The sequence below is a fragment of the Perca flavescens genome, chromosome 2 (assembly GCF_004354835.1).
Source record: "Perca flavescens isolate YP-PL-M2 chromosome 2, PFLA_1.0, whole genome shotgun sequence".
In the NCBI taxonomy this organism is placed as follows: domain Eukaryota; kingdom Metazoa; phylum Chordata; class Actinopteri; order Perciformes; family Percidae; genus Perca; species Perca flavescens.
In genome coordinates this window covers 27,248,657-27,320,745 of record NC_041332.1, presented here as the reverse complement: position 1 = coordinate 27,320,745, position 72,089 = coordinate 27,248,657, and the positions used below count along the sequence as shown (strand labels likewise).

The 72,089-nt window shown below is 42.5% G+C and overlaps 1 protein-coding gene across 5 annotated transcripts; it reads left to right on the top strand.

Moving 5' to 3' along the window:
- Positions 1–27,916: 27,916 nt before the first annotated feature.
- On the top strand, positions 27,917–69,271 carry lef1 (lymphoid enhancer-binding factor 1). Of its 5 annotated transcripts, none has more exons than XM_028596897.1 (11): positions 27,917–28,157; positions 30,047–30,113; positions 31,389–31,513; positions 50,828–50,960; positions 54,881–54,971; positions 56,497–56,616; positions 57,410–57,572; positions 58,383–58,490; positions 60,300–60,336; positions 61,012–61,053; positions 69,159–69,271. In XM_028596897.1, the coding sequence occupies exons 1-10, from the start codon at positions 27,963–27,965 to the stop codon at positions 61,044–61,046; spliced, it is 1,074 nt and encodes a 357-aa protein (XP_028452698.1). In that variant the 5' UTR covers positions 27,917–27,962; the 3' UTR covers positions 61,047–61,053; positions 69,159–69,271. The 5 variants fall into 5 exon arrangements, 4 of the variants coding, with proteins under 4 accessions (XP_028452698.1, XP_028452695.1, XP_028452688.1 ...); XM_028596894.1 differs by having other exon boundaries at positions 60,297–60,336; XM_028596887.1 differs by having other exon boundaries at positions 60,294–60,336.
- The last annotated feature ends 2,818 nt before the right edge of the window (positions 69,272–72,089 follow it).

Here is a 72,089-nt window from a genome sequence, read left to right as displayed (position 1 = left end):
TGGTTTGCGCTTGGTAAAGAGGTTAAGATGCCCATTGTTTTTTTTAACCGCTATGAGATATGCGGCTTAACATCACACTCCTCTGTTATGTGGTGGCCATTTCAGTAGATTTACTGAGATTAGAAATCTACTGTAGATTTATTTAAACACAATAAGCATGGAAACTAAATGCACACTTCCTGCATTACTTCAAATACTAAGTTACTCCTCTAGTAAACTAGTATTCACATGAAATAAAACAATAAAACACTGAGACCATTCAACAAAGCACACATGGGTAATAATCAATCACCAATTGATTATTGTCTTGGAACGCAATAAACAGACGGTGGCAGAATAATTCAACTAAAATGTAACAGTGAACAATCAGTGTTCGACCTACAGTCTGTTGAGATGGCTCTCCAAACGCACCGCAACCATACCATAAAACGTTAAGACACGTTAAGAAAAAAGATCCGTATTTTGCCGTAATCCAATGGCACAAAAAAAAAGTAATCCACAGCGATCAGTAGATCCACAAAAAAATGTCACGATGTCTCCAGCAAGGCCTACGCGTGTCACATTCACCAGCCAGCTCCAAACAGGTGAACGAGGCCTCTCCACTTCGCCGTTTAAACAAAGTGGAGTAAACGTATAAAACTCCAAATCTACACAAAACTCGCAATCAAGCTGACATCAAATCTATATACATGGCATTTAGGAAACCTTTATGGCAACGTTGGCATGGCAAGAAGTCCAGTTCAACAGTAATTTACGTTTTTGCGTCCTGCTGCTTCCATCGTCAGCCAGTTAATATTTTTTTTTACTAAAGCAGTATATGAAATCAGATGAATTACTTTACACCATTTAGTTGTTTTGTGTTATTTAAAATATTTATAAAATATCTGGTCATGCCAAACCATTTTTTAAACAATGCAATTACCCGTTTCAGCCACCAGGGGAGCAGTGCTCCTCTTGCCCCCAGCAAACTCCACGTATGTGGTCAGATCCATCTGCTAGAGTGCTGATGGGGGGCCGAGACTGAGAGCTACATGGAAAAATATGCACCAATCAAGCCACTTTGAAATGTTGCTCTTTTCATGAATACAAAAGGTGGGTGACTCCCCCTCCCAGAGTAAAAAATGTTGGGCTACCCTCCCCCCAGCAAAGAATAAAAAGACATGACCCTCCCCTATTTTCCTCCGGTGGTCCATTCCATAAATACCAAACGGCCCCTTATTGATTGCGGTTCTTTCTGATTGTTGGCCTTTCATTTGATAAAGCCGTTTGAAAGCCACCTTCATTTTTTTTTTGCAGATTTGAGCAATCATAAAAAGTAATTTGTCATAAATTATTTTTGCTGAAAGGTTAAAAGAAAGGACAACTTTAATGCACAAGTTGAAAGTTAAATTTTTTCCCTTTACATGTGTTACTTAAGTTAAACTGATTCTGGAGCATTATGAGTACTACATTATTGATGAATCTGTTTTCTCAATTAATCAACTCATCTTTTAGTCGTATGTTTGAACATAGGGAAAATTTCCCATCACAAATTCGAAGAGTTCAAGGTGATGTCTCCAAATTGCTTGTTTTGTCCAACCAGCCTTCCAACACCAAGAGGAAGGCACTTTACTTTCACATAAGATAAAGAAATGCAGCAAATCGGATTCAAATAGGAACTGGAGCATGTTGAATTACTTAAACAATAAAACAATTATCAAAATAGTTGTAGTCATTTTCTGTCAGTCAGTCAAGCTAGTTGGTTTAGCTCTAATGATTATGTTACATTTTAACTGCAGGAAATGCTTTGTCATTTTAGACAGACTTCTTATAAGCAATTGCTTTTGTAAAGCCTAGTTACACTTTTGAGCATGAGCTCCCATCTGCATTAATGTAAACCTTCAGGTGTCAACACTTTCATAAGCTTTCAGCAATCAATAAGCACGCTTCATAATGAATCCCTGGTTCTTATAAATCAGGAACAGATTCCAGTTCAGAAACGGTTCTTGATACCCGACCCAATGCAGACACTTGCCTTTGTTTTGAATATATTTCATATTTAAAATCTCTATCATAAATGTAGCCTAATCCTTAGACATACATTATTATGTGAGGATCACAACACATAATGATCAGTAAGATTATCTGGCCAAATTCTGACTCTTTATTGACATAAACTGATCTCGTCAGGTTGAAAAGAACCGACATAAGGCTGTTTTATGCTTCTCCGTCAAGTCCACGGCATAGCTACTACTCCTACGGCGTCGTGACCCTTTCGTAGTTCTGCGTCGGGTTGATTGCGTTTCTTTGCATCGCGGTGCATTTCGCCGCCAGGACGCTAGGGGGTATGTGGTTTCCGGAGGGTCAATCGCGAAACTCTTTGTTTACTTGTGCGTTGGTTTGTGCTTCGAGCTGGCGTGTGTGTGTGTGTGTGTGTGTGTGTGTGTGTGTGTGTGTGTGTGGGGGGGGGTGATAGAGTGAGGGAGAAAGTGAGAGAGTGACGGCGATTAGCTTCGGAGCGAGTACCGACTCCAGGGTCATAGTGAGAGAAACTAAGCGTCTCCCCTGTGTTTTCTGAGCAAGGTGGGAAATGTGTAGCAGGAAGAGTTAACCCTCTCCTTGATTTCATGTTGTTTATGGAGAAGGAGAACCAGGAAATGAGTCGGGGGGGAAATGCAGCGCTACCAAGCCACGGCCGAGCAACGTGTGTCGCTGCAATGTGTAGTTACATTTTTCAAGAGGTTACGTCAGGCTACGGCGTAGGGTCCGGCGTAGGTTTGTGTCTCCACTTTCACGGTCAGTAAGTGATAATATCATTAATTCACATTTTATTAGTAACTACAAATTCTTAATGACTGTTTTTAGTATACAAAACTATCGTGAAACCAAATATAAGCCTGAAATAAAGTAAGTAATGATTGCATCATCATCAGTGCATAACTTAACAGTATCTCGATAACAACAGTATCCAACATCAAAGTGTAAAAAAGTAACAATTCCTGAGCAGGAAATATTGGTGCAGTTGTGTGTATGTCTGTATATGCATGTGATGCTGCTGCTGCTGCTGTGTGGCAGTGGTATACCGCCAAACGAACAGGATGAATAATCCCCAACCCCATCAAAGGATCCTCAAGTAGGGAGCTCAGGCCATGACAGCGGCACATACGAGTCTCCTAGCCTGTCTCATACCCCCTGGGGACAGCAGAGGCCGAGGAGAAAGGGGAGAGAAATAGAGAAATGGGGAAAATGACAGGAGAAGAGAAGGGGAAGGAGCCGAGAGGGGAAATTGGAAAAGGAGAGAAGTAAAGGAAAGCAAAAAATAGAGTAGAGTTGGTGGTTGAGGAGGAGAAATAATGTGAGCTGCAGTAAGTTCAAGAACATTTAGGGAACTATTCCTTTGTTTGATGGAGACAGTGTTGGGGATGCAGTGTAATGTAATGGTATGTCCTAGCCAAGGGGAGCCAGGACAAAACATGCAGTGTTGACTTGTCACTCTGCTCGCTCTAAAAGATGACGAGCTTAAATCAAGTTCAAAGTAGCAGTTTAATTGATTTATTTTTAGGAAAAGCTATGGAGTGAGCAGCGCCAAAAGAAACAAATAATTCACTAATAATCATTATATGGAGCCCTGGAAGTCCTGAAACATGCTTTTATCACAAATTGTTAACTTGTGCATAGCAGTTATTATCTTATCCACAAAAGGTATCAGTAGATAACTTGTTTGCACAATGTGTGTACAAGATAAGAATATTTGCGTGCAAGTTATTATCTTGTGTACACAATATTTAAAAGAAATAAGTTTGGGGTCTCTGTACAATTATCTGAATTTACCTAGTCCAAAATAAAGAAACAAAAAACAGCTTCTCACTCCTACCAGTTGTTACTGCTACTGGATTGTGCGGAATTACATTTCCACTGTGTCCACTGTACATGTTTTGTCGTCATGCTTGCTTGTTTTTTTTCCAGCTCTCCTGTTGATAATTATCACCTCTGTTCTTTATGACTTCCCCATCTCCTCTCCTCTCCTCTCCTCTCCTCTCCGCTCCTCTCCTCTCCTCTCCTCTCCTCTCGACATCAATGCATTACTGGCCTGTCAGACAGGGAAATACATTAGATCACAGCTGGCTCGATGCCCACAGATAGAGCGGCTCCCCAGCGTCCTCACACCACCGCCTCAGATCCCGGGCCAATTCTCCTGCCCCGCCTCATAGATCAACCTTGGCTGCTCTCTACACCCTCACACTCCGTCCCCTGAGCCGATGCTCAACCCACCACCCGTGGCAATGACACTCCTGCCTTTCCCTGCCAGCTTTTTTAAACAAAGCAAAGAGGACAATGCAGTGTTTTTGTTAAGAGATGGACATGTAATTAACCTCGGACCATGGGTGTTTTTACGCCATGTCAAGACTCATGGAGAGGTACGGAAGGCAGTTTAGCTAACCGTCAGGAATGTTAGCAGCGTGTGAGGGGGGCTAAATTAATTTTAAAAAACCATCCATTAACCTTTGTGACCTTTGCTGGCTGCTCACTCAGCCTGGGCTTCTGGACAGATCTAAGCAATGTAAACTGCAGACAGCACGATTGAAATGATGCATGTTCATACTTTGTGCTGCAACAGTAACGATTGACAGAAAATTAATCTGTAACTAAGTAATTTTTCAAACCAAACATTCCCTTCTTCCAGCTTCTCAATTGGGAGATTGAATCAATGTATGTGTCTTATGTTGTAGTGAACTGAATCTCTTTGATTTTGGACTGTTAATAATGTTAATGTTGGACTGAAAATAATAAACTGACTGTCCTCCCAACAAAAACAGAAAAGGCTTACGTTGAAGTGACAAAGCCCTCTAATGTCCATACCGTATAAATTAGGACTTTGGTCCATCCAGAGCAAAGTGATAGTAGTTTGACATTGTTATTTAGCTACAAAGTCCATGGAGGAGGAGGTAGAGATGGATAGATAGGTCAACAAAACATCGGACGCAGTAGACCACTGTTAGTTTCCTCTTTTTAGCCAACAGTCAACGTTGATTTATTTTATCCAAGACCAGGATTGTTCCCCTATTAGTTGGAATATTTTCTATGAGGTTGTATGAGGTTCTTATCCATACTGAGTACATACATGGCGGTTCGGCATGTCCCCAGAGCGGAGAAACAGAACGGAGTACCGACACAGAAGCAAAGCAATGTACTGCTGTGGACAGGGGCAGCAGCTAAATAGTATTTTAGGCAGATAAAATAACAATTTCAGTTTAACGGTACAATATATTTAGAATATTTTTACCGCTTTATCTTTCCCGTCTTTAGGAATGTTCAGTCTCTCTCTGCAAAAGTTTTTCTTCTGTAGTCTGGCTCATGAAGGTGTCCTCTTGTCTGACCCAAACAGCTAATCTGTGGCAAAAAAAAAACAGATGCGCTTCTGTGTAGGAGTACGGAAGTTCTACAGTTAAGAAAATGTAGTGCCAAAGGAAAGTGCTATTTTACGGCATGGTAAAGGGGTGAAACATATGAACATATATCACTATATTGTGACATGTCACAGACAGATTGATTGGCCGACTAATCAATAATGAAAATAATTGCTAGATGCAGCCCCATTTATACTCTATCCAGAAATAAAAACACATTACATCACATTACAGACTACACCCACGGTTCCCTTTACCTTTACTCACCGAGAGGCCTGTGAATCGTCTGAGAAGGTGTCACAGTTAAATTTAGATTTGCACAGTCATACGGCTCAAACGCTGCTTCCAATATAAAGCGAGTTCTCGTCACATTACTCTAAGCTCCCCCCCCAAATGTGCCTGTTCTGTGACATTGTTCATCAGCAATTACATAAAGGCCTTATAGCCACTGTCAATGTTAGGCATCATCTATTCACATGCAGATGTTTCTAAATCCTCTTCTTGTTTTTTTTCCAGGGATGGCTCATTTTGTTTTGCCTCCCCCCCTCCCACAGCTCCCTCTCCTTCTGTGTCTTCTTATTTGCATTTATGGCCAAAACAACGAGGTTAAGCCTAAATGTGAATAGTACAGAAATGTTAATTGGTTGCATGGTCTATATAATCAACCCTTGCACGCTCTGGGTGACTGTATAGAAGACGGCGGATAAATATTTGATTGTAGGCGTGTGGCTGTATGTACAGCATCCCCCCCATCCACTCTATTTCGCCTTCCCTTTTCAAAAGAAATCAGCCAAACAATAGGCCTGATGTTTTTTCTCTGCGCTCATCCATTTCTCCCTCTTTCCCTTCTCATTCTCTGCCGTCCTGTCTTTAAAAAGAGGCTCACAGCTGCCCTATCAGCAGGGGCTCCCTTTCATCATATGCTGATTCCATTGCTCACCATTTTTTTTCTTTCATCACCCTCACAATAAGTCAGGAATCATGGCGACATTACGCAACATGCTGTAACACTATTACCTCATTGTCACATTTTAGCGTCGTTGTGAAGGCGGGTACAGTGTCTTCCAACACCACAATCCAACAAATTCAAATGTCCCCTCACACGAGAGAAACACGCTGTGACTTCCTCCCTCTGCCAGGCAACCAAGTCACACTGTGGCTGGTTGGCCATCCCTAATTATTTCATGCCCCTTAGTTCTGCGTGTACAGGACGACACGGCATAGTGTTGGAGAAGAATGAGGGTGATTGACAGCCAGGCTCCATCCCACAGGAACTCATTAGGCTTCCTGACTAAAAGCTAGTGGGCACGCTCATGCTGCTCTTGCCTCCTTCTTCTTTTGGTCCTCCTTTTAGTCCTACATTCAGTTAGTTGGAAAAAGAAATGCCTGAACTCAGCTGCAAGCAGAGAGTGAACTTACTGTGCTCTTATCTCATCTGATCTGAGGATCAGCTCAGAATAAAAACATTTTCTTGAGCTCTGCGCTCTTTCATTTTGAGTTTCTTTTTCTTTGTGAGGCCTTCTTTGCTCATCTCAGCCCCTATGACTCTTTTGCATTTTGGTTTGAGAGTGTTCTCCCTCTTGCTCGCTGTCTCTTGTGTTCTCTTTCTATTTCTCTTTGGCCCTCTTTTCTCTCCCTCTCCAGGGGTGATACAAGGCAGTGGTGCGGGTTCTGAGAAGCCCTTGAAGTGTTGGCTCCTCTGAGAGCACTTTAGAAGGCCATTTCATCATGTTCATGAAGCAGCACTTGAGACCAAGCTCAAATATGACTTATGTGAAACTTGCATAAACTCCCTGGAAAGTTTTGTTGCGCCCTTATAGTTACATACCCCTTTTCTGTGCTGTGGATGTCCGCTCTTGCTGCTTGTTTGTAGTCCTGCAGTTGGTTATCTTCAGATCTTTATGCATGTACATGATGTGTCTAGTTCAAGGGGAAGGGAAAGTGAGTCACTGGGTGCTGATAGGCAATAATTATGTTGAATTGTAACCTTGATCTGAGCTTTTCGGTTTCCAGAACTATTGAATTGCAGGCCTCAAACACCACATTTCCTCACCAAAATTGCTACAGAAGAGCTTGGAGTGCAAGGACACCTACTTTTAGTCATTTAGTGTCCAGACTCCACTGGGCTTTGTGGAGTGGCAATTATGACATGCCAATTAGACAGAGATAGAAAGATGGATGTGCAGCTCTCTGGTTTCTAATCCGCTCCCAAACTGGGAAATCTACAGACCGCGTGCGTCCGATTTGGTTCACTCACTGCCCTTCATTTAACACATCTGTTACCACACACAGGCACCAATGTACTTGTACGTGCAGATGGGCACACACACACAAACACACACACACGGATAATAAGGAAGGCAAGGGAATGAGCCTAAATAGTTGATTTGTCAAAAAATGTAATATATTTTACAACCTCTTGAAAGGCACAATTTGAGTTGAATTTAGGCAAGTTGATTTCATTTTTTTGTGTTTACATTTGTCAGGTCTCTGTTGTTTTATTCCAATTTCCAAATTAAAATATGGTGTTTGTTCTCTCAGTTTTCATCTAAAGTCCAAATTATAGTTTCTGCATCCACATAACTGTGACGGTCCGTATTATGTAAATTTTGTCATCTGTCCATGTCTGCAAGGGTCTGGGGCTGTACAGTGCTGCCAAACGTGTTACACACATCTTTGGGAACTTGTTAGCAAACTGTTGTTTATTTACCCATGCAGCAGATCCAGGGTAATATTAACACTCATTTAGAATCATGTTTCTGGCCACATGGCGAATGCTTGAACTTCTTTTAACTCTGTTTTTGGTCTATACCAACTCTAGAAGGAAATATCTGACTCTTTGCTCAATGCTCCACTATGTTCACCAGCTAGTCGCTAACTGCGACTGTCTGCCGTTTGGTGCTGGGCAGTCAGCGCACACTGCAGCTTTTTGCCAAAACAGCAGCCTACTGCAACTGAAAACAGCGCTGAAATGAGCAGTGAGAGTGAACCAAAACGGTAAAGTTGTGGGCCAGAAAACCCAAACTATGTACTACTACTACTTTTACTAAGTGAAAAGACGCTGAGACACTCTGTAGAGCTGAGGGGAGCTGCAGAGTTGAGCGATAATCAGATAGAAGCAGTTATGTGATTTTTTTTTCTTTCTTTTTTTCGTAAATACAAAAACATGGATAATGGCTACTTTACATATTAAATAATATTTGTTTTGTTTTAGTAGTAAAAATGTCAATTTAAAGAAGCAAAATACTGTCAACATGTTTTATTGTGACTTTTAATTAGTTATTCCTCCTGTCTGAGTAAAAATTCAGTCAAACTAGATTGTTTTATTAATTAATTTATTTAGCACTGCCAGGATGCGCACGCACGCACGCACACACACACACACACACACACACACACACACACACACACACAGACACACCATCTTGTCTAAATGGATGCATATTATTCCATATTATTTGTGTTTTGTTTTGTGTTGTTTGAATTTACATTGACCCAGCTCCCTTCACCAAGGCTGTTAGCTGTTTTCCATCTCCCAGTTAGCTTCCAAACACATCTGAGGAAGTTCCCATTTGAACTCATGCAATTCAATGTAGACAATTACTCCTTCTACTTGCAGTGTAGTACCAAGACTTTAAGGCTCAACAGCTTGTTGTGGGAGCCGGGATGAATACAGTGCTGTGTGCCGTTTGAGGAAACGTTGATGATGAAATCACGCAGTTTCATCTGCGATTAACATTATTTACAACATTGTTTGTCCTGGGTTTAGCAGTAAGAAATTAATGATGGATTTGAGGGGGCCATAAACACAATCTTTTTCTGGTGCCAAGCCAGTGGTTAAATATAAATTAAGAAGAAAGCAGAAGATTAATAGAGTCTGTATCACTCTCAAATCCCCATTGCTTTATGTTCTGTTTGATGTCTCAAGTGAGGAGCTCATTCACAGTAAAATCAAAGACCTGTCATCTTGCTTGTAGTAAGAGCAAATAATATCATGGTACGGGACTTTGGGCATGGGTTAGTTTTTAAGTCTTTAGGAAACTGTTGTTCCCACTAGAAGGTTTATTTGGGCTCTGTTGCTCGCTGCCTGCTGACCAACATCTTCACACCATTTACTGATTGTCATTAGGGATCAGTGAACAATGTCATGAGATTTTGACCAAACACACTCCATTTGACGAGCCCGTTCAAACTGACGGGACTCTTCCGTCATCCTTTTTGGTGAAAATCCGCTAATAAAAACTGGAATTTATGCACACAGATAGCTTTAAAATTCTTGAATCGTAACACTTTTGATATTGTCCTTAAAAGACTACAAATCACTTGATTAAAATCAACCTGAATTCACATACTGGTGATTCAAGGTTTCCTTTTAACAGTTTTTTTGACTCTACCGACAAAGGAAGGCTTTGCTTAGTGAGTCATCTTGCACAGTTTTGTAAAGCTTGTGATATTTTTAGGTGAATTGCTTTTGTTTTAAAACTAATTACATGTGTTCTGATGCACTCCGCTGAATTTAATTGAATTGACAAGCTTGTGTTTTCCTTGGTTCCAATCGTGTACCTCCATAAATGGTCAATGGTATTGTTTATGAAGCTTCTGAGTTTTAATCCCTTCTCCCTGTGAGGCTGATGTATAATTATACCACCACTTAATTTTGTTCCAATAAGAAAATACCTTTTGCACTGGTAACTGTTAATATTCATAAACTTTGAATTTCAGCATTATAGATTTACATGGAAGGTTGGTTGCATCACAGTGTAATTTCTCTCAACAGTATTGTTTCATATAATGCATCTGAAGTATGTGACAATATATCAAAATCTCAGTTTTCTTCTTAAGGATTTTTATGCATAAAAAGTTATTATAGTATGCTACAAGATAGAGACTAGTAGAATTAAAGTAACTAGTAACTACAACTGCGTGTGCAATCCCCAAAGGCTTTTATCATGTGGATGCACCGACAGTGTTGTTGTCATTACTTAGAATTCCCCATGGGGCAGACAGAAACTACGCACTGTAGCTTTAATCAGATAACAGGTGACGTACAGAAACATCACGCTGAGCGATATGAAATCACTTTTCTTCCTGTACTGGAAAAAGATAGATTTGTTTGACACAAAATGCTGTTTTGAAATCCATCCATCCATCCATCTTCGTCCGCTTATCCGGTGTCGGGTCGCGGGGGGAGCAGCTCCAGCAGGGGACCCCAAACTTCCGTTTTGAAATGTGTCACATTTTACCCAGGTGACACATTTTCATAAGAAATATGGTCCTATCGATGATCTCTTGTGACATTATGGAGCAGGATGTGGTCATGGCAGATGTGAAAAAGTGTTCCAGGATCTCCACGCATGTAAAAACCCATACACCACAACATGAGAGTAATGAGATGAGACAAACACCAAACCACAAGCAGCAACAGAAAAAGAAACTTCTAGTCCTGTCAGACGTCATGATGAGCTGCTGTGTGTGTGTGTGTGTGTGTGTGTGTTACTGTAATCGTGTGCAACCATGGATTCTAATTGTGCTGTGCCCTGACTGCTTCCACCAATCAGATTCCTTACTCAGGCACGCTTTAGGGTGACCGCAAAGGAACTAAAAACAAATGCTGGGCAAACAAACCAGCCCTGATCCGAAGCCACTGAGCCTGTCCTGTCTTAGCAGCAACAGAGCTGTCAAGAGGCTTTCAGGAACAGACCCCCATTCCTCCACGCTGTCTCCTTTAGATTTTTCCTCCCAGGATTTTCTTTTTACCCCAATTTTTGATCCTCTCCTCTTCTTTCCTTTCACGTCCCTCTCCTCTTTTGACTTTCTTACTCCCTCTCCAGATCCATCTATGCTCTCTGTCTCCCACCCTCCTTCTCTCCCTCCGTGTCACTCGTCCCATCTGGACTGTCTGGTGGAGTTGGGAACATCGGTCCCTGTCAGGGGAGCTCAGTGGGGCCCTGTTGAAGACACAAAGGGCGGATTACTGCAGCTGCCAGTCACACTAAAACCCACACAGCAGCTTTTCGGAGTCTATTCCAGTGTCCTCAACCCTCACACCCAGCCCTATCACAAAGGGACATCATTAGCTCCAGCACAAAGGAGTGCCCTGCTCACCCCGTCTTAAGCAACACTGCAATCAGGCCCACAAATAGCGTGATTAGTGAAGATAATATGCATGTGTAATGTATGCTAAGGCAGTGTCATCTGCTCAAAATAGGAAGGGTACGTTGTGAGGCTTTGTTTTTGAGGAGCATCTTTCACACAGATTTCGCATCATGTCCGCTCGTAATAAGTATTGTTAAGGGTTGTCTTATGTTTCCAAGATGTTTTTTTTTTTTGCATGATGTACGGTACCCGTACCCGTAATTTTTTAGCAAAGAAATTGTACATTATAAGCGTCATTACAAATAACATGATATGAAAGTCCATAATCAAAAAATACAAAAGCTTTATGTTTACGTTTTCTTTCATTTTCAATTATCTTAAAGGGATAGTTCAAATTTTTTGAATTGGGGTTGTATGAGGCACTTACCCATAGTCAGTGTAACAGTGGATGGTGCTCAGCACGCCCCCAGTTTGGTGAAGCAAACTAGTCTGGACACGAAAGCTAAGCAATATGCTGCTGTGGATTGGCCACACAGCTAAACCTAAAAAAATGTAAATCATTTTATGCTATATTTAGAATATTTTCACTGCTTTACCTTGCTGTCATAAAGCCATTTCCCTTGACTTTGGTGTTTTAAAAAGGTGAGGAAACAATTCAATTCAATTTTATTGATAGTATCAAATCATAACAAGAGTTATCTCAGGACACTTTACAGATGGAGTAGGTCTAGACCACACTTTATAATTTACAAAGACCCAACAATTCCAGTAATTCCCCAACAAAACTAACAAACCGTTTTCCGTTAGAAAGGCTTGTCTGAGGTCTCAGGTAAAGCGGTGAAAATATTCTAAATATAGCGTACACTGTATTTAATGTAACAGAAATTGATTTTCTTAAGTGATAAAATACATTTTGCCCAGTCAACAGCCGTACATTGCTTAGCTTTCCTTGTCGGGACTCCTGTCTGCTCCAAACTGGCGACGTGCCAACCATCCTGACTATGGATAAGTACCTCATGCAACCCCACTTCAAAAGATCCAAACTATACCTTTAAATAATTTTAGAGCATCATAGGATTATTAATAATATTAATTTAGGCCTCATAAAATTGTAATGCTCAACTGAAAGGTTACATTATATATTAAGCAATTTTAATTATGCATCAAAAAGGTGTTTTAATTGGACTTTCCAGGAGAATTTCACTCCATGTCTTGATCACGGCATCAGTTGAAAATATGTTTTTGTCTCAGAAATCATTACATTTGATCTTAATTGCAAGAGCAAAGCATTCCGTACGTACACTCTCACATCATCAAACAACCCCAATACACATTGTTTCCTTTTTGTTTCTTCTTCTTATTTAATAGTTTCTCATATAATTGAAAAGAAAATGTGTGATTTAATTTATTTTCACTCACTGTGATCCAGCCTCATCTCCTGGATGACAGATCACGCTGAGCATCTGGCTGGATCTGCTAATGCGTTGAAGCCAAGCAGCACTCAGGGTGCCTAAAACACACATTCGCTGCTCCAACACTCATGCTTGGTCACCAACACTGTCCAGCCCAGTTATAGTGTTGGCTGTAGACTATAACTAATAATGTCTCCAGTTTGACCAGTAACAACACTGAATTCATTGCAGTGGAGGGCTGCTTTTTGTCTTTCAGAGGAACATGAAAATATTTTGTCTTTAGTCATGTTATTCCACTCTGCATGATGAGGATCAAAAGGTTCACAGCACTGGTGTTAATCTCAAGACAGCCTTGAAACCTCAGCAAAATGGCTGTCTCCCTTAACGGATGTTACAATTTCTCTGGATGTCTACTAGGTCTTTAAGGAATTGTTTCTAATTTTGTGAAATACGCTTTTCCACTCTCTGGCGGAGAGTTAGATGAGAAACATATCTGTCTGTTTAATAAAAGGCTACAGCCAGCAGCCAGATAGCTTAACTTAGCCTAAAGACTGGAAACACGTAGCCTGGCTCTGTCATAAAGTAGCAAAATGTACCAGCACCTTTTCTCATCTTACTCTCCACCAGAAAGTGATTAAGCGTACTTTCCAAAACGTTGAACTACTAGTGCAGTGCCCGTTCAAAATGTGTCTGTTCAGAACGGGCCGACTGCTTGGCCTCCGGCATTGCTGCCTGCAGCTTTCTTTTGCGAACCGCTCATCCAAACAACTTTACACTGGACACTGTGCTTCCTTGGGTCCTGAGCAATACACCTGCCATGACATAGCTATGCCCACTAGCAATGCTAGAGTATATGTGTCATTGGCTAACAAATAGCCACTGTATTTGGATCCAGACTATTTCCAGGAACAAACGATGGAACAGCTAACATGGCATAGTGACTTTGCGTAAACATACACGCCACTTTCCTAAAGCCAAATGGCGTGTTATCTGTAAGCATTTTGAGCTACCCACGTGTATGTCTACACTGTATACAGCGGATGTCAACATACACACCACGTGGCGTCGCCACGTAGCGTGTTATCACGAGAACGTGCCGTACTATCGCGGGAACGTGCCGTATACTATAACGGGAACATTGGGAAAGGCTTTAGTAACACAAAAAAACCTGACAAAAACACAACAGTGACCAACGTCACATGCTTAGGAAAACAATAAACGGTTGGGTTTAGGAAAGAAACATTGGGGAAGGCTTAAAAAAAATAATACAAAACAAAATGAAATGCCACACGCAGGATGCAATCCCGGCTCTCCTGGGTGAAAGTTCTGTGTTTTACCCATCCACCACCCCAACCAACCTCCCTCCGCAGACTTATGTCTTTTCATACTACTCGCTATGGCGAAAATTCACACATAATGTAGGTCAATGGCGGCCGAATGGCGTTGATAAACACGCTAAAAGCGATTATGCGTCTTGATAATACGCCAAAATGGCATACGAATTGCCGTGTCATACATGCGCCACTTTATGAGATCAGTCTGGAACAGCGATGTAACAAACAAGTTACATTGCTGAGGCTTGACATTTTTTGCTACAATGTAACATCTCCGGTCTACTTTATCTGTTCTTGAATTTTTTTAGGTGTTCCTTTTTTTAAGTGGCTAAAATACGTTTTGACCCGCCAAATGTGAAGTCAACTGGATGAACGGTTGTCAAGAAAAGTGAAGGACTGACAGAGACTTTTTTAGTTAGATTCCTTTTAAATACCAGGATGTACAATTAAGTTTTCAACTACTTGTGATTGAAGCAACATTCTCTTTCACAGAAACGGTGGAAGGAAAATGTCTGCAATGACTTTAATTTCCCATAACTGATCAAATTATAACATCTCCTATTTTGGCTGCTAAAATTGCATTGCACGTCTTCCCCTTTAATAGTTTAGGAACTAGACTTTCCATATCAGTTGTTTTATCATTGACCCGAGGAATTCTCATAATCTGAGAACAGTCTTTGAATGTGTTGGAATTAAAGCAAGGAACGATATAAAAATGAGGCTCAAAGGCTCGATAAAGAGGTTGGGAATGCCTTTTAAGTCTGAACCTGGACCAGTGGCGGTCTGCAAAGAGAGGAAACATTCCCATGTTTTATGTGGTGGTGGGAGGGATTTCTGTCTATGGAAATGTGTGAACATTTTAAGTGTCATCTCGGGTGGATTGGCCTCTCTTAAATCATTGCCTCTGTATATTTTTCTTTGCATCTTTTGTATTGTTGTGCCAGAGAAAGATGATCCCCAACTGCACTGGCATTCCCAGACAAATCAAACGTCTAGGCGAAGAATGTAGAATGAAGATGAAAACAGATAAATGCACGAGGGAGGCTTGTTTCAGGGCGAGTCAAGTGATTCAGAAAAGGGCAAATTACTTTAACAGCAGTGGGAAGGCACAAACTCTGGAAAAATCAACCGGGGCAGTAGGTCACCATGCCCTGAATGAAATTCCTTCCGGATACATTTTGTGCAAGGAAATTTAGAAAATAGTTTGAATGTTTACAGAACATTCTTTAAGGTGTGGTGACACTAAATATCACTCTTGCAGGCCTTTTCGTGACTACACTTTATGAAGCAGATGGCAGGGCGAGGCAGGGCAAGAAGGATTTTGGCACAGCCACTTTACTATACATCCTCAGGGATTTACGGTTTCAAATTTGGCTCAAATTGGGCCACGACTTGGGCGAGACTGAGGCCAAGAGTTCAAACGCTCTGCTGGCCGCATATTTCAGCTGTAATAAAATTAGCAACAAGACAAAACAGGCTGTAGCTTTACAGTAGACTGTACGTCTCGGGCCCCACATACTGTATGTATCGCACTTCAGAAATATTACCTGCAACCACATGTTGAAGCTCAAAGGAACATAGACAGGAAAGTATGACATATTCAGTTTAGAGTCAGTTCAGAAACGAAGGCCAGTTATAGAGAGACGAGGTCTGTCTTTGATCTCTCCTCCCAGACCGACGAGAACAATCATCATCATTTACCAACACATGAAGTCATGCATGCAAACAAAAAACAAACCTCAACACCCATTTTCCAAAAATCTTTTTTTCTAGACACACAGTTACTCACACACAATCCCAGACAGAACCTTTATAATTGGTGTGTGAAACAAGATCACTTTTTTTTTTATGGACAAAACTATTTTAAAAGATGTAATTTAAGATATCGCAGAAAATACATTTCAATATTAGTAATCACCACTTCTTTCAGAAGTAATTAAAGCAGTGACAGGGTAAGTAAATCACTTTTGTCTCCTCGAGAACATGGCCATTCTTTTTTCTCCCTCGCCCAAGGCCTGCCAAGAAGAAATGACTCATTTGCAACAATTTCTTCATGTTGGGAGATGTGGGGGGGGGGGGAACCCTTAGACAAAGGAATGAAATAAGTTGTTTCCCCACTCTGAAACAGAGTCAAACACAGCCAGCCTAAAAGAAAAAAACGCTCATCGAATGCTTTTTAAATACAACAAAGGAGTGGAGCCAAGGTGCCTAACTAAACCTGTCAAATTGGCAGCATGTGCCTGTGTCTGGAAATGCTTTCCTCTCTAGTAACAACTCCCGGGAATTGTGGACTTTTCTTCTGTAAGACTGAAAGAAATCAATCAGCACGAGTAAGTATCACACTCCAGCGGCTTTAACAGTTAATATCCTGATGGTGCAGGCTGGTGGAAACAGGAAATCAGCTACCAACCTGGTTAAATATTGCCTGCTTGGGTTGTTTGCACAGGCCCTCTTCAGCTGTATAGAAAACACAGTAACAAATTTAAACTGTTCCAAATCTATTAGAAGAAACATGCTTTTTTAATTCACTACCTCCACACATCATTTGCTGATTGAAGTTATAAACCTGATTTGTCACTTTGATAAAATAATTACATGCAAGGGGGAGGGAATTTATGATAAAGAGTTTAATGTAACGTGTTGTGAGAATACAGTGTTTTTAATGTCCGCAGTCAAAGCCAAGATTAAACTTCATGCATGTCATAATTAACCAAAATAATCACAAAATATGTCATTTAGCATAACATGGATGACAAATGACTAGTTGTTAAGCTGCTCTAATCAATAGTTTTTATATTAACAATGGGTCAAATGAGTGTGAATGTAAAAGAGGTCGCTCATAGTGACAAACCCAATGAGCGTTACCACCTGACTCTGCAGTGCGTTTCGGCTTCTTTTAGCTCAATGTTGTTTTTGCTATGTTATGACTTGCACGAACATATATTTATCGCTCACTTAATCAAATATAATGTCAAGAATAGGGTTGGGTACCGAAACCCGGTGCTAATACGGCAACCGGTGCCTAAACGACCGGTATCTACCGGACCGAATCGCAACGCAGATTCCGGTGCCTCATTTTGGTGCCACTTAAATTAGGGTGACCAGATTTCCTGGAGCTAAAACCGGGACACTTTGCGCGTGACCGTAGTGTGTTTGTGCACGCACATGCTTTTTAACGTGAACATGTGCCAGCCCTGTTCAGACACAGACACAGACAGTAACTTCATTATTTTGATCCTAGGCTCCTCGTCTAATAATAGTGTTTTTTCCTGTGAAATTAACAAAATTGCAGTAACAGCCTTTTTCAGTTTAGTGTGAGATTTATGTTGAGATTTTTTCTAAAAAAGATTTTTTTAAGTGTTATTTATTCCAATAACAGCAAAGTAATTAAAATGATTTATTGAAAATTTTGAGCATTAAACACTTAATTTCCTGCATTCTGGTGAATTTGTATGCACCTATTTCTACCTTTTTCTGAATCAATGTATGCTGCAAATATCTTTATTTAAAGAGAAACAGATTACAATCCAAATATAAAAACATAATGGAATATATTGCAGTAAGGCTGTCAGGCATTCTGTATTGCTTTCAACTATTTATTCTCCTTTGGATGGACTTTTCTAATTATATCTGAGTCAGCACACATGTAGCCTATAGGCATCATTTACTCTTACCTCCTGTTTTGCGTCTTTTGTTGGTTAAGTAACCTCCTTAATGTGCATATGACAATTATTTACCTCAATGATACATTCATTCATTTTAATTTATTAATAAACCCCTGGACAGTAATATTTCAGATGTTTGAGCAAGATTTACTGCTCTTGTCCAAAACTTTGTGCACATTCAAAGTATATAAACACAGTAGTGTTCTCTGTGATTTGGAGGAGTCGTGATATTTTGAGGAAAATAAAGTGATAATAGGCTATTACAAGAATAAAGTCATAAGCTATATTTCGGAAAATAATCTATACCTGCACCATAGTCTGCTGTGCATTACGTGATTGCTCTGCTGATACAGTAGATCTCAGACCTTCTGACAGACACAGAGCCCCGTTTGGGTCTCTGGTCTCTGAATGAGACAAATTGTTTAGCTATGGAAGTGGTTGTACGCTGCTCTACGTCGGAGGTGGAAACCCGAAACTAAAGAATACACGGAGCACAAACGCAACACATCTGCCGCAGCATGGCCACAGCTCAGCGCATCCATGAACCTGAAGCTGCCCTGCATTTTACAGAGAGAGTGGACACTAAGAGACCCACAGGTCTGCTTCAGAGCTCCGTGTGTTTGAGTCTGAACCGTAGACTGGAAACGTCACGTCACGGGAACTTCAAACTAAATCATTAGTATTGCGCTCCTAAACTTTGTGTTGATGGCATCACTGTATTAGACTGATTTGGCTACGTTTCCTCCGAAAACTTCACCCCTTTCACAGCTTTCCTCACGGAGAGACGGTTGCTAGGTGATAGCAACAAATACAGCATGGTCGGACCCCGCACGTAGCTGCCCGTTCTATTCGCCTCGGAAGAATAAACTGGACAAAGTTACATTCAGGGCTACACTGACAACATTCGGGGCTGAAGACACGGCAAAACCGGCTGACGCCGCTCCTGGTGTAAACCGGGACATTTTAGCGTCCCGACAGGCTTTTGTCGGGACTCGGGACAAGCAATTAAAAATCGGGACTGTCCCGGTCAAACCGGGACGTCTGGTCACCCTAACTTAAATGCCTTCTGCTCTGCTCTCTGATGCTCTGAAACAGACGTTAGAGGCAACAGGAGCATCGCTGCACGTGACGCTAGTTAACACTTCACTTGACAGCAGCTAACATTAGCCTACTGTTAGCTAGCAGCTGGTTTAAACATGCTTAAAATGCTGAAAGCTAAACGGTGTAGAGGGTGTCTGTATTTCACTGTAGAGGATTCCAACAACGGGACGTTAAGCAGTGTGCAGCTGCCGTAGTCGGAAAAACAACACAGACATAGTGCATTCACTTGAAACTAGTAAGCCTCGTGGTGCATTCAAAGTTATTGTAAAATACCCTATTACCCTATTTTTTAAAGTATCGGTTCAGGCACCGTTTAGGCACCGGCACCGTTTTAAAAGTATCGTTTTAGCACCGGTATCGGTAAACGATACCCAACCCTAGGCAAGAATCTGAACCACAGATGCTAGGCGGAATCAAAAATGTAGATCTGAATTAATAAAATCTAAACAATACCTGACCCTAACCTTCTCACACCCAGGCGCACACACACACACACACACACACACACACACACACACACACACACACACACACACACACACACACACACACAAACACACACACTGAGCAAAACCAGGCTGGCTGTGTTTACTGTTTAGCCCTGCGTGTTGATGTGATGAGACACCCAGGCTGATAACACAGAGCCAGAGGTACTGCCGCTCCGTGTTTGATCTCAGGCAGCCAAGGCCGGCTGAGGCTGGGCGACGGGCACAGACGGAGGAGCGGGGTCAGCGAGGTGTGCTGTGTGGTTGATTACAGACTGGATGGGGGCCCCGCGACCTCTTAGCGGGTCAGCTATGAACCCTGACCCTGACACAGCAGGCCCCCGACGCAGTGCTCAATGCTTTCTCCAATAACACAGTGGGATGAAAGGAGTAGCTGTGTGCACTGAGAGGACTCGACCACTTCCCCTTTGGACCTGAAGAATGTAGTACAACACAGCAGCGCACAGTGGAGGACAGCTGGTGGTGAAGCTTGGCCAGCCTCTGGACATATGTAGGCCCTGCGCAATAAAAAGGAGCCTTGTCATGCCTCTCTAACCTGATCAATTACACCAGTCGAGACCTAGCCCTTTCCCACAGCGTAACTGAAGGAAATACCTCTAAACTTTCACTTAGAAGAGTACACAAAACTGCTGAAGATTTTCTCCGATCTTCTGGTAAATATTTCAGTAACCGCTGCGTTGTGTGATAGTTCATTTTTGATCATTCTTACAGCACAAACGGAGCTAAACGACTGCCCCTATCAACAGTAGAAACCCATGGTGCCAATGGCAAGCTCAGCAGATTCCTGCTAACTGACAGTTCGCTGCAGAGAAGGTGGCTGTCCCAGCTTGGGGAAGTTTGTAGGTAAACACGCTCGCCATTAGATTCTCTCAAGGCACCTGGGTCAGCCAAGTGTTAATCTGCCCATTAGTCTTCAGGAGTGACAGCGGGACAGAGCTGCATGTGCACACACAGACGAGAAAGACTGCCTGTCATAATGTTATACCCCCAAAGGATTTTTCTTTTGGCCGCCGTGAGGACGCACTTGCAGGTATCAGTGCGTGATGTGTGTGGAGAAACATCAGAGAAGAGATAAAGATTGTGTCTGTGCATGTTTGTTCAATGTTGTCCACCGATGATGGCGGCACGCGAGCCCTCAGGTTCTTGAAGCTTGGAGAATGTAAGTTAAAACCGCCTCGCCTGTGTGAGTGAGCCAAGTCTGAGGGGAAAAGTGATCCCTGATAACTCTCCCTCTTTTTCGCGGAGAAGCTTACTCAGTGCTTCTCTCTTTTCTGTCAGCTTCGCTGGTTGGCAAGGATAGAAGGGTGGAGTCAGGTGTCTGGTGTGAGGCATTTTTTTTCTCTCTGTGAGGAAGACAATAGACTTGTCTGCTGATTGGATTTGGTAATCTGTACAGTGGGTGGAGGAGAGTATCCTCATGAGGAAACTTGTTTTTCAAGTACATTGTTTCAAATGTAGGAATGCTGCAGCATTAGTTGCATGGCTCTATGGATGACAATGTCGGTCCATTGGTTAGTCCAACACTTTGGTTGAAATACCTCAATAACTATTGGATGGATTACCATGGAAGTTTGTGCAGATATTCATGGTCCTCAGAGGATGAATCCCACTGACTTTGGTGACCCCCTGCCTTCTCCTCTAGCACAAACAGTAGATCAAAGTTTTTTCTTATCCAGTAAAATATCTCAACATTACCACATGGATTAGCACAATATTTTGTACAGATATTAATAGCTCCCAGATAATGAATCCTAATGACTTTGATAATCCTCTGAACTTTCCTCGATACGGTTGATGTTTGTGGTTTTGAGTGAAATTTCTCAAAAGCTATAGGATGGATTGCAATGACATTTGGTAGAAAAAATAGCCACGTCCCCCTCAAGCTGAGTTGTAAGAACTTCGGTAATCCCCTGACTTTTCATTTAGCAACATGAGGCCAAAATGTCAATTTGTCCCAACACTTTGATTTATTACTGCTTGTAAATCTAATGACATTCAGCCTCAGCTGTACTTTGTGTTTAGTCCTAATTAGCAAAGGTTAGCATGCTAACACACTAAACCAGTATGAATATGGTAAACATTATACCTGATAAACATCAGCATGTTAGCACTGTCATTGTGAGTATGTTAGCCAGCTTATGTTAGCATTTATCTCAAAGCATTGCAGAGCTGCTAGCACAGCTGTAGACTCCTTTTCTTTCCTTTTTTTAAATTTCCTTCACAGGAGCATCATAATGTTTGGTACCTTGCCTGTATTTTTGGGTTTACTGCTTTCTTTATGCATACTCTAGCCTCTTATTTCCAAATTGGATACATTCAAAATGTATACATAGCATGACAAATTCCCCTCCTTTTCCATAAAGGAGATAATTTCATTTTAATGACAGTTTGTCTGAGACATCCTCCTGACAGCATTGTCATAAATCAACAGATCACACGTCTTTCCCCTCTCTTTCTCACCTTACCCCCAAGACACTTTCAAGAAGGTGACTCATCCTCCACCAATCAAAGAGCAGCACAAATAATCACTCACCTCGGACATGCCTCGTTTTTGATTTGCACGTTTGATAAATGGTGTCTTTTCTCTGTTTTAATTGCAAGCTCTTTTCATCGTAATTTGATGTTTGTTTCCTGTCGTTTTCTTGGAGATGGCTGCGAGCGCAAGGGCTATAATTTCTACATCAAGGAAGTTGTTATGAATGACTAGCAGGTGGAATAGACAGCAGAGTAGGGATTTCACCACCGAACTCACCTGGCAGGTGAATTTAGGAACTGATATTGACGAATCATCACACAACAGGCGGACGCTCACACATGCAGACACAGAAACACACGTACACAGCACAAAGTGCAAACGGGAGATAATTAGGCTAATTTCTGTTTGAAGTATTGTGCATTGCAATGAAAATAGAACAGATAAAAGATGAGACAATAATAGATCTAAAGACGACCTTGACTGAATGTTGTTCCAACAAAGAGCATTTTGTTTGACACAATTCATATCGTCTGCTAAACTGCTCTCCCAACTTTATAAGAGGAGGGGAAAAACATTGTATAAAACAAAATGTGTTAAATATGCACTATGTTCATCAACGCTTTGTAACGATGTGTAGACCATTAATATATTTATTTCCTTCTTCAGATTGACTACTGTTTTTAAAGAGGGAGATGAGGAATCGAAAGCCGCTGATGATAAATTATGCTGTGTGTATTGATATATTCCTTCCTTATATAACATGCAAGATGAAGTATCTAAAGTGAGAGACAACTGAATTCAGGTCACAGCGCAGCAGGAAATCTTCCTTTTCATGTGAGATCCAGAGGGGTCACTCTTATGAACTCATTAGAAGAGAAATGCAAATGTAGCTCTGTTTTCTTTTTCTCCGCTCCTTCCTTCTCTCCCTTTTCTCTCCAATTCAACTTTCCTGGTTATTTTAACAACCAGGGCTGCGATACACCGAGCCGCGCTGGGGAATAATAATGTTTTTTGATGTCAATAGAAAGTGTGTAAGGTGGTTCTGACAGGCATCTTCATTAGAGGCCGTCATTCGTCGTCGCCTTGTCATCAAGTCGCTAAACTAGAATTATTACACAACAAACACAGCCTCATCTTTATCTCTGCTGGGTTATCAAGACGTATGCTACTGCTGCAAACACTTTTCATTAGGTGAATGAAAAAGACAGTGACAAAAAGAAAATCTACAATGCTCAGTGAAATATGTTCTTCGGTGTTGTATCCTGGTGAACAAATGACCCCTCCTCCCTTTTCTGCAGCGGTCGCTCATCATGCAGCAGCGGGGATTAAATAATGAATCACCCAAGACTTCCACACACTCTAATTCCCTTTGCAAGACCAAAATATGAAATCCTAGTGAACTTATTTTGTTTAGGTTATTTTGAAATTGTCCATGCAGGAAATGTAATTAAATTGATACCCTAATTGTCTTTTTTTCTTGTTTCTTTAGAGGCTATTACAACAATTTTAACTAGAGCATATTATTGCAAATGTTACATAATACAGATGTAACATTTGCAATAATATGGTCTAGTTAAAAAAAAAAAAAAAAGTCAAATATATGCATTGTTTTCATTTTCTATTAAATTATTAAATGTTTGCACCTTGAATATTGTTATTCGTGTAATTTAAATGATTTCTGGGGTGTCAGTCTGGGATACCTTCTACCTTTTCTGTTTTTTATGATTACATTTTCCAGCTTTTATTAGTTTCAAATCATTTCTTTGGACAGCATGGAATGCCTGTCTACATCTAGATTGACCCCTGTGTTTTGTTAATATTGGCTTTACTTCATCATTGTCCCCCACTGCTGTATGTTAATATAATAATATTTATAACTGAAAAATCTACGTATTTTTTAAATCTTTATTTTATTATTTTTACTTTCGACCTTATTCGAATTTGAACTGGTAACCTTTTCATTTGTCACAAAAGACCTTAAAGCAGGGGTCTTCAACGTTTTTTTTTAAGGACCCATTAGCTGAAAGTGAGACGGAGAAGGGACCCCCTACTAATATTGTATAAAATTGAGTTGCAAATTACCCTGGGCCTACAATAACGGGCCTAAAGCCTTTACACACACCTTTTTATGTTGCATACAATACTAAGGTATTAAAATATATACAATGTACATATTCATATATTTATACATCATCTTTTAATGTTAAACATACATGTAGCACTGTGAATCCTTAAGTTTAACTGTGGATGGCTACCACAGGCCAGTAAAGCCTGTCATCCATCTGTGAATAAAATAAAATCACAAATAGGCCAATTTCTCTCTGCTATTAATATGTTTGTGGCCCCCCCTGCAGTAACTCTAAGGACCCCTGTTGAAGATCCCTGCCTTAAAGCATTGTTAGTACACCAAAAAAGGAGATATTTCATTTTGCATATGGGCTATGCATTAAGAAATATGTACTTCATTTGACAATATATTTCACAAAAACTGCACAGTGTGTCATCTTAAATGGTGAGATTGCCTACATTTGGGGTCAGTTCTAAACTAAAATTACAGAAATTTGGGATTTGGGATTGGTACTGCTGCATAACAGGTATCGTCACCAATCATGCATCAATACCTCCTTATGAAAACCCATTGTATTTAACCATGTCTTACAGCAGACCACAAACGGAAATGCAATTTTCGAAAATTAGTTCAAAATCATATTTATAATAACTTCCTATTAAATTAGGACACATAATAAAGTATCAAGGTTGATAAAACAATTTGTATGGTTTGGAGCTGGTAAAGAGGGCCTCAGGTCTCAAGGACCACAAACAAATTAGCATTAGAAATAAGTATCCTCAACTAAGTCTTATATGTTGTATTTAATAATATCTTACAACGCCAACAAACCAAAGCCAAAAACCAAACATGAATCATTTAGTCCAGATCAGTTTCATTTTTTCACAGTTTGGATCTCTTCACCTCTTACCTCAGGCCCTGCAGGCCTGCACTGTCTCTTTTTAGTATCTTAACAGGCCTACCAAAATCCCCCCCCCTCCCTCCTGATTTCCCCTATTCTTCAAATTTTATGATTAAAACCATGTCCAAGGTGAATGCTATAAAAGACACGACATAAAAATATATTTCAAGGCAATGACGTTGTTCCTAGCGTGGTTTTAGGGTGCTGGTGGTGGATGAAGGTAGCATCATTTCAGCTCGTGCCAGAGAAAACGTGGCGGATAATTCAATTAATGAAGTAGGATACTGTAATTAAGTAGAACCGACACTCTCCACGGAGTAGAAGGGAAACCAGCCAGAGTTTATACCTTGTATCACATTTTTTCTTCTTCTAATTTTTATTTTATTTTTTAAATGAACGGTTTGGTTGTTCGGATCTGCCTGTGTGAAATCCTTCTAATTAACTCTCTATTTCAGCGCTGCGCGCGCCTCTGTGCCCCGTATCCCGCGTGCGTGCGTGCTCGTGTAGCTGTAGCTCTATGTGAGTGTGTGGGCGCGTGTGGGAGAGCGCGCTTTCCGCTATACTCTGGAATGCCGCCAGTCTCGGCTCTTTTGAATCCACACTCTGCTTCCAAAAAAGCCTTTGATCTTTTTTTTTTTTTTTTTTTTTTTTTTCTCGCTGTCTCCTTACCCGGAAGAGAACCCCTTCTCTCTCTCTCTCTCTCTCTCTCTCTCTCTCTCTCTCTCTCTCTCTCTCTCTCTCTCAGCTGGGATGAACGCACACGTGGAAATGTTGGCCCGGCTCCACACTCGGACCAAATTTAGTCATACAAAGGCTAGGGAGAGCGAGGGGGAGGAGGGTGGAAGAGGGGGGAGGAGGTGGTGGTGGTGGGGGGGGTCGGGGATGAAAGAGCCAGCCGCCGCAAGATCAAAGGCAGCCGCGGCTCCGCCCCGCTAACCCCACCTCCGCGCTTTATAAAGATCTGCCTCCCCGGCCCAACTTTGATTCTCACGCAATCTCTCCCTGCTCAGACAGACACAGAAAGCACGCCACTTCCAATGTTTTCTTGTTTATTTTCTATTTCCTTTTCCTATATTTTCTCACGAAATATTCGAGTCTCAATAGATTCAAGTTCTTCTTTTGTTTTAATCAGTTTCCCATATGTTTGTTGCTTGTGTGTGTGTGTGTGTGTGTGTGTGTGTGTGTGTGTGTGTGTGTGTGTGCGCACATAACAGAGTGCTGGTTCATCAGTCCCTAAACTGGGTTTTGATGTGTGTGCTAATGAAAAGATCTGATCAAATGTATCCCCCCCCCCTTACCATCTTTCAAATGGGTGTGTACGACTTCACTATATGCATTTATGCAATTGTGGGACCCTTGGCCTTTTCTGGCTTATTTTGTTAGACCATTATCACATTTTGTTATCTCGCCACTTGGGCAACATATTTAGGCCTTAATACATCATTATTTTTGTTGGACAATAGTGGACATATCGTTAGAAAACATGGAAAGCTCTAGAAAAAAACACAAGCTTGCCCCTGATATTGCCAATACAAAGCAATTTAAAGAGGTAGAATAAAAAAAAAACAGGCACACCCCTCTTTTCCAAAGTTGCTGAATATAGGCTTCACATATTTCATTAATAATACATTTATATGACCCTTTTATATGTTCGTGAAAATGTTCCAGATATAGCCTCCACCTGATTTTTACTCATGGAACAAGCCCTAAATATGTATTATTTTTTTTCTTCTACTGTAGAAACCTAGCTTGTTAGTTTTTTTTTTTTTTTTTTTTACAGACAATAAAGCTATTGCCAATTCTTGCGTTTAGATTAAATTTCACCTCCTCTGCCTAGGCCAAACGAGCTTAAGCTCGTCTTGTTTTTCCTCTATTTCTATTATCATTTTTATTTATCATGATGGTTGTCAGTTATCTTGTCAGCCTCACCGCTTCTTTCCCCCCTTTCTTCTTTTTCTTCTTCCCCTCCTGTCTGCCCATTTGTTGTGAGCTGTGTATAAATCTCTCTCTCAGGAGGAGTGTCAATCGGTGCGGTGTCAATCAGAGCCTCGGCTTCCCTTTCATCTCTCCTTCCTCCCAATGACTGAAGAGAGAAACAGGAGGAGGAGGAGGAGGGAGCACAGCTACATTACCAACACACATACACACGGCGGTTACATTACACTGTGGAAGCACTGCGGGAGCAGTGGGAAAGTCGGTCCACGGCGTTTTTTCCTCTCTACCTTCTTTTCTGATTGTTTTTTTACGACTTTTGCTTTTATCCCTCCTGCGTTGAGGATGTACGTAGAGGCATGACATCGGCGTACAGCTTAGCTTGTTGTCTTGTCTGACTTTAAGTGTTAAAACGGGTTTCTTCTAGTTGCACATCCATCAGTTTCCTTTTCACCTCCAGACGGTGTTTTGGTTTTGTTAGCCTACTTTTATTTTATTTTTTTACTTTTTTTTTTTCCTCCCCACTTTCAAGGACGACACAGCTTCTTCCCCTGGACCACCGAGGAAATATTATTTCTCACTTTTATAAATGAACTTTTAAAAAAAAAAAATTTCCCACTGGACCATATCCATCATCGGCTGTGTGCGTGTAACTGAAAAACTAGTGATGAGATTTTAACTCGTGGTTTGGCTTCCTTTTTTTTATTTTTTCCTCATGACATTGAGGCGTGCACCGGACTCTCAGTCTGAGCCTTTACATCTCAAGTGTTTCGGGTCTGAGTTTCAGTCCTTTTTAGCTTAAACAAAAAAAGAAAAAGAAAAGGGACGCCGACAGCAGCCCCACTCCTCCTGTTGCTTCAGTAAAAACACACCGGCAGCGTGTCTGCACGCCGCTTCTTCTCCGAGTGAGTCCCGGTCGACCCTGCGGTTAACGAGGGGGACGTTCACCCACTCGGTTCGGGGGATTTTAGTGGGAGTTTCCCCCCTCCCTCCCTCTGTAGTTTCGAACAGTGCTGGGGCGCGTGTGTGTGTGTTGTCTTCACTTTTCTTGGTGAAACCAAAAAAATTCATTAAAAAAAAAAAAATGCCACAGTTATCAGGCGGCGGCGGAGACCCGGAGCTTTGCGCCACAGACGAAATGATCCCGTTCAAAGACGAAGGAGACCCGCATAAGGAGCAGATCTTCGCCGAGCTCAGCCACTCGGAGGAAGAGGGAGACCTGGCAGACATCAAGTCATCTCTGGTCAACGAGTCAGAGAGCAGCCCCAACAGCCACGATGTGAGTAATGTTGTGTGTTGACTGATGTGGTGAGTGATGAGGGAGAGAGGAAGGTGGGTATCAACTCTGAGCTCCATTAGGGAGTTCAGAGGCAAACGGCCTGCATCAGGTCTGTAAACAAAGTTCTTTAATCCCCTTTAATCGTTAAAAGACCTGGTCAAAATAATTTCTTCCTGTGAAGACCCTGCACAGTTTTATACTGTAGCCTATGTTGAGCATTTTTATCATAAAGATTTAATCTTGGATTAAAAAAAAAGGAACCAGCTGAGTTCAGGTGCATTCATAGCCTCCTCTGTTGCACTTTGATTTTTAAAATGAATAGCTTTAGTGGTTGCACTCCCAATCTGCAGGTGTGCCAGCCTCACCTCCAGAAAACTCATCTACATTGTTACATCTTAGGCACCCAATAATCATCTTTTTTTTGGGTAACATTATAGGCCTTAATGCACACTTGAATGTATGTGGCAGCTGTAGTTTATTCATTTGTAGTGAAATTTGGAAACAAAAAGAAATAGAAGAGATATTTTAAGATGTAAGAATTGGGGCCTTGTGTGCTGCTTGTGACAAGCAGGCTAATAGTCATGTCTGCAGGGCTACCTTCAGCAGCTGTCAACAACAGCACATGAATCTGTTTAGCACACATGTCTTAAAACCTATTGACAAACAAGATGACTCATTTATTTCAAAGGTCACATCTTAAAAATATACAACCTAAATAAAAGGACAATTTCCAACTACATTGTCATCAGGATGATTATCTATTTTGAATGTTACTCTCATATTTCATTATTGTCGTATTCGTTTAATGGTGCCCAAGTGCTTTGGGGTTGAGACAAATATTGAACACATTTACAGCTGCATTTGTTTTAGCCTGTTACTGATCAGATTAAAAGGAGGAATTAAGAGGCAAATCATAACACATTTATTGTGTATGTAAATAAAATCGCAATGGAAGAATTATGAATGATGAATTTTTAATGTTTCTAAAATTATTACTCATGATTTATATTCTGTTGTTATGCAATGCCATTTTATCAGCACACATAAAGACACTGAATAGTCATGAAACATCACAGTTAAAATATGTTTTAAATTTTTTCTGCATCCGTCCATTTCTAGAGGCTGCAGCTTCCCCATCACAAAGTTAGTCGGCTGTTTTTGTCATTAACCGCAGTGTTAATGAAATTTTGGGCACATCCTGAACAAGACTGTACACATTCACCACCAAATGTCCTCGAGAGGCACGAGACAGAGGCTGAATGTTAATTAGGAATCCAGTGAAGTTCCCTCACTCAGCTTGTAGCCACCCTGAGGGGTCTGAACTCCAAAAAGAGGTCCTCTTCCCAATTCGGATTCAGAAAGAGAAAGGAAATGGATGTGCGAAAAGCAGGGGATTTATTATTTTTTTTAATTTTTTTTGTATAGCAAAAACTGTCTCCACCATTTTCTATTTTTCATGGGATGATTTTATTTCACGTTGCAGATGCTTTTAATTTGTAACACAAATACACTCCGTTTATTTGAATTCAGAAGAATGCTTAAACTGAGAGATGAAATTGAGAGTGGACCTATGGTATTGAAAACAAGTTAATTTGTAAGCTCCTTAAGGACATGAAGCTTAATTAAGTGGTTCTTTTGAAGCTTTGATGCAGGCTGCTCCATCACCTCTCTATAGGTGTGTGTGTGGGTGTGTGTGTCTGTGTGTGTGTGTGTGTGTGTGTGTGTTCTGCTTTGGTGACGAGCAAAAGGGACGGCATTTATTTGTCCCAGCATTTGTTCCCCAGTGTTTATGGGCGTCTGATGACCGTATCAAGCATGTATGTGTGTGTGTAACTGCGTTTGAAGGCCCTCCTAATTGATTTACCATCATTTCATTTTATTTTCTACAGGGAGCTAGACAGTCCCAAATACAGCAAGATTCATATCATGAAAAACACAGAGACCATTCTGAAGACGGTAAGTGACACCGCCTTAAGCAAGAGCTCGTTAAATCAGCATGCTTTTATAGGACGGCCAGGATTCCATTTAGCTGCACTAAAAGCCCCAGATTTTCAGAATAATTCACTGCAGTTCGAGAAGTTGAGATTTTAAGGGGACGACGTGGGGAAAAAAAAAAAAGTGCCACCTCGTTTTCCCCACACAGAAGTGATCAGTCACACTCTTGCACTGTTGGTCCTCTCCTTATCAGAGCCCCCCTCTGTTTCTGCTGCTCTCAGACAGATAATCTCTGATCCAAGTCTAGTCAGGACATGCTCTACCTTCATGGACAAAGCTACCTGATACCTAGCTCACAGATAAGGGTGCCTGCAGAACCAAAGAATACTTGAATTAAAAGGAGGATGGATATGCGCATTTCATGTTCATGATCATTATGGCACATGTGGCACGAGCCTACACGAGATAATTCAGAATCACATTTCTATCCCTTGTGTTTCTCATTATGCAATTACCCCAATAAACTATTTCCCCACATACATCAGCTCTCCGGTTGCACTGTCGCATGCAACATGTTGCTGCCGCCCGGGGCTCTTTGCTCTCTGGGTATTGTAGTCTGACCCCACTGCTGCAGGTCATTATTAGGGCTTCGAGGAAGAGTGTGTCTCCTCTTTGTTCCCCTTTCACTCCTGTGTGGGAGCCCCTCAAAGCAAACACTAGCTTTCTTCACAACAAGATCCATGTTGCCATTAGGCTATATATCATTAACACTCCCAACCCGCCCCCGCCCCCAGCCTTATCACGCAGCGCGCAGTTGAGTGGCAAGTGGCGCTGCATTGAGGCCTCCAGTATAAAGCTCCCCCTCTCAGGTCAAAGGCATAGAGGAACAGTTGGGGCGTCTCCTGTTTTGACACAGCCTGTATGTTCTTCTAATTGGTGCTAATTGGCACAGAGGGCCTCCATTGTTCCTCTGTATAATACTACCCTCCCCTCCAAGACGGGAAGAAAGGGCACAAACAAAAGGCCGAGGCGAAATGGGGCACGGGTTAAATCCAACGACAGTGATATCATTACAGCATCAAAACAGGCAGGCGAACTTTGTGCTCAGCTTTGTCATTATTACTTTCCTGATTTATTGACTGAAGCTCAATTAGAATGTTTGTTTGATTTGTAAGATTTGCGTTTAAAGCTCCAGTGTAGCGAGCTATCTAAGGAGTTTTGATGTTGATAAATAAAAAAATGAGCCTTTCGTAAACATGCAGTAAATTGTCACATTTTAACCTTTTTTATTATAAGGAAAACTCCAAGACCTGTACAGTAAAGGCCATCCGTACCAGGGCTACCCAGGCTACATCATGATGAGCAACATGAACGACTCCTACATGAACAATGGCTCCCTCTCGCCGCCCATGCCCAGAACGGTCAGTACCAACTCTCTGCTTTCTTTATTTAATTTTTTTATTTTTTTTACACAAGTCAGTTTAACTCATGATATCTTGACATGGAATGCTGTTCTTGTAACAATGTCAAAACCACTTTTTGAAGCCATTTGAGAGTCATAAAGTGAAAAAGGTATGAGCTAGGTATGGATTTTGCGTGGCATAGATATATGGTTAGAGAAATGACTCCAGAACCAATTTTATTTTGCCAGTATATTTGAGGCATGTTTTTTTTCTTTGGTGCGTTTTTAAAGTTTGTTTTCTTTTACATTGTTAGACGTTAAAAGGCCTGCAGATTAAACTGAAGTTCAGGAACTTTTTTTTTTTTTTTTTTTTTTCTGGATATCACAGTTCAAAACACAAACTGAAGTTAGGTGAGACAAGTTGTTTGTAAACTCTGTTGTAGTAATGCCACATAATCTGGTACTGTAACATAGAGCAGACTGAGGAAGAAGAAGGAAAGCAACTTGTGGCTTTACCTGTCCACAGACTCTGCTGTGCTGTCTCTCTTTTAAAACGTCTTACTTGTGATGATGATCAGTTGTTTTCCATATTGATGCTAAATAAACAAAAAAGTAAATGTTAAAAATGGAACTCAAATTCTATTTTTAAGAATCACTTAAAATGGATTGCATTACTTAATCAAATCAGCGCCTTAACATATAAACAAAATGTGCACCCATTTCTGGCTCTAGTTTTGATCGTTGATTTTGTTTGTTACCTAATAAAGTAGAAATCGCAAAAATATACTCTGAATACTCTGTAATTTGGATTGTTGGTTAGACAAAATAAGCAATTTTGAGATAACTGTGATATCTTGTTATATGTCCTTTTTAAAAATGTAAGAGACTAATCAATAAAGAAAAATCTGATTAGACTGATAAGGATATAGTCCTTAGTTGCAGCCCTACATGAGGTTAAAATTGTGAGCTAATATAGCACTGTTTTCATGACCTCTTTTTTTAGATAAAAATAGCATGTTTATAGCTTATCAAAGCTCTTGGGTCAAAATGCATGCAGCGTAATATATCAAATAAACATTAACTGTAATGTGAACTAAAAGCAACGGTTTTAGTTCTATCCTACCAAAACATTCAGTTTGGAATATCAAGTTTTAATGAGAAAACCATCCCGGCAAAACTCATTAATCACAAAGTTGTTGGACAAACAACTTGAATTTAATGAAATTAATGAAATGATGAATGAATAAAAATACAGCATTTCAGGTAAGATTGCATTTGTTGACTTACAAACTAAAAAACTTAATTACCTCATAATATGATATAAATAAATAATAAAACCAAAATATTCACTTCCAATGTGCGAAATGTTTGTGTTGTTGTGAGGTATCTTTGCACCATATTTACCTGCACTTCCCAGCATTGTTGACACCCGTCTCCTTGTGACTCTTGGAAAGTGAATGCCTGTCATACCACCAGCAGATTAACGTGAGATATACAGTATTTCTCATCTTGTTAAAATCTTAAGTGATGCATGTCTACATGACCCAAGTAAGCCCTCTAATTAGCCCAGCATGACTGAAGAGGCCTAAAGGCAACACCACGTCTCTGAGGCTGCCCTGCAGAGGAGTTTATAGTACCGTCCAGGGGTGGCGTGTGTTGTTGCAGAAGTCGTCCCTGTAATGGTATTAATTTCAGGCCAGCTGCAGGTCTCTCACTGGCGTCTTCCTGTGTCTGTCCCGTTTGCAAATTTCTCCTCTCAAGACAGACATGAAACGCAGGGCACACCAGCAGCTGTCCACCCTAATCCTGTTTTGTCCATGTCTCTGTATCACACTCTGGAAGACAACCAGCCTCAGTCTGGCTACGGTTTGGTACCTCCACACAGGAAACGCTCACACAAGCCCTGGGTTGTTTGTGCCTTTTGCAGTGCATACACGTTAGTTTCATCAGGTTAAAGTTGTGAAATGTGAGCTCTGCGTTATTATAAGAATCGGCTTTCAGAGGCAGATGTGATTGTCGGGGGCAGATGCCACATGCTGTGTGTAAAGGAACTTTATTCATTTGCAACACTATCACGGGATGATGTTAAAATTACATTGCTTCCCCTCTGCCAAAGTTGCAGAGGGTGAAAGTATGTGACATTGAAGAGAAAATGTGATTACCTCATGATTTGCCCTCTTCAGTTTACAAAATAAAGTGGTTTGTGAATTGTGAGGTGTGATGCTTTCCAAATCCTCTCTTTATGGCCTGTTTCCTGGTCAGTTTTATTGATTATTCTATCGTACGCACTAAAAAACTCGTAGAGGGTCTGAATGGAGACCAGCTGACTGTATGAGAGGAAATTACCCCTCACTGCAGATGAATAAGGCCAGGCAGTTAGGCAGTGTACTCGCTGCCAAAACTTTTAAAGCCCCGCTTTCATTTCATTTACCATGGCTGCTTTTTTTTTTTTTTTTTTTTTTTTTTTTTTTTCACCCAATTTTCCACCTCACCCTGTCTTCAATAAAACGGTAGTCATTTCATATACGTTTCTCTCACTTATCCAATAAAAAGAGCCAAGGCTTGGTGGAAGGATCACGGAACATGAGTCTTCTGGGTTTCTCACTGATGTCAGCTTGCTGCCTCTGCTGCCGGCCACCGCAGCCACAGTATCTGCAGGCCTGGGATCGGTTTTCAACCGAGATCAAAGGCACATTCTCCCTTTCATTCTCTTCCATCCCCAGCCCCACCACCGCCCCCAATCCCAGTCGTTTAGATTGATTTCCATTGACCATGACATTCCTGCACATGCCGTCCAGTCATGATGGAGCTTTTGGGAGTAGCTGATTGTCAGCAGATTTTCCTCCACCACAAGAAGCTAAGATTTTGGTGTCAAGATGCCTAATGGTGTTCAGTTGCATATACACGTTGGCCACTTCAAAGAGTCAGTGGTGTGTATGAATACCCCCATGTTTATGTAAACCTATAGCTGTTTTAGGATGTGGAGTCTGCAGCAAAGTATCCTGAGCAAAATGAGCAGTGAGTTCATCATCACGTGATGTGGATCCTTCTCTTGAAGGAGCAAACGGGGCTTTGTGGTTACTGTGCGTGATGCTTGGGACGAGTGCCTAAGTAGCTTTATGTTGTCTTGCCTACATTTATACGTACACAAAAAAATAGGCTATTAGGAGAAATTAGGTTAAATCAGGACATTAGCTGGTATATTTTAAGTGTATCAGTGATATATACAGACACTTAAACTTGTAGAGATTTTTTTTTTTTTTTTGGTCCGTGCATTTGGACTGATGACATAGTGACAGGACAGGCCCTGTACTGAGACTGTGGAGAGTTGTTCCTGATTGTGCTAATATGTATACATTTTAAAGATGGCTGTAGGAATCATCTCCACTTATTTATTCAGTTACAGTCTCACTTGAGATTGAATCATTATAGGACTCGGCAGCTTTAAATCCTGTCATTTAAGTAGACAGAAGACTGATCATCTTGTGTGCATCTGGATCGCGGTTGGCGTTTCTCTCTCAAGTCGTTTTCGGACGCATCAGTGAAGTGACTTACATGTAATGATTCACAGTTCTGCTGTTATAACCTTTGGGTGTGTGAAAATGGCACAGATTATGAATATAGGGAAGGATTGTTTTCTCTCTGGCCTCTTGTGTCTTATTTGTGAATATTTGTATTGACAATTGAAACATTTTGGTCCGAATGATCATATTGCCCCATAATGGTATTGATGATAATGGTTGCCAAGTATAAATCTTCAAAGCATTTAGGATGTCATCACTCCAGGCTTGATGTGTGGAGGAAGAGAAGTCCAGTGCTTCTAAGGGGTTTTGTCTCATCTTTCAAAGAAGTTGTCCTGCAGCCTCCTCAACTCAAGTGAGGATTTGAAAATGACAGTTTCTAAATAAAGATCTACAGGCACATGATGGACAGTACTTATTTTTAAATGACCTGAAATCTATTCTCAGATTCTGTTGCTTTTGTCACATGCACGTTTACCCCTTTTTGTTAAAATCACAAAAGCTCCAATTTTACATGCTCCTCTATGGGTTAAAAGAAACCATGCAACCTCTAAGCTCATGACATCTTACCTAAACCCTTTGAATGAACTAATAAATGCATGGTTGACGAGATAAAGACAACCGCTTGTTCTTAGTTCTGAAATGTTGATAGTGCAGCGATAGTATAAGGTTTTTCACCTGACTGTGAAGATGTGTTGGCGATCTCCAGCTGTGTTGGAACAGTGTTATGGTCTTGAGCAACAGCTTGAGGAGAGGAATGGATAGAATCCCTTTTTTTTTTTGCTGCTGTGGTGGTGGTGGTGGTGGTGGTGGTGGGGAGTTAAGAGAGCTCCCTCTCCTTTTGCTGTTCACTCTTTTTTTCCCTTTGGACCTTCAATTGCAGATCCTCATAGCGAGAAAGAGGGGGTGTGGAGGGGGTGCAGCGCTGTACTTTCCTTTGATGTAGTGGGAACGTGACGGATCTGCTAGCCAGTGTCTCGCAGCGTGGAATCACTAACCCAGGCTTACCTAACGGGATTTGGTAGGACCGCTCTGGTGTCCCTCAGTGCCATGTGTGTCCTGAGCTCATGCCCCCAGCACTACCGTGGAAGATCCCTGTTAAAGAGAACACTGCATTTACCAGCAGCCTTCATGTCCACACATAATGTTCTAGATGGCAGCTCATGGCACCATGTGTAGTTTTTCCAAGTCTCACTATAGGGTGGACATGCTGTGTGAAGTTTACCAGAGCTAAATGCAGCATTTTGTCTTTAAGTAGCTTGTCTCCATATGATCATCCAGCTGTCAACTCGTGCTCTATAAACAGTACTGTCTATATGTGCATTTGAGTCTAAAAATAAATAAATAATAATAACGAAAATATAGCAACTGTCAAAAGACAGAAGTATAATGGCCTCATTTAATTCTGTATATACCAAATCGGCACATGTCAAAGAGTCACGCTGGCGTTGATGTCATCTGCTGTGGAGCTCTATCAAACGGCAAACTCTACGTGTGCACATGAAGCACAGCAGCAGGGACCTCCCACAGAAGAAACACTTGGCGTCTCAGACTCTTTGTAGTGCCGCTGGGTCGTGGTGTTTTATAAACAGCACCATTAACGCCAAGGTTTCTTCACGTCCTCCGCTGTATGTTGATGCTGGTTGACACATTTACTCCATATGCACGGCGCTAACGACGCCATGTGGTTGCAATCACCTTATCGGGTTAGCTCAGCAGAGTGGTTGTCTACCAGATTGTTGTCTAAGATGAGAACCCAAAATAAGATAATCAAGGTTTAACTTTGTGGTGGTTTTATTTTTCTTGATAGTGTGAGTGCATGCAGATTGATTTTTGAGTTTACAAAGATTTGACGTTTCTATATGCTTATACTAAAAAAAAAAAAAAAAAAACCATGCCATGCACTTATTTTTTTTATTTGTGTTCCTGAACTATTATCTGTGCTATTCTAACACGTTAAAACTGACACGCCCTTTTTAAGGCAGTGTAATTACATTTAAAATGAGAACAAGCAGCAGATATAATCAGAAACTTCCTGATGTAAAAAAACACACAAAAAAATATGGTATAAGTGTTCAAAAATGCTGAAAATTGTGTTTTTTTTTATGCGTGTGAGAAAAGCAATCGCGAGCGTCATGAGCATGACATGCAGGTGCACACTTAACCCCTGTTGATGTTTATTTTGGCCGTGTGTTATGGCTCAAAGCGAAGCACTCATAGATGATGATGATACTTTCTTCGCTCCCCATCCTCCCACTGAATTGGATGAAGCTTAACCAATCAAGCAGTGCTGCCTGGAGCCAGCCAGTCAGGCTTCCATGGGCAGACCGCCGCTCAAGCCAACAACACCTGCTCAGAGAACTTCACTCTTCACCAGCAGCCTGCCACTGATCTCCAGGGGTCAGTGGAGGGCCTCGCCAAGGTTGTCCCTTATGCCCAATTCTGTTTGAATGGCCTGGGCGTGGACTTCCTGTGAGGGTGGATCTGAAATGGAGACTAGAGGGGTGTGTGTAAATGTGTTCAGTGTTTTTGTCAATTTGTTGTACAAACGACTGTGCTTAGTTAAATTGGACAGTGGGTGAAGTGATTGTCTCTTCTCTCTTTTTTTGGGGCTTTACAATGGATTTATAGTTCTCGTCGGTTACATAAAAAATATGTTAAATATGCCCCAACAGCACAAGTTTCATTGACCCGGGTCAGTCTTTAGGCCGTGATTGAAGCTTGACAGTAGTCCCTCAAAGCTGATCACAGTACCTCACTGTTCCCTGATACAGTCATAAAATGAGTAAAAACATGAATAGCTTTATTGACTTCATCCTGACAGCTTGTAGGTCTATATAGAGGCGAGCAGTGTTCCAGCTAGTAAACTGCAGCACGGGGAACAATAGGACCACAGGAGTGAAACATGGGTGCAAATCCTGCCGGCTGTGTCCAGACTTCAGAGAAGCTCAAACAGCCCTCACTTTGTCCAGCTAAGAAATAAGGCTATGATCAATGGCTGCTCTGTTTTGTATGAAGTTGGTCAGTCTCTGGTGCTCTCTTTCCCTCCCTCCCTTCTCTTTGCTGTTTCATATTTTTCAGAAGCTCATTATTTCTTTCTGCTATGGGTGTGAGTGCTAAAGAGGCTCACATGCAATGTGTATCTGACAGCGCTGAAATATTAATGGTCCCCAGTGTAGGAGGTTGGTATACGGCCTGCATAGTTGCATTACAAAGGGTGCCTTCTCGCCACCAGGCTTTATTAGCAGAGCTGTTAAACGAATGGATGGATATAGCATTTTTTTCATGCCTCCTTTTGTGTTCAGCACCAGACCACTTTCTTTTCGTCGAACAATTTGCAACACATAGCCAAATGGGTATTCGTTTGAGAGAGAGAGACACACACACACACACACACACACACACACACACACACACACACACACACACACACACACACACACACACACACTGAAGTGTAAGAGCTGCACTGCACTGTTGAGCTTTCTGTGGGAGGACAAAGAGGAGGGCTTTGCTATCAGTTCATTTTGTGTGGTCTCGGCCATAAAAAACACGCTGTTCTTTGACTGTGAAAAAAGCCTGTCTTTAATTTTTGGGAAACCCATAAAAGTTTGTCGCTCCTTTCATATCGGCTGCAGAATTGAAAACAAATGCTACATTCTCCCCTCCTCTCCTTTGAACTGGCCAATTATGGAGTTGTGAAAATAAAAATCAGTCTGTAGATCTCTTTACCCTCTTTCTTTTCTTTCCTTCCTTCTCTCCCCCCTTCTCTCTCTCTCTCTTTCTTTCTTCCTCACTCACTTTTTTTCCTCCCCCTTGTTTTTGAAGAAACCGAGGGGGATCACTGATGTCAAAGTCAAAACCAAGAGCATTAAGAAAACTGGCGAAATGCAATACAGCTGCAATCCGACATGACGCTAGAAAATAGAGCTGAGGAGCAGAAAGCCTCTCTCCCGTATTCCCAGGGCGCGCAACTGCTCCCGGCCTTGGCTTTGATCTCTTCAAAGCCTCCTGCCTCCTACTAGATGGAGAGTCTTGGCTGCCGCTCGTGAGCGCTGCAGAGAGGCAGGGAGGGAGGTGGGGGGGTGTTTTTCGGGGGGGGGAGCCGTCGTCTTTTCCTTTCCTGGGCTGAAATCAATCACGGTGCCGAGGCAATTATGTGTAATGCAACCCCAGCCAGATTAGTGACTCTTGTTACCTGAGCGACCGGAGCTCTGTAATCTGTGAGACACACCGGCCTCCCCAGCACAGAAGTAGCCAAAAAACAGGCGAGGGCACTCGGGGTAAAGGAGGGGAGAGGGAGAGGTGCTGAAAAGCAGGCTGCCATGCTGCTGTCCAGCAGAGCAGAAAATCAGAGTACAATGGAGTGATTACACTTGCAGATGTAGCCATATTTATGATGAGGTGGATAGAGAGAGCAGAAAGAATGACGAGTGCTGATTGCCATGGAGCTTGCTAGTTAGTGTGCTAACGAGCCGGGTCTCTTTTGTGTTAAAACATGTGCCTAATGTCACCTCCACTGTGCTTCCAGTCCTCCCCCACCATCTCCCGCCCCGTCCTCCCTCTAGTGTCATATCTCTATCCCTCATGCCCTCCACAGTCGGCTCCGAAATGCAAGCTTGGCCAAGGCTCCTGCCCCAGGCGCCCAATTTACTATGGCTGGAGAAAAATTCAGTGGCCCCAAGTCACAGAGGAAAACAGCAGAGCTGAATGCTGCTCTTTCCCTGCTGCTGCAGTTTGTCTGATCTGTGCAACTGTTTCAGTGTCTTAACACGCAGCAGTGTAACAATTTACACCCTTCTGCTTTTTTTTTTTTTTTATGTGGCTTACTGAGGAGATTTATCCCAATTATGTTTGCTTCTAGTTTAGGCAAATCTAGAACGTGGTAGGAGTTTGATGCTCATGACTAATACCACCTTGCGTATGTTCTAAGATTATTTAGTTGTATGACTTTTTTTTTTAAAGCCTATGATAATTTCTTGTGGGATTTTTAGAAACAATTAATTGGAGGCTTGGTAGAGGGCAGAGGAAAAAGTTCAGCTTCACATTATTGGTATTTACTTGGAAATATATGATTGCCTTGGCTTTTATTCTCCCTCTGCGCTCTGTAAGAGCTAATGTCACAGGGATGAGAACAAGGCTTTGTTTTTTTTTTCCCTCAGCAGTCACTTGATGCAGGATGATGAAACCCACAAAGATATCTAGCAAGAATGTGTTTATTCATCTGATGAGCTCGCCTTGTGCTCCATGTTTCTTTTGATCATCGGCCTGCTCGGTCGGTGATTGAAGGCACTTGTTTTCCTTGTAGGATGTACACATTGAATAAATTAGATATACCGTCCTGTAATAATCGAATGTAGATGATCAGGACCTTGATGTCTGCGATGGTTTTAACAAGGCGGGCTGACAGGCAAGTGGAGCTGACTCTAAAAATATAAAGGTCACGCTGAATGGATTATGTGGCATCAATGGAGCCACCGTCCAGCTCAGCAGGAGCCCTTAAATCCACTAGCAGCCATAACCCCTCGGCTCAGGGGCCAGGTGACGCTTTTCATGTCCTCCAATGGACAGACATCACAGAGGCATCCTCTACTTTGAGCTGCCCGTCATCAAACAATGCATCAAAACATCAAATCAATCCACCCCCACTGGATCTATCTTTTGAAATGAAAGATAGGGGGGATGGAAGTGCCCACCACGCCCCCCCGCACCCCACCTCTACATTTTCATTTCTCCCATTGCAGACATTAACACTTCTTCCATACTGAAGCAATGATATGGTGAAAAGGTTGTGCTTGATTATTAAATCAAATGTGGTTACAAATCTGCTCAGGGCCAGGTTTATGTGGGTCCACCTTATGAAAAGGTGAAAACGGCTTATTTTATGGCGTTTTTCCATTACATGGTACCTGCTCGACTCGCCTCGACTCTACTCGACTCTACTCGCCTCGACTCGCTGTGCGTCCGTTTTCCATTGCAGATTTTAGTATCGCCTCAGCGTGGCTGGTCGTCAAAGCGACTGCCGTGGGCGTGGCTTAGTAGCTTGCTTTTCCCATTGACATATCCCCGACGCATTTCCTGGTTCTCCATTTCCGTAAACAACATGATATCAAAGAGATAGTTAACGTTTACTGCTCCAGATTTCCCACCGTGGTCACATATATATGACTCTAGAGTCGCTACTTGCTGCGGAGATAATCGCCGTCACTCTCTCACTTCTCCCTCGCTCACTAGCTCCCCACACACACACATACGGCGACTCGACACACACACATCACACATGCACACACCAGCGCACCAGTATAACCATCAGGCCACTTGTATGCTACGGAGAAAGCTCTGCGTGGAGCCTCCGGCAGCAAAAAAACACCGCTGGCTAAACTATTTAAAAATGCCGTCTCTCGCTAGCAATGCAGTGATCAGTGACGCTTCTTTCCGACCAATCAGCAGCCTGCAGGGTTTCACGTCACCTTCTCGGCTCGCCTCAGCTCGCTTGGAACCTTGACTGAGCAGGTACTAAAAAAAGTACCTGTTAGCAGGTACCAGGTACTTTTTTTCATAATGGAAAACCAAAAAAGGCGACTAGAGTCGAGGCAAGGCGAGTAGGTACCATGTAATGGAAAAGCGCCAATAGTCTCTGGGATTGCAACTCCAGGATCACTATAGCGACACTACTATGGTAGATTGGTACTTTAAGCCCTACTTCTTAAATTCTGCTGCCCGTGATTGCAAAGATGTGTGTGAACATGATTGTACACAACTTGAACAGAACTTAATACAAACTTGCCAAAAGTTGACGCAGTAAAGGAAAGATTTTAATTTGATCATCCACACGTTGGCTGTAGAAACTTCTAGCAATTATCTGAATGGCTCAAGTCATTATCCCCACATCTTACTTGCATTGGTTTGTTAAGATCAATCTATTTTATTTACCGGCAAAGAAGATAGATGGATACACATTCATGGTTGCCACTTACTGCAGCCTACTTTTTGTTTTATATTTTCTACAAATAACCTAATCATTCATAATTCTTTCCCAGAGCCAAACGTTATATATTGTCAATGCTTGATTCATCTGACCAATTGTCCCAAACCCAAAGATATCCAGCTCGGCTCATTCAATTTAACATTGCTTTCTTAATAGACAAATTAGATAATATTAAAAGCATAAAGCATATTAAGAGCTGAATTACAACCACGGTGTGTTCATTGTATGGCGTATCATTCTTTTTTTTGTAGCATCAGGTGCATGAGTGTGCCCTGTAATGTTGCTGTAACCATATGCCCTCAGCCTAAGGATCCCCTTTTGTGCTCCAGAAATTCACTATTACCATTTCTTTAGAGGTATCAAGGGATAAGCAGACGTTGTCGGTTGCCATGTTGTACATGGCCGTTGTTTTGTTTGTATTAAAGCCCACAAAACCCTGCCACAGAGCTAATTGATGAGGCGGGGTTTTCATGTGACCGTCCAGATCCTTGTAGAGCTTCTTGAAGTGCTCTGTGCTTCTGTGGGGATGGAGAAAAGCCATTTGTTCTGAGGGGGATCAGATTTGAATAGCTTTGTGCTTTTCATTCAGATCTTAACAGGGGCGTGTGCGCCTGGTTGGAAAGAAACCCTAAAAATGTGTGGTTTGATTAATGACTAATTCCAGGCTGAAAGGCAGTTGTTGGTAGTCTTTACCAGTTAATCCCTTAAAACGTGGAATCACACCCAAACAGTGGGCTGCTTTATTGTTGTACGGTCTATAATGTGAATGAGCCGAAAGGTTTGCAATGTGATCCACAACCATGAATGCTTCTTAGCACTGTGGCATTAACCTTGCCTCATTATAGCCGGGACCAAAGCGGTCATATGACTTGTAACGTCATGAAAAACACAGCTTTTGTCAAATTATGTAAAAAAAAGATCATTTTGGAAGTAAAAGGAGACGTGTTTAGCTTCAAGCGTAATGGTTGGTTGGGGTGAAAAGAGCATTGATCGTGTGACTACAGGGTCAAAGTTCAGATCAAAGTCAGGACACAGGTGTTATAACACCTGAGGCAACAGGGCTTCTTGTGACCCACAGTTTTCAAAGCATTACATAACCTATTTAACCCTATTACAAGACATTACAAAATTTACAAAATTCAGGCATTTCTCTGTGGATTTTTACTTTTTGTTTTAGTCATCAATGGTACAGACCCCCTAACCCATCAATATTTTCTATTCCACTTTGTGTCGGTGGCTGTGCGTCGGTCTGAGTGAAATACAGAAGGAAAACTAGGTCAATACTCTACAGCTCAGGCAGAAGCAGCTCTCATTCAAATCACCTCCCCATCCACATTTTCCTAGCTTGTGCCATTGAAAAGCTTCCCCGCAAAAAACGCGGCAGCGCCTCTGCAGCCTTATGCTGTCTGCCTTCGTCCAGCTCTCCCTGGCTAGCTTGCAGTGCTAATATTTACCCCTTTTTTCCGTAGATGTATTATGAAATGTTGCGTTGGAGCTAGCTGGGGCTTAGTAAGAAGAGTACTGTCTCTAGCTTTCGTCTCCACAGGTAGAGACACACAAAGACCCCCACCAGACTCTATTTTCCCCCTCAACGCTGAGCTCCCAAATCCAAACTGACAGCCATTCATGCCCAGAATACCTGGGCGAAAGCTGAGGGGGGGAAACACTATCTAGGTGTAGCAGGCAAATCCGCTCTTGTTCGACGGATCTCTAAAGCTCCAGCATAAGGCAACTCATCAGCACTTTTCCTCCATTCTGCACTGCATTTTTTTCTCCCTCTTTCTCTGTGTCTCTGGTATTGTGCGGAGGCTAAGGTTTTAGCGCGCTTGCCACACAAAGTTAGCGTGTGCTGCGATTTTATTTGTGTACATCTCTCAGGGCCTTCGAGTGTTGTTGAATGTGGATGTTGGCACCACCGGGCTGCCTGGCAAGAATGTAGCTACTCAGCAGACCAGAGCTGGCTTCTAATGATAAATCATGCAGCGTGTTAATGCAGCAACTGGGTTGCTATAAATAGTTGCTAGAGAAGGATGACGATTGATTCAGGAAGAAAAATAAAGCATGCAACTAACATTTTCTGCTTGTGGTCAGCTTCAACGGCTGAGTTCAAACATAGGGCCCTAAGACACAACATTGCCCCTGGTTTGAAACACACAGCTGATCAGGTAATTGAAGCAGTGATGCAGCTAAAGGCTTTATGACTAAGATTGTAATACAGTTAGACACATTGACACTGTTCAGATACACCAGGTAGCTGTTTTTTTTTTTTTTTGTGTGCTTCCGGTGCTGAGAAAATGACACAATTCTGCAAGACTGGTGTCATCTACAGTAAGGTGTTGTTGGGAGTTTCAGTTAACCTGTCTCAATACATCCAAGGCAACTGATGGAGCTGCAGAGAGAGGAGCCATGTTCTTTGTGGGGGTATAGATGCCTAGTGGGTGCTCAAGAGTGTGTGCGGTCTGTCTTTTGTGTACGTGTTTGCGTGTGCACTCGCAGGCCTGCTGACAGTGGCACTTCAGCAGAATGTTTGCCCTTTCCTCAGTCCTTTGATGTGACCAGGTCCTGCTGTGATAATGAGCCCTGTGCCCTGCCGCAAGGTGAACATCCTGCAGTACGCCCAGGGCTCTGCCAGAGCAGCGGCCCAACCCCCACCACTCCTCCACACACACACACACACACACACACACACACACACACACACACACACACACACACACACACACTCTGCAACTACAACAGTGGAGGAGCCGACCACCACTTAGAGCTGATAAACTTCCACACAGGATAGTGTGGAAACGATGACAACCCTTCATGTGGCACAGAGACATTTCAGAGGTATATGCACAGTACATCCCAACCACATTACGGCCTGACAATATGGCTGAATATGGTGATTAATATCACGTTTTTTTACCAAGATATTACAATATGGAATATGCATGCAAAAATAACAAATATTCAAATAAATATTTAAAGCACGTAAAAGAAAGTCTGTTGATTTTCAAAAAAAAAAAATTCTCCTGTCAGTAAATCCCTTGAAAAGACCAAAACCAATAGTGAATTGATCATACCTACAAGTATTTTCTGTGTAGCTAAAGCCTGAGCTTTTTTTCTTCCTGCCATAGACCATCCAACAACGACTTTAAAAACTAATTAATGAGCCAAAGCACAAGCTTAAATGCCAAAGCAGCAGCATAACAAACTGCACTGTAGTTTATTTTGAGTAAGTCTGCTGCCGTAAATACTCACGATAGTAGCACAGTATTCATTTGTCGCAGAAATAGTCCACAGCATAGGCACTGTGTACTCCTGCAGTGCCCAGGAGTTTTAGGATTTTTTTTTAAAACATTTAAGTATATATTCATGATTTCTTTTTTTTTTTTTTTAAACATCTACATCTTAACATCTTGTTCCTAGTAGGAACAAATGGGCTCGGGACCGAGAGCTACAGACAGGCTTTTGTAGTATTGACTTATTGAAAGAACGGATTAACATGTTGCTGGTTTTGGTCTTTTTATGGGACTTGTTGACAATTACAAAAATACACAATACCAACTATGTTGAACTGATATGTATAACATCAGACACCCAACACTCTTCACACATGTAAAACAAAAACCTCAATTACAATTCTTTGTTACAATTTGCCTAGAAACAATCATTTGGACGACAGTAAGTTATTTAGTAAAACAGTTACACTAAATTATCATAAACAAGCTGCACGATGATTTTACCAAAATTCAGTATACACAATTACTGAACTCCTGCCCAACCCTATACTGCAGCTTTTAACTTTCATGAGCTGGCTGTTATCATAGTGCTTTACTGTCTCTTCTTAACTCACTGTGGCTTAACGGGGAAGAAAAACAGCAACTGGATAATTTTTAATGTTCTGTTGCTCTTCCCTCAGTTTTTTAATAGCTCCGCGACATATAGAAATTAAGAGTTGAACACTTTAAAAAGCGGATAATGTCTTTTCATCTGGGGCAGGCATATTTCACACAAATTATCTCCTTTGCACGCTCAGAATGTCAGCATGAGAGCTAGCGTGATTGGTTTGCTTGGAGCACACGCTCTTCATGCCAACTGAAGGATGATGGGTAATCCACCTCGTCCTATTCAGTTGTGCTTGGTGGTGGTGGTGGGTAAGAAGACAGTCAGCTGTTAATAGCTCCTTTGTGTTCATATGAAGCATGTATGTGATAAATTCATTAAACGCGTGGTTACTGCAGCCTGATCCCTTCGCCATGTACCCTGACCATATTTTACAGAATGTCTTTCCTTGTTCCATGTTAATACAGTGGTATGTGTCGGTTATGCGTGGTTAATGTAAAGTGTTTGACACGGGGGTGTAACGGTGGTATTTAGAGGAAAGCGCCAAAAAGTTTAATAAAGATAAATTTGTACTGCAACTTAGCAACTAGAACCCTAACATTGCATATGTGGTACATGCGTGTCTTAGTTATCTAAGTAATTCACCGAACACCATTATACTTTAAGTTGTGATATCCTTTTATACCTTTTGTGTTTTTCCCTTTTTTACCAACTGGCCTCAGCCTTCATTGTCACCGCTTCTGTTCAACTTTTGGACTCTTGAATAGCATGCAGGATTTATGACTGAAATGAAAGAAGGGGGGAGAAGAGAGATTGGGATGGGGGGGCTTCACAGATGTAAATGTCTCTCCAGGGTAGGCTTTTCCTGTTATTCGCAGCCTCCTCCACTCCTGTCCCTGTGGTTGGCTTTGCTTGTTCGTCTCATTACCCTGGGCGCGTGGCGCTCCTTTGCTTGCTGGCGGCCCGTCTTTCTTCTCCATTAATTGGGTTTCGTTACATTAAGCCCCCTGGCCGATGGGCCATCCTACCAACGTTCCATTTTTAGCACTCCACTCGAAGCTGGTGGGGCTCAACCCGCTCTGCCAATGGTAATTGGTTATTTATTTAAGCTTCCTCAGGTTGGTCTCCGCTGGTTTTGGTAGAGGTAGGGGAGGAGGGGAGGTACTGTCCCTTGTAATCTTCCGCGCCGTAAAGCTGCTATGGGAGAATGTTTGCTCACTTTTGTTGGGAAAAGGTCAAACAACTTGCACACAAACACACCTGAGAGGGAACACCTGGGCTGAGGGTGCACTGGGCACACCCTTACTTCATACTTCAACTTTCGGGCATTTACAGAGGCTTTCCATCTGTAATCTTGCTTTCTTTATGATCACATTGTCAGTGGAAACAGTAGCCAAATATGGTATTTAAACAGTCAGGTGGGTGTGTGCCAGTGATTCACAGTTGTCTTTAAATGATTCCCTTAGGTGATTGGAAATATATAGCAAAGCCTTGATGATCCTGGTTGTAATCGCAAAACAATTTCTTGCCCTCTCTTTTTTCCTTTTTCTTCTGTTAATATCCTGGGCATTTTTTGGTGCATCCATTTCCTCTAGAGTGCCAACGATCCTGTGAGTAGATCAGGTTGGGTTTTGGGGTGAGAAGGGCTTTTTAGTGAAAAGATTTAGCAGCATGGGAATCCATAGCCACCACTTGAGCTGCCATCTCCCCAGCTGTTTGTGAAACACCTCACATGGTTTCTACACACTAGATTGTAGCTGCAGGCACGAAGAGTCCTCATTGCATATAAATTACAAAAGTGGGAAGTGATTATTATAAAATTCCCGCTTTCCCTTTTTTTCCACTCCACTCTGCAGAAGTGGTATAATTGAGTGGAGTACAAAAGCCGTGCTGTGAGGGGAGAGAGGGAGAGAGAGATGCTAAAAAGGCAATATTGCAAGGATAGTTATTGCACATACCACATAGACACACGTACAAACACACACACTCATGCTCAGAAATCATGGCAGGATGCTGGTGGAATCTGACAGAATACAAGCTCGGAGACACCGGCGGGCCGTCAGAAAAAAATCCTCCCTCGGTAAAAAAGAAACAAAAACGAAACGTCCCATTTCCCTTCCCCACCCCCAATTTCAGACAGCACGCCAAGTCACTGGCTTCCCGTGCTGAAACACACTGGAGTGTCTCCTCCATGGAGGGCTTCCTGCCAGCTCCAGTTCCGCACAATGAATTTCTCTTAAAACCACATCTGAGGGGTTCTTTAGAAGGGCCGGCCAAGCCTGGATATGAAATTCCAAATGGAACGTTTTCTTTTCAATCCTCGCCGCCTCTCCTCTTTCGCTCTCCCTGAAAAATATGAATAGAGAGATCCTAAGCCTATTATTTCTCCTGTACAATAAAGGAGACCTACAATATGGCCGCCCTCCATGGCAACACTGCTGCTGCTGCTGCTGCTGCTGCTAATGGTTTTTAGAGTCAGGATGGGGGATGAGAGGGGGTCAAATTGTAGTGATGTGCCGTGACCCTCCTCACGGTTGTGGTCACTTGAGTGTCTCCAACTACTTCCTCCAGGAAATTGGTAAAAGGGTGTCGTGCTTTTTGTGTGTAAACTTGCCAAGAGCTGCAAAGTGGGTGCAGCAAGCCAACAAGTCTCCACCTGGAAGAATTAAAATGGTGCCTCCGTGACGACTGTTAGCATGTTAAGACTTACTTTACTTAACAGTCAAAATGTTAGTCAAAGCGTTTTATTTAACCCCGATACAGTTTCCCCATCATACTGTATGAATGTTCAGAGAGATGTAAAGATGTAAGATGCCTAAATGACAATTCATTGCACTTACAAGAATAAACCATGGTAAGTTATGGCATGCAGTTTATGTAAATGTGAAGCCAAATAGCCATAAGTTGCATATTGGTCACAGAGGCCTGCATGTTTTTCTTTGGTGGATTTTTGCCACAATGGAGGCAGTTTATTAAGAAGTTGAGAAAAATAGGATTTGACAGCTGTAACTGTGAAAAGCACAAAAGAGGGCTTCTTTTCTATGGCGGAAGCATCTAGCTTTCTTGGGTGCTAAGGAGTCAATCACTTTTTTTTTGTTTGCAGTATCTCGTAGTTTGTGTGTGTGTAAAAAAGAATGAGAGACTAACTTTTGTTTCCGCTTGCTTTTTCATTTTTTTCTTCTCTCTGCTACAAATTGGAGAAGACTTCCAGCTAAAATGATAATCCCTTAAGTTCTTATCTCAGTCCCACAGGATAACAAATGGGAGTAGAGAGGCGTAAAATAATATAGGCGAGAATGCTATCAGCCCCTGGTGGAGTAGGCATGTTCCAGCCACCCTAGTCCGGGTTAGCTCTCATTTAGGGTTAGCAGCCCTTACTAATAAGCCCTCCCCTCAGTAGGATGAGGTCTGACACTCCCACACTCACAGATTATCCCATCACAGATTATCACCTTTGACTCTTGTTGACCGGGGTCAAAGAACCACACTCACCTGGGCTTACGTGAAAAGCCTCTGCATCATGGCTGAACTAGTTTTCAGGCAGGATTTGTCTTGTTTGGAGGCAGTGTGTTGCAATCTTAAACGCTACAATGTGGACTGTGCTAGATGACGGCGTCTGATGCTCTTATCTAGAGAGGAATTGGGAAAGAAATTGGCCCTGGGAGATGAGTTTCCCATCCCGATGAAGAATCGGATGCAGATGATGCGTCATGTGGCTGAGGATATGGAGATCTTTATAGAACACACATACTGCTCTTTGTGTTCCCGGTTAGGACGTTCCCAGAAGGGAGGGAGAGGGGGGGTCTTAAGTTGAGACCGGTGCCAGTCTGCGAGAGGTTCTCGGGAAAATGCAGACATTCCAGCCGTTGTGTGTGTGTGTGTGTGTGTGTGTGTGTGTGTGTGTTTTTGTCACCACTTAGCACTGCAGGAATGTCACCTTGGCAGACACCTCACTACGACTACGAACTGAGATCTAATAAAGAACGGTCCCTTGATTATATGGTCTCTTCAGAAATGTATGCTCCTACTAAATTTAGATGATAATCTCCAACAACATTATTAATCAGATGACTGTTCTTGTGAGAGCATCTGATTACAATTTCATGAGATTCTTTGATTCAAAGCTTGTGGGAGCCGTTTGGTGTAAGACGTGTCTCACCCAACAGCGAACCGATGTCTCTCCGATTAGCCATATATCCTGTGGAGGTGATATTTTGACTCCAGCTCTGCTCCGGGCTCAGATTGTGAATAGTAGAGCATGGCTAAGCATTGCCATGTGTTCATTGCTGCTGAAGCATGTAAGCGCTATTGGCTGGGGGTTGGGGCTGGGGATTTTTGGGCCTGGCTCGGCCTATTTTAGTTGTCAGGAGGCAGGTCTCTCTGAGTCACCGGGGATGGGGGGTCTGTGGTCAGGCCACTGTTGACGTGATTACCGCTGTATTAAGTACCGCTGCAGACATCTGTCTCACTCGCGCTCTCTCTCCATAGCCAACCCCCTTCTCCTCCTCCTCCATCCCTCATCTCTCCTTCCCCCGGCTCTTGCTCTGTAATGAACTCCCCTTATTCACAAGCTAATGACTGCCTTTGATCTCCCGCCTAAGACCTCTGCTCTAACTCTACCCAGCGAATCTCGCGTTTCTCTCCCCTCTCTTTGCTCCATCGCTTGCTCGCTCCTATTTGCTCCAGCTCCATTTCTCTCTTTTGCTGTTTCAAACATGCCCATGCACTGTTTTTGACTTGTTTTTCCTCCTTCCTTCAGGGAATAGGGTTTTCGGTCCTGCTGACCTAGGCTTAACAAAGTTTTGAGGTGCTAGGATCAGGCTACTAAAAAGATATGGATTTAATTTTTTTCATGACCATACTATTAAGCTTCACCCACATCTACCAGTGGGAATGGGGCCATATTGCGCATGGAATAATGCAGTTGAAGTTCATGTTCATGTCATCCCTCTTTCATGATGTAAAAATCGTCTTGTATTTTTCTCCACAGTCCAACAAAGTCCCCGTGGTGCAGCCGTCCCATGCAGTCCACCCACTCACCCCACTGATCACGTACAGTGACGAGCACTTTGCCCCAGGATCCCATTCTGGTCTTCATCCCCAGGATATCAACAACAAACAAGGTAGAGACCAAGCAAACAGATCCCACCATGACAGCCTCTACAACAACCGTGTGGCAGAGGGTTACACTAATAGATCTTTGTGGATGATCCACGTTCCAAAATATTCTGGATGTTCTTGTCATCCTTTTGCTTTATAAAATCAAAGTAGTGGCAATATTTTCAAAAGGGCCAACAACTCCTTTTCTTTTCATTTATCATCTGAACTACTTTAGTAAGAAAAATAACTACTAATTATAGATGAATGGATCCTCTTTTTGACAGTACCAAATTTCTTTTTTCAAATTTTTATTTCAACTGGCATTCAAAAGTTATTTCATGTCACCCACAAATAAACTGGGGTTAAACAAGGTTACTACAACCCTTGTTTATGGTGTGCAGATTTCAGTGGTGGAATGTAACTAAGTACATTTACTCAAATACTATATTTAAGTACAAATTTCAGGTACTTGTACTTTACTTGAGTCTTTTCTTTTCATGACACTTTCTACTTTTACTCCACCACATTTCAGAGGGAAATATTGTACTTTTTACTCCACTACATTAATCTGACAGCTTTAGTTACTAGTTACTTTACAAATTAATATTTTTGCACACAAAACACACGTAGTTTATAAAATACAATGTTTTATTATAAATTAAACTACCCAACAATGTATTGGCCTACAAGTAGAGACAGAACGGATCAGAACTCAACAGATTTTTCTGCATTGAGTACTTTTAATACTAAAACTTTACTTTTAAGTACATTTTCCTGATGATACTTACATACTTTTACTTAAGTAACATTTTCAATGCAGGACTTTTACTTGTAACAGAGTATTTTTACAGTGTGGTATTAGTACTTTTACTTAAGTAACGGGTCTGAATACTTCTTCCACCACTGTTTACGGTTGCACTGCTACAGGTCATTTATGATCATCAGATGAAAAATTACACAATTTCAGAAACAATAAAAAGTTACATAGAGTTTAGCTCACGATGCATCCAGGCTGAGTTACCGTATGCAACACTTGAAATCCAGCGATGCTTCTGTAACTTATTCTCTTATTGTAAATGAATGATTTTCTGTCTGAGCAAAACATTCATGGCAACTGTATGACCTCCCGGTAACCATAAAGAAAAGACCTTTTACTGCAGCAGGTCTGTTAAAAACACTTCCGCTTTTGTCCAAAGCGGCCCCTAGAATCAACACAAACTGAAAGTTACAAATAGCCACTTTAAGTAAAGGATCTGAGTACTTCATCCACCACTGTCACATCTAGAAATAAAGTGTAATTGTATTCAAAATATTACAATAATGCTGAACGGTGCACTCAGTCTGAATTCAACTGAACCACTACCTGAGTTATATATATATTTTTACACCCCTTTGTGGCAACATTGTCAGGAATCAATGGAGACGGAAACCAAAATGTGTCACAGCAAAGTCATCCTTTCTATCAGCTCTTAACATGAACTCATTTAAAGCAGCCTGTGGGACGGCGCGCTGAGCTCTGCTGCCCTCTCCCTCTGCACTCTCTGCCTCTCAGAAACAACATCAAGCTACAGCTCTGACAGCTGCAGAGGAGCTCCTCAGCAGTTTGGACGAGCTCCTCAGCCCCGCGCAGCTGGAGATTTTGGCAACTTCTCACGAATGCGAAAAGATGTGGGCCCCGCCATAGCTACGTCCCGCACCTTTTCTCTTCTCCTGGCTTTCTTCTCCCGCGGCTGCCAGTTGAAAAGGAGGAGAGGGATCAGACAGGATGTAGGCGATGATGATGATGAGGCTGGGAGGTTCTGAGGGACCGGCTATAAATAACAATGTAGAACTGAGCACAGCGTAGTGAGATGAAGGGAGTGAGACATATGAAGAAGCTGTGCTCCACATATGTCAGAGGAATCGTGCATCAGACACATTTTTGTTGAATATTCTTTTTCAAGGAAGCAGGAAAGAATTGTGTTGACATGGAATTGAGCACTAAACACACTGTACGAGAACAGAAATTTGTTGTCATGTAGTACAGTTTCTGAAGTGATGCTCTCCATTTTACTGTTTGTGTTGGTCTTGTCCATAGAGATCCACTAAATTTCTAACAAACACTGAAAAGCAGTAAAAGACCTCTGGTTGTCTTTATTTTATTTATTTATTTTTTTTAACTATATGGGATGTTTGCACTCGCAGCTCAACAGAAATCCATGTCCAAGCGATCCAGTTGCAGAATTAGCTGCAAATGATTTCCCCAGGCATATTCGTGTGTGTGTATACCAGTCGAGCTCAGCTGAAAATCCTTTAAAACGGAATCGCTCTTATTCCTCTCTCTCTTTCCGTCTCGCTCTCTCATATCGACCATTTGCTGCTCTGCCTTCCTTAGTGGGCTCAGACTTTGATCTGCTCGTTAATTATGAAAAACAATCATGGATTTTCTCATTATGAGCTCTAATATGCACAGGGCCGCAATGCAAGATGGAAGGTCGAGCAGAGGGGGGCTTTGAACATTTTACATTAAAACCTTATATGTATACTGTTTAAAAAAAAAAAAAAAAAAGATATTACATGGGAACACTAATTTGAATATATATATTACTTCCAGGTGAAGCGTGTTAGTGTTGCTTGTTTTGAGAGGAAATGCGAGTGTGAAGCCTTGTTGGGTGTCAACGGGAACGTGTGACTAGGGGAGTGAGTAATTAGGCACCTTAGGGCTGTGAGTGACAAGGTTAACACGCTGGGGCTCTCTCCGCCTCCCTCACCGCCTCACCCCTTGCCTCCTTCCCTTCTGCCCTCAGGAGGGCCCTCAGGAGTGTTAGGTGGTGGATTAGTTGGCAGGGGGTAGTGCTATGCGTGCTATGAATCCAGCGCTGCAACATTGGCTTTGGAGATATAAGCCCCCTGCTCGCCCTGCCTCTCTGAGGAGAGAGGCCCCTTCAGACCACTGCCTGGAGAGAGAGAGAAAGAAGAAGAGAAAAGATAGAGGCAGGGAGAAAAGGCTGGCTCCAGCAGGGATTAGAAGATGCTGCTAATCTGGAGGCATTTGGCCTGTGTGTGTGTGTGTGTGTGTGTGTGTGTGTGTGTGTGTGTGTGTGTGTGTGTGTGTGTGTGTGTGTGTGTGTGTGTGTGTGTGTGTGTGTGTGCGTTGCACTTGTATGTGTATGAACAGTATTATTACTCTAGTATCAGATTATTACTCGCTCTGTTCTAAAATGAAAAAACAAATCGGTGTCAGACAAGGAAAAAAGGGACCCCTCAACCTTGAAACCCAGCAGGAGCAGGCAGGCTGAAGATGGAGGAGCTTAGTATTGTAGATCCACCGACAGTTAGTCCAAGTCAATCCCGTGTCTACAGGGAAAGCTGCAGCCTCTGCCACAAAGAGGAAGCCTCAATTAACCAGCTTAAAGACGGGAAAATATGATCCTTTTCCTACCAATGATAACGTGAGGTCAAGTAGCGCGTTCCAGCCCGACACATGCCGTGTCCTTTACTCGTAGTGAAGCAGGATGGGAAGGTGGGAAGGAGTAATAGATTTTAAAGGAAACAATCTTAACTCAAGGTCCTCCATAGTATTACAGTATACAAAAGTTATGACTTAAATCAGAAAATGTCTCATCAAAGAATATGCGCGATGCTAACTTTTGGTACTTTTGTTTGTATATGATCGGTTGTCTTTTATATCGTTCAGTTTTTTTTTAATGCTCATCCTATTTAAATGTTCTTTGCAATGTGTTTTTAATGACCTTAATAAAGACCACAGGCCTAAACACAATGGTCTCCCAGTAAAGCCGTTCTTTACACTTCCAAAGTTGCTGTAGTTTTGTCAGAGACCTGACTTTTGGCACATTGATTCTCAGTGCTACACATTTCGATTGGTACTTAGGATCCACACTATCCAGACATATAAGTGAAAAATGTAACCTGCATACTTGTGTACCATTTGTTGTTTGTCTAGGAATGCCAAGGCATCACCCTGGACCAGACATGACCAACTTCTACTCCCTGTCTCCTGGAGGTGTCGGACAGATCACGCCACCGCTGGGCTGGTGAGTCAGACAGACACAAGCATGCACAGTTGATTCATATAAACAAGGAGCAATTACTATCCTGTCTCTTCACATCGGATGCACAATGACACGGTGCTGGCTTTGTGTACTGAGTGGAGCAATGCTGGCCTGTAGCAGCAGCAGCCTACACAGGGAGGTCTGCCTCTGGCTGTTCCTGCTGTTACTGCTGCGGCTTCAGCCACACCGCTCCTCTGTGTGCCCAGCACATGTCAAACACATCACCGCATACAAGCCCCTGCATAACCATATGGCTGCTTAACCCCCCATCAAAGCTTCCTGGAAGCTCTTTGCTCTCTGAGCGTCACTTCATGTTTGTGAAGTACTTTTCCTTGCCACTGCCATTCCTGCACTTTTCTTCTTCTTCTTAACATTATCTTACCCTCGTTCTCCTTTCTAAGTATCTCTTTTTTGATGTCAGCGTAATGTTTGTAAAGACAGGGCTTTAGACATACACTGAGTGAAGCCAGATGTAACGTGCAGGATCAGGCGACCGTTGAAGCTCAGTCAGTCTTCTCCTGCTTTCCTCCTCCTTAACTCTGAATACCTAGGGTATATTAGCCCATTTTTCTTTTTCGATTTAGGAACTTTTGCCCACTTTACCAGCTGAGGAACCAAGTCCTACGTTTGGATTCTTGTTCATAGTTTGTACTCAACGACAAGTCCCCGGGACCGAGGAAGCGTTGTGTTTGCAGTACTAAACATTGCTGATCAGTACATTTCATGCTCCACAGGAATCTTTTGTTTCTTTAACAAACATTTTGGAAACCCAGAAACCAGTTGATTTAAAAAAAACAAAATTGAACAAAATGGTAAATGGAGTTACAGACATTATGGACCCACTGATGGACGGATGACAAGAAAAAGTCTACTATTTATTATTTCAGAAGAGGAGTCTCAAAGAGTTGGAAACGGTGACCAGGAAAGAAAAGCATATCTAAAGATATCCTGATGTTTAGCAGAAATGGATATTCAAAGCAGTTGTTTTTTTTAATACTGAAGACCGCAATAACTTTCTCTATCAGTTCCTCTTATTTTGCCTGATCTTTACTGTTCTTGAGGTGCAGTGAGAAGGCATACACAAGCACAACTAATGGAAACCTGTAGTTCCCGACTTTATGTGTTACCATAGTTCCATGAATCATTGGACACACAATAGTAGACGGCAAAACAAGTATGTAAATTCCCATGTAATCATATAAACCAGTGGCACCCAACCTTTTTTAAATTGTGACACCCCCCCCCCCCTCCCCCTCTAATACAAACTAATATGTCCTTGTGACCCTCTACTCTAATATTGCAGGAAAGAGGTATCTTTTTGAATATTAAGCATTTACCATCTAACGTCAACCAAATAAATATGTGTGGATGGATTTCTTTCCTTGTTTGTGTACGCTGTTGCAAGCGTTCACCTACGATCACTTGACATTTAGTGGACCCTTTCCATGCTACTGTACTTCTTCGTCCTCTCTAATTAATCAAAGCCTGCTGTCTGCTGTTATTGCAGGTTCTCACACCACATGGTGCCCGGCCCCCCAGGTCCCCACGCTACAGGGATCCCCCACCCGGCCATCGTCAACCCACAGGTCAAACACGAGCCTCCGCATGAAACAGACATCATGCACATGTGAGTCCTGCAAACACAAAATACTTTCATTAAACACTACGCACACTTTAAAAAAATTAAAAAAAAAGAATCTCTGTTCCTCAGTTTTCTGAGATGATATACTTCCAGGTATTTGTCACTCCTCCACTACAGTAGGCCATTGCTGAACAAACCCTTAGTCAGAGCCTTGTTCTCATTCCCATGATGTGAGCAGATAAGCAGCGAGCTCTACTGATAACAGGCCTGTGCTTCATGTGGCCTAAGGGATCACAACACCCTTGCAACAGATACAGGTCCTAGATTAGTGCTCGGATGAACAGAATTCACATCCCCAGTGTGTGTAGTGGTGAGTGCCCTAAGCGCCCTGAAGTCATCACTGATATTTCCATTATTCATGGCCAGCCCGGCACCAAGACTGTACTAGTATCGAAAAGGTTGTTAGAAAGTAAGTCAGGAGTTGGGAGTAGGGTGTCTTCGAGTGTGCAAGTTTTGAGCATTTGGCTTTAAGCGAGTGCCAACGTGCTGTGGACGAGAAGGTTTGGTTGCCATTACTGGTGAAGTAATCTCTCCGCATGAAGGGCTGCGACTGTGCAACTGCACATGATTAAAGAGGCAGGGGCCCATGGCGTGGCAACTCCTCTCACGCTGCCTCCCCACTGGCTGAGAGCAACCAGACCCTCACTGCTTTTGTCGCCATTGCGGCACCACAATTTCCCTTCTCTGTTGCTTTGCTTTTCATTCTCTCATTTTTCTAACTACTTTGTTTCCTCCTCTTCTTTACCTCCATCCATTTTGTTGTTGTTTTTCTTCACAGGAAACCCCAGCACGAACAGAGAAAGGAGCAGGAGCCCAAAAGACCGCACATCAAGAAGCCGCTAAACGCCTTCATGCTCTACATGAAAGAAATGCGTGCGAATGTGGTCGCCGAGTGCACGCTGAAGGAGAGCGCTGCCATCAATCAGATCCTGGGACGAAGGGTAGGTCAAATGGTGTACACCGATCTCGTTCTCTTGGTCACTGTCATTTATTTTGTTTTGATCGAGTTAAATCACCAAGAGATCACAGTTCAAGCCACAGCTCTAAAGAGTCTGCATGGACTGACTTCCCAGGCCCAATTAGTTTAAAAAGTACAAAGCTTCCTCTCTCTATTAACATACAGTCTTTTATGAACTAGTTGTGATTATTGTCGTTAATGATTGCCCCAGCCAATTACTTCCCTCTCAGCAGCACAGATACAGACTGCCTATCTAACTGACATTTAATCAAATTGGCTTTAATAAAATATGCCTGGATAATGGCACAGTTGGAAATGACAAAATTTGTTCCTTTTGAGGATTGGGAAAAGAGTGGAACCACAGAGCCATGTTAAAAGCCTTAACGAATAGGCCTAGCGGTTGAGGCAGCCAGCCACAGCAAAGCCTAGCTTGTGGCCCGCTTGGGGTAATTGCTCGCTGACATAGTTTGAATAAAAAGCGCTGCTAAATTGGAACCAGTGTTTTGATATGAAATCAAAGTTGTTGTTTTTTTCCTTCACTTCTTCTCCTTCCCTCCCTCTGACTCTTGTGCATGTTAATCTCTTCATCATGTGTCCCCGTTCTTCAGGCTCTCCCGTTTATCCCCCCTTTTTTTTTTTTTTCTTCACCAAACGTTTGAAAGTTAAAAAGATTTTTTTTCTTCTTTATACCAAAACGCCAGCACACTACTCTCTATGCAGGGAACATGCAAGTGCATGCCAGTAATTGACTGTATGCTATTTTTTTCCCCTAATCTCCTTTGTACTGAAACAGTGGCATGCTTTATCTCGGGAAGAGCAAGCTAAGTATTATGAGTTAGCCCGCAAGGAACGGCAGCTCCACATGCAGCTCTACCCAGGCTGGTCCGCTCGAGACAATTATGTAAGTATCAACAGAACAGATTGTCAGAGGTGCGCGTGCGTGCGTGTGTGTGTGTATGTTGATTTATGTTGTTTGTTTATGTCAGCGTCGCATGAATTGTTCTTTAAATGGCACACAATAATTGACAGGCACACTAATTTACTCTAGTCAGCTCCATGCTAATGGGGTCCATTTGTGCACCCTTTGTTTCAGCCTAATGTGTAATTCATAACACTGTGATTATATTACCATCCGCAGTAGAATGGATTCTAGTATCATGGACATTATTATTGCCACAGTGAGTGAAAACTGCCTGGTAATGTTTATGCTGGTCTTTGATGTTCCATATCAGCATGGAGCTTTGGATGTAAAAAGCACCTGTTAGGCTGAGTTGAGGAGGCTGGATCATACATACAGCATTCAGCAGCAGCAACCTTTGCTCCTCTAGCTGCCCATTTTGTTTGTGAATGTGGGAGGTCCAGCTGGATTTTAAGATGCAGTCTGTTGTTGGCGTACATTACAGTGTGCATATGTGTTTTTGCTTGGAAGTTGTCAAATCTGTCTCCGAGTATGTGGCGTGTATGAAGTTGTGTGTGAGAGAGAGAGAGCACCAGCCTTTATTAAAAGTGTGGCTCCGGCACTCACATTCACTCCACCACCAAAGTGCTTTGTGGTGTTTATCTGCCTCCCCTCGGACACCGACAGCATCCCCCCCTCCTTCTGCCTCCACTGCTCCACTGCCAAAATGCCTCGCTGAGGGGGAAACAGTTCCACTGCTCTGCTCCCAGTGAAGCACAGCACAGTTAAAGATACACAACATCAGCTAGTGACAGTCAGCCCAGTGCCCATTTAATTTCCAGCTTTGTTAGCACAAACATATTTGACAGGTAGGAGGGGGAAAAAAAAGTAGCGGAATGGCTTTCTACTTGGCATACCAAAGAGATGAATGGAAACGATATGTTTAACGCAAAACATTTCTTACAAGCACTAAGTATTTTGTATCCCTGAGAGCGCTGTTCTGCGACCCCTCCCAGAAAACCAAGTCTTCTACTGTACACAGGCAGCACATCATGCCTGGAAACACCCAAAATAGGTAATGCACTGGCATGGAGAGCGTGTAGCATTCAGAGTTTTGCTGTGTACCCCCTCTCTCATCCTTTCTCTCACCCACTCTCACTTAGTCTGTCTTCTCCCCTGTCTGCCGCAGCAGTAGAAGGCAGATTAGCTCATGAATAAGTGGATTAGCAGACTTTGCAGCAGGAAACCAAAGTGCTGCTCATATTTGACTAGAACGACTCTACGCTGCTATCTATACCTATAGTCTCCCCCCTGGGGATTTAGCATAAGCTATAAATCTTTACACACTCCCACCACCTCGCTGGAAAAAGAGTGGCACTCTTCACAGTCATTGAGCTAGACTAGCCTAATTACAGTGAGCATTTTTAATTGCACTTCATGTAATATTTGTCATTAGAGGGACTTCAAAGGCAGAGAAAATATGGTCACAACCGCAGGACAAGCTGCCTCCATTCGGTAAGGATGGTCACTACTCAATAAATGCCTTTTAAAATGTATAGAAAGTAAGTCATTCAAAACCAGCTAAAAGCAGGTAGAGCACACTTAACATCAGCTCAGACTCTTGCTTAGTCCGTCCCTCTCAGCGTGGCAGTTTGCTGTGGAGTCCGGAGTCCAGGGGATGCTAGTTGGATGCCCTGCAGGGGATGAGTGAACATGGCAGTCAGCAGCAGGATATCAGAGTGGTCTAGTGAGCGTGAGTGCTGGAGCCACACTTTATGTGTTCCTCTGTATATTTTTTAGGGAAAGAAGAAGAAGCGGAAGAGGGAGAAGATGCAGGAATCAGCCCCAGGTAAGCACCAGTTACTCCAGTTCTTTCTTTCTTTTTTTATTTATTTAATTTGTCTGCTGCATTTTGAAGCTGTGAGTTACACCATCTTTCCATAGACTACATATCATCTTTTACAGTATACTGCTGCATTTTTACTAATGCACACTATAAAGCTAGAAAGAAAAAAAAAAATCTTCAGGGAAAACGCCTATAAAACTGACAAGTAGAGGTATACACTAACCAAAGTAATGTCACCTACTATCCTCATTCTGGCTTCAGTAGACTGGCTTGATTCTGTGCAGGCAGCATAGTCCTTTACTCAGTTTTCCCATAGACTTTCTTTGTATACATCCCACCATCCATTTGTCCCTTGCCTCTCTCTCATCCCCGACTTCACAAATTACACCTACTTTGGGATTAGTCTGTCTATTCTATACGACTACTTACCGACTCTGGGCTTTGCACTATTTTGTTTGCCTGCTGCACTACAGTGTGTCTTTCTGCTGACCTTGTTTAGCTGCGCTTATGGGCCTCCACTCAGTATTGCAACTGTAATCCATTGAGAATTACATTTAAGTAAAATGTCAGTATTTCAGTTTTTTGGGGGGTCTGTACACTGTGTAGGCCAAATGGTCGGTAATTATCTGTGCCGTCCAGATACCTAAAATTTTTAAAAAAAGATGCAATTTTCTGCAGGTACAGGCCAGAGAATGAAAACGGCGTACATCTGAGAATATGGTAAGACAAACCCTCTATCCCCTCCCTGTCTGATCAGTTCAATACATGTCAAGTCTTTTTAAACGGCTAAACACTGACTTGAGAGTATGTACTCACAGACTAATCCTGAAAAGGTCCACCCTAACCTCGCCATAGTCATTGTGTCAGTGGTGTTAAGGCCTGAAGAGGGATTGTGCTTTGTGTGTAAAATTTGCTCAATGGCCTCCGCACAATAACCATTGGATTGTGTGTGTGTGTGTGTGTGTGTGTGTGTGTGTGTGTGTGTGTGTGTTGAATTGGTCAATCCAGTGTTTTTTTGTGTTGAGCACTGGTTGGATTAAAGGTCAGATGTTGTGCCATTATGTTTGTGGCTCATTTCTTCCATCACGCGTTCAGGAAAATGTTCAATAAGAAAGGGGGTTGAAAAATATTGCTTAATAAATCAGACCGCTCATCCACTCAGTGTTTCTAAACATGTACTAAATAATACATCTGAAAACAGTTTTACTAGCCCAGAACATTTTTTATTTATTTTTTTACTGCTAGTGGAGGCTAAGACGTCAGCTCAGCCCCATATGGACTACATGTGTTGTCTCTCTCTGCATCTTAGTGAAGCAGAGCAGATTCAGCAGCTTGTTTGGCAGGAACTTAATGAGATGCCATACCTTAATAAGATTTCATGGTATCTGGAGTTTCAGGGTGTATATAATGCCTTCATAACAAAGGCACTCTGTAGTCGTTTTTTTTATTTTTTATAATATATATAAATGTGAATGAAATATACAAAGATATATTGATTCACATGACATGTCAAGCCCTTACTGAACTGTCACCTATTCTCTTCTCTGTCGAAAGAAGGATTAACGTTCTCAATATGTGGCAAAGGCAACTCTATTTTCAGTTTTCCTTACTCTCTCTGGATCTTTTTGCATTTCTATCTCTCTCCTTCCCTTCCTCTCTGGTAGCATCCTGTTGTTCCGCTCTCTTTCAGCTGCAGCAAAAGCCGGGCAGATGTGACAAATCTGGTCTTACGTCGAAATCGCCCCAACCAGACAAAGGTTTTCCACTTGATCGATTCCTGACCCGGTGGCTCTCTATGAACCCCAAAATTGGGCTGCTTTTCTTTCTTTCTTTTTTTTCTTGCCACAGCCGGTTAAAAGCACAGATAGAGCTAGCGCTAAAAGCATTTTATCTCTGATCCAATAATTAGCCGCGCATAGCCGCAGCGGGATGGACACCCTTGCTGATTCTCAGTGACAGCCTTAAACTAATATGCATAATACCAAGGATACTGCCACAACTCCCCAAGCCCTCAATTTATGCAGATCCCAAAGAGCTGGATTGAGGTTAGCTTGGTGTAGACGCCAAAAAAAACATCTTTAAATGAACTCGTTTGTCTATTTCTTTTCATCTGCCCTCGCCTCTCCCCATCTGTCTCTCCTCCGTATGAAAAATCTGAAAGGGAATTTGGTAATGAGTTAATTTTGAGGACACAACTTGAACACCTTTTTGTATGATGGTTCAAACACAGGGAGCATTTGGTCCATTAGATTTTATTTATAGCGCCTGTACAGTGTAATGAAGAATATTCAGCGTAATAAAGTGAAATGTTCCAGTCTAGGTAGATTTTTATGAAGGGAAAATTGACTTAATACATTTTCATATTAACATATTTTATGGCTTGAGTTTTTCTGCCTGTGAGGCAAACCAGGAGTTGAGTAGTCGAGCAGTGTTTTACGGCCTGACGTTGGTTCTCTTTGTTATCTTTAGCATGTCAAACACTGGGCCCGCCACACAGCTGGCTCTCACCACAGTGGAACAGCACTCCGAGAAGTCATTACTCTTGACAATGTGAAATTAGGGTTCCCGTCTCTTCCCCTCGTCACTCCATGCCCCAGCCCCTTTTTTCTTACACTGACTGGAAATGTTCAGTTCTATTCCTCCTTTCTGCACCCTTCTTTATTTAGGTTCTCCCTTTCTTGCTTCCTCTCGTGCTGTTGGCCTTTTGTCTGACTAAGCCCGCTGATTCACAGCCTTTTGAGATAGTGATCTGGCCAAGACACATACGTGCCCTCGAGGCTTTCTCCCGTTTCAGCCACTGCACATTTTTTTCACAGGGGGGAGACACTCTTAACAAAGGTTGCCTTTTAATCTGGCGAGCGAGGGCCCTGGAGTTGCAAACACTTGCAAACTGCCATAAAACTGCATGTGAGTCTTCTTGCTCCGACCCCTTATGAAGGTGCTCTTTTGTCGACCAGCAAAATGGATGTCTTTACAAGGCAATTTGCCCACACGCGTGTGCGAGAGGGTGTACGTTTAATCACATGAGCCTGAATATCTTTTTAAAAGTAATGCTTCACAATTATTAAAGTCTGCTTAGCGCATTGAAGGTCATTTTGAACTACATGTCCTGGTCCAGAAACATGAAAGAAAGTGTTGTTCAAGCCGGAGCTTTGGTGGCCACTGTCTCTCTCTCTCTCTCTCTCTCTCTCTCTCTCTCTCTCTCTCTCTCTCTCTCTCTCTCTCTCTCTCTCTCTCTCTCTGTGTCAGTCGTGCCCCGGCTCTACTGCCTCTGATGTGTGCAGCCAGAAGTCAGCTGTCAAGACTTTAATGAGCGGAGGAGCAAAGAAGAAGAGGAGAGAGGAGGGCGTGAGTGTGTTAGGGGAAAAGGGAGGGTAAGAAAAGGGCCAGAAGAAAATCCCTCATTCTCTCGAGTTTTGAGTTTACCCAATCTCTCTCAACTGCCACTCATCCTTCAGTCTCCATCCCCCATTTCTTTCCCTTCTCTCTCTCTTTTTTATTTTTTTTATTTGTTGCCTCTCATCTTCACACACACACACAGAGACATCTCAGCAGCCAGCCACACACTCCGGCAGCAATTAGGCAAGATTCAGCGTCTGCCTCTATTTCCCGAGTCGTTTCAATTTGGCACCAAGCCTCTAGGCCACTGCGGCACAGCCCAGTGCCTCCACACCCCGCCTTATTAGTGACCTGGGATAATTGGGGAAGGATTCCGGATTGCAAACCTGACTCTGAGTCTTGCTTTGAGCTGTGCACAGTAGATGAGAGGATGTTTTTAAAACTGTACTTTTTCACACACACACACACACACACACACAAAAAAAAGATGAAAAACGGTTATGAGTAGGAGGTGGAGGAGAGAGATTTTGGGCATAAATCAGAGCGACGCCCCGGCTAATGTTTCTGTGGGTAGGAAATGGAATTGGAAATGTTCACCCCCACAGTCCTCTCGTTCTCTCACTCCCCTGACCTCCACAAAGCCTACTCTGTCAAGAAAAATGACCCTCTCAGCACTTAGTATAAAGACTTCCAGGGTGTGGCAGTATGTCAAACTCTGTGTAATTTAAGTATGCATATGTGGTTTTAGCTTAGAAGTACACATCTTTTACACTGACATGGCTGTCTTATCCTGGCAACCTATTTGGCACTTTAGAGGGAGGTATATCCCTCTTAAGAGTGTCTGTTTACATGTGAGAAAATGAATCTATAGTGCTCCCATTGTTTAGACTGGGGCTTGAAATTTGTTTTGATTGAGTCACGGGCCTATTGTGTTGTGGTTTGGCCAGCTGCAGTAACAGTATGAGGGTCCAGTCTCTTGGCTTCTTGTGATGTCTTCTCCACTTCCTCTCTTTGACTCTCTCCATCTGTCCCCCCCCTCTCAACCTCACCCCTGTGGCTCCTTAAGGCACTGCAACCCCCTCGTGAGATGCTTATCTGTGAATTTAAGGCCCCCAGGTAACACAGGGGCACAGACAGGAAGAGGATAGTGGAGCTGAAGGAAGCAGTGTTTATTTTACTCTTGTCAGTCTGGCCATTGTTAAAGGAGGCAGAACCTCAACTCCAGCTCTTATCCTTTTTCACTCATTTTCTGCCTCTTTACTTCCCTCTTCCCTTGCTCCTCTCCTCTGTCCTGACGGTGAAAATAAGTGGTGGCCTTTGAAGCGAGACCACAGCAGAGGGAACAGTCATTGTGCCCCCCCCCCGGAGCAGCACAGACGGAGCTGTGCGGGGGCACACGGCCAGACTTCAGCTGCCCGCCGGGCCCCCAGCGATGCCGCCTCAGATGTGGGCAACGCCTCCCACTCCCCCCCCGTCCCCCCCGTCCCACACCCTCCTGTACTCCCATAGTCTCACCCACACATGCCTGAGGTTTGGGGTTTTGGTGACTCCCCCTCCCCTTTCCCCTTTTGGCCACAACCAGACCCCGCCCTTCCCCATCTCTCCAATATTTAACACAGACACCGTCCTCCCTTTTTTCTTCTCTTCACCCTCTTAGTTTCAGCCCCTCCTGACTTGACTTGTTAGTTTGTCATAGCCCCTGTGGAAAAGATGCAACATCCCCTGAGCCTGCCTTTTGATTGGAGGTTTTTTTTTTTTTTTTAAAGAGACAATTTCTTTTATGTGGAATGTCTCAGAGCCGAAAAAAGTGCCGACAGTGCAAAGCATTTTGTTTCAAACATCGCTTTGTCTTCCAGGTGCTTTTTCTTTTATTGGCCTGCTCGTTTTATTTTCCCCTCGTGTCTTTAAGAGCGCCGCAGCCACAAATGTATAGAGGAGGAGGCTCCTTTTTAAAAAGGTGGTACCAAAGCCAGGCCAAGGTAACTGCCAAGACACGCCACTGCACCAGACCCTAATCTAAATGTGTGGACAATTATTCTGACTATAGCTCAGAAGTCTGTTAGTCTGAGCCACACTGAACTGACCTCAGTGGATGACGTAACAAAGGGTTGGCACTTAGTGTTTTTTGAATGGGTGAAATTAAAAAAAGGCGGCAGCGGCTTCAGCGTTCATGTCCTCATCACGTTTGAAAGACACTGACTGAAATGTTGATTCTGTTTCTGTCTGAACCCACGACATGTATCAGTTTGTCGTAACTCGTCGTCGTACCTATTAATCAATTGGTCGATGGTCAGAAAAGGAATTGCCAACAATTGGGCATTTTCCTCTTGTAGATGACTTAAAATACAACTTTAGAGAATTATCCAAACATTCAATGGTTTCAGCTGCTTTTCTGGTTTATATCATGTAAATTCAACATCTTTGGATTTTTGACTGTTAAAAGTTAGTGAGAATATTTTTTCTGCCCAGACTTTGACCTGACAGTTGAAGGATGATTCGGGTTTATTAATACTTAGGTGTCATTTTCCTAATTTTGGTCATCATTCCTGTCCGTAACAATAAGATTGTACTCACTTGGTTAATAGCTGGGATGTGATGAGTTTGTTTGATCGCCAAACAAAGTAACTGAAACACTGTTTACACGTACATGGTTATTTTTTACAAACGGAGACATTTCCCTTTGTTTGTGCCCTTCGTTTACACGCAAATGGAGAATTCGCCTCTGAAACCGAGTCTTTCTAAAAACTCCGGCCAGAGTGGAGATTTTTTAAATCTTCGTTTGCATGTAAACTGAGACAAACGGAGGTTTAGGGAGCCGAGAGAGCGAGAGAAAGGAAGTGATTCGTTGCTGTAGTTGCTATTTTCGGGATTCTGATTGGCAAATGTGGGCTTGAGCTTCTCGTTACACTGCCACCTACAGGTTTGCTCTAGGCTGCATTGACGGCATACGGGTACGTGTAAACAAACACTTTTCTGAAAACTGACAGCTGTGCACAATGTTATTTTTGAAAACGGAGAGGTTGAAATGTCCCTTTATGAAAATAGACGGCCACGTGTAAACGTAGCATGACTGAACATGTCTAATCATGTGGCTCACTTGTTTCTAGTGATGTCACCATGTTCCCAGATCTTAACAATTAATGTACAATGTTCTCATAACTGACCAAAAATGATGGCCCAATCTACAAAAATAAGACCCACCAAGTTGAAATAAACTGGATTCATCTTTTAAGATTATTCTTGATGCATCTTTCTTTACTTGCGTTGCTCTGTATCTTCAGTCTCTCCCGCTCGTTTCTCCTCCAAATCTCCCCTCTTTTCTTTGCCATGGTAAAGTCTGCGCCTCAGCCTGTGCTGGAGACACCTCTCTCCAATTGGCTTATTTTTAGAGTAATTTGTCGGCGGTGTTTTCCTTTTTAATGGCACCAAAAGAAACCCCAGAGCTGTGTGTAGGGAGAGAGGGAGCTGAGGAGGTGGCTGGGTGGCTGGGTTTGGAGGTTCGGGGGCTTTAAGGTAGGCGGGCCCCAGCTGCGGCCGCTTTGATTTGGCCTGGGAGGTGAAAGCGGCGATTGAGACGCGAGGTTGGGCCAGTTATCTTAACCTCCCACACTTCAAAAGCCGGCGAGAACTTGTCCAACTCCTTCCCCTCCTCGCTCCCTCCGTCCGTCCCGTAGAGGGAAAGGAATTGGGGGAGAGAGAGAGAGAGGGAAGGGGGGGAAACTAAACCTCTGAACAGAGGAGCGTTTCATTTCCTGCAAAAAGGTCCAGCCGGCATTCCTGAGCACTAAAGTAGAGAGAGGAGGGAGGTGAGGGAGAGGAGGGGTCAAGTTGCTCCTGAATCCCAGTGTTTGTGTCGGCTGGACCTTGTGAAGAGCTGGCCTGGTGCCCCCTACAACCAACCGCCACGCAAGTACACACCCCTGCTGTTACCACCAACCTTTTTTTGAAACTTGCGTGCACATACATGCACACGCTTCTCACCCGCAGCCCCTCAGGGCTCTTCCCCAGGCAGGAAGGCCAGAGCTTTTCATGTCTGCGGTGGGGGAAGGAAAAATGCTCCCCAGGAAACAGGGTGCAGTGCCGGGCGTGCGGGCCGGCTTTGAGATCCTGGGATGAAAAGAGTGAGGGCGGCGGAGGTAAATAAAAGCATCAGGGGCTCTCTCTTTCTCTCCGAGCGCTTTGCTCCTTTCAGTCTCTACTCAGGGTCAGCTCTCCTCGGGAAAGGTGGCCTCTGTCCTATTCCCTTTTATCCACATGTGGTAAAGCTGTGTGTGTGTATGTGTGTGTGTGTGTGTGTGTGTGTGTGTGTGTGTGTGTGTGTGTGTGTGTGTGTGTGTGTGTGCGTGTGTGCGTGTGTGCGTGTGTGCGTGTGTGTGTGTGTGTGTGTGTGTGTTAAGATGCAGCGAGCAGCAGGGCTCAGCCAACGTCTCTCCTACAAAAACACACTCTTGGCTTTGCCGCAAGGGAAAAGCAAACTAATACCGTTTCTTTTCCTTTTTTTTTTTTTTTTTGTCTTCATAAAACATCCATCTTTTTAGTCGCAGGAGGCATCCATCCACCTCTGTCTCTGCCTCTCCACTTTGATCACAGATTCTATTTGATGCTGCTCGGGTCTAAAATAACTCTCCTTGGCTTGTCAATAACTGAAGCTAACTCTGTTATGTTAGCTCAAGCCCGGATCACGAGAGGGAAAAGAACACTTTTGCAGCATGACAAACAATTTCCCCGTCAGGGAAGGGTGCCAATTTTGTGAGAGTCTTGTGAAGTGGATTGAGCAGTCGGGTAACATTTTTTTACAATGCAGCGTCAATCTGCACCTGGGCAGGATAATTACCAGCATATAGTTCCATGAACTCGGCTAGTTTTTAACCAACTGGGTCAATGCGGTGATCCTCCTGTGTGTGCAGAGTGTTTCCTCGTCTTGTTTTCCCATCAACCACCTGCAGCCTAAATGTCAACCAGAAGTTACACAATTGGGTGCTCGCCTTGAGAGAATGAGAGGAGGAATGAGTCAGTCAGGGGAGGGCAAAGAAGAGCGCAGCGCTGCCAGCTGGGTCACGGCAACCACCATGTCAGGCTAGATCAAAGCTAGAGCGGCCCACATCCTGTCACTGACCTATAACCCCCTCTGTAGTTCAGAGCTTTGGCTCAACACTGCTGAAAAAGGCTTTCATTCAATCAGCTGTAACACTACGAAGAAAGAAATAATGATCGATGAAGTAGATGGTAATGACAGGCTTATTTGTCCCTCCCTGAAGTGGGGAGGCATGCCTGCATGATGAGACATGTTTGGAGTCATTCCAAATCGTCTTTTATATGTTCGGTTTTGGTTAACGTGACGTGAATGTGACCAGTGTTTAGGTGTGAGTTGCTGATGTGTTTCTAATCCCCCCCCTTTTTTTTTTTGGTACACAGATGCAGTTACTCGCGTTTGACTGATCCATCTTTTCTTTTGTGCCTGTCTTTTGTTTTTGTTTTCTCTCCAGGAGGAAAACGGAACAATTTCTCCACATGCAAAGCGAAGGCAGCAGCTACGGGCCCTCTGCTAGAGATGGAGGCCTGTTAGATTCCAAGAAGACCCTTAAATCTCCAAACTAAAGCCTCCAGTTCTCAGAGGATTCCGCCCCCCCCCCCTCAACGCATCTCTTCCAACCCCACCTAAACCTTACTCCCCCCTTCCTTCAGCACAGTCACATGCCACCACCACCACCAAGAACACTTCACTGTTTGACTCTACTCCTGCCCTGAGGGCGCCTGCTGTAGAGACACTGAACTAAACTGAACAAGACAATCACGATTAGTAGGAGCACCATCACGCAACCAAACTTCTCTCACCGAAAAAAGAAGAAAAAAAAACACCATCAATTTGATGGCTGCGTTTGGTCAGTTTCCTTTTTTACAATCAGCTTTACTGCAATCCCAAGGCACTGCACTGAAAAACAGCAGCAATTTTTGATGTGCGCACAAACTTCTCCACTGCACCGCCCAAACACCTGTTTCTAAGTTACTGTAAGTTATTTGTCACCTCGGTTCCTTTGTATAGTTCATTAGGCTGACATTCACTCCCTCAACACCCCCGCCCTCACCTCTCCCCCGATTTTTTTTTTGAGACCATTTGGGGTTTCGCCCGACTGACCAAACACCTCTTTTTAGACTGCACTAAGGAAGCCGGAGGAATCTCATCTTGTCTACGAAACGTCCTCAAGACACTAATTTAGTTTGTTGCTGACCAGTTGGTGCAAAAAAGGATCAACATTTTGATTTGCTTTTAATTTTAGACTGAATCTTTTTGTATTTTGAACCCTTGTTTCAATTTCTCGGTGTATATTTTATTGATTTTTTGTTTGTTTTTTTAATGTTTTTTTTATATATATATAGTGGTATATATGAAAATAAGCTTTGGACACAGGAAAGCCATTTTTCTTGTTGAAGCATCTTGCAGAAAATTGAAACTTAAGGCTTCTTTTGATAACTATTTGTAACAAATAGTGACCTCGAGTCTTGCTCAGATGTAAAATAATGCTCAGTATGTGTACTTTTTAAAACTGGATATGTCAATTTTCTTGGTATTTTTGCAGGCAACATTAGGACAAAGGCGAGAGTGATAGCTCAGAGGCCTATATTTTATTGTTCTAAAACATGACAAATGAAGCAGATATATATATTTACCCCAGCACTTGGCAGTCTTTCTTTTATTGCAATGGACCTTTGTCTTTTCTCTCTGGTAGCTAATAGTGTGGTCTTTAGCCATGTTGTTTATTCCATGCAAGCATCTCTGTAACATTTTGATTTTAATGCTCTATTTTAGTATTACTTGATGAATTCCTTTTTTTTATTATCATATTTTGGGTCACTGTCATCTTGGTATAGCATTTTGCTTCCCAAGTGGTCATATTTGAACTGTTTCAACATGTTTTGTTTTTGTAAGAAAAATAAAAAGGCACCATTGGCTCATTTGATCACTTGTGTGGTGGAAAGACCAGAGCTGGAAGTGCCAGATGTAGCAGTCTGTGTGTCATCCTTGGAGATTATAATGTAAGTATGCATAGGCAGCAGTGGTATGTAAGTACTGATGGTGCAAAGCAGGTAAAATGCATTGGATATGACATGTAATCAAAACTCCAAAAGCACACAACGCTTGGGGCTACATTTACACTGTATTATTGTGATAATGAAAAAAGTAACATCATCGTGGTATAAATGTTTGTTTTAAAAATGTCTTTAGACTTTAAAATTCTGTAAAAACTCTGAAGGTAAAAATTGAATTTTTGAAGTAAACATTTTTGATTAAAGAGCCATGATCAAAGGAAAAGTCTATTTATAGACCAATCTGAATTGTGCCTCTCGAATGTCTTCATTTCAAGTAAATCAGCACCACCTTGTGTTCCTGTTGGGTACACAGGACATTTTGAAGAGGCTAAACATTGATGATTCATTCTGTGCACTTCAATTATTTATAAAGCCGCAAATCGCACATCTCTCAAGGTCTCAAACACAGTCTTTACAACACCCTCTATCCTTGGTCTCGATTCGGATCAATCTCACCAAATGCCCTTTTAAAACCCTTGTGTTGTCCTTCGGGTCACGGGACCCGAAGGACAACACTTCCGTACTTTCCGTTTACTTTGTTGAGAATTGCTCTCTAAACCCTGTCTCTTGTAAAGTAAGTAAGTAAAGTTTATTTCTAGAGCACATTTAAACACAGTTTAAGCTGACCAAAATGCTGTACAAACAAGCACTAAGGTGCTGTATTAACCCTTGTTTTGTCCTTCTGGTCACCGGGACCCGAAGGACCACACAGGGGTTTAATGTAATGGACAGGAGCAACAATAGTAGAATTACAATACTGAGTAAATTAAAAGGTTAAGTTTAAAATAAACTACATTAGGTGTAATACAGTGGCCCTCCACTCCAAAATGCTTTTGCTGATTGTTGCTTTACTTTGAGGTTTGAGCTTCACTGTGCGGAGTGATGTGTACGTGCAGAGTTTGACACTAGAAGGCTGTTTCACATTCAATTCAATTTTATTTATAGTATCAAATCATAAGAGTTAGCTCGAGACACTTTACAGATAGAGTAGGTCTAGACCACACTATAAATTTACAAAGACCGAACAATTCCAGTAAATCCCACAAGAGCGAGCATTTAGTGCGACAGTGGCAAGGAAAAACTCCCTTTAAGGAAGAAACCTCGGACAGACCCCAGGCTCTTGGTAGGCGTTAGTCTGACGGTGCCGGTTGGTGGTGTGATGAACAGTGGCAATTATAGTCACAATAAAAATAATGCAACTATGACTAGAAATGGTAGTTGTTGTAGTAGTGCAGGGCGTAGCAGGGTGTAGCCAGGCACGGCAGGGCGTAGCAGGGCGCCTAGCAGGACCACGGCAACAGCTGCAACCATGATTTAGGTGCCACCCT

What these genes read in the sequence shown, in the direction of transcription:
- lef1 (XM_028596882.1), top strand. Translation starts at nt 27,963, where the DNA reads ATGCCACAGTTATCAGGCGGCGGCGGAGACCCGGAGCTTTGCGCCACA. An exon ending in ATCACGCCACCGCTGGGCTG is followed by an intron (nt 54,972 to 56,496) that starts GTGAGTCAGACA and finishes CTGTTATTGCAG; the next exon opens with GTTCTCACACCACATGGTGC. An exon ending in GATGCAGGAATCAGCCCCAG is followed by an intron (nt 60,337 to 61,011) that starts GTAAGCACCAGT and finishes AATTTTCTGCAG; the next exon opens with GTACAGGCCAGAGAATGAAA.